The following is a 72089-nucleotide window of genomic DNA, read 5'->3' on the forward strand; positions in this document are numbered from 1 at the left end:
ATCTTTTTTAAAGCTAAATTACATTTAAAAGTTAAGAAATATTAGACAAACATTTTTAAAACTACTTTTTAACTTTTGCCCTTTTCAAAAGCTAAAAGTCAAAAAATTCATTTAAAAAAATTGATCTTAAAAAACAATCTCAAACACCCTCTTAGCAACACCATTAAACTTAATATCTTGGATTTTTATACTTTAATACTATCACAAACATTCAATCCTAATATTTTTATATTTTAATACTATCACAAACATTCAATCCCAATATGAGACTTATTGTTCAAATGAGGAATGCGAAATTAAAGCTGCCGAAAGTTGTTTTGGAAATTGCATGTTCTCAATCATTATTTAGCTTATAATTAAGACACTGACTTGTACCCTCCCTATATCAATTTCCCATACATTTATTTGTTTTCTTATCCATAAGAAGAAGATTGGTTAATTTTGTTCGTTTTATTTTTAAAGCATCATCGTTAATTCATTTTGATAATCAAATTTATGATTCAAACTTTACATGTCTTCATTGCTATATATATTCACATGTTTAAGTAATTCATCGAGTAAAAACCGAGAACAATAAAATGGATTTTAATACCCTTTTACATTTGATATTTTAGAAGTAAGGAATCTTGTTGAAAATTCTAGTTGATAAGTAATATGGTACTTCTTAATTTGACTCAGATGTTACTTTGTTTGATAAGTTAGATGATCCAGTAAAAATATTAGTAAAATAGTCTTTGGTAACTTAATATTCTAGGTATTATGATTTGTAAAGTTAGATGTTACTTCATAAATTTGATTTAAGATGTTATTTTATCGATTAACCAGATGTTACTGCTTACTCTGATAAGTCAAAACTACAATACATTTTGAGAATTTGTTATTCTATCCTAATATAATTGAATTCATCTATTTATGTTTTAGTTTGATAATATTAGATTCATATTTAGATTCTACATAATGTAGATTCTAAATCATCTCTTGTAATAGGCTTTAGGAAGTTGTTAAACAATTTATTAAAATTTAGGAATTACTTTTCTGAATTTATATTGTAGCTATGGTTAGTGTTTAATGCAGATTCACTATAGCTTTGGCTAGAAATGAACTTCTTTATTGTAGTTTCGGTTAAATACTATTGAAATTATTTACTGTAGCTAGGATTAGTGTTTGATACACATTGAAAGCTAATGAAATTTATTTTGATGTGTTCTTAATGCGACAGATGGAAATTTATTCTGGAACAGTAAGTGGAAATGTGAAATAATGACATGGGTAAAGAAGGTTTTCTGCAGAATAAGAAGCATACAAAATAGTTATGCTTTGACCAATCAGATTCCAGTTCCATAAGAAAGTAACTGACGAAGCAAAGGAATAGGGAAGGGTTGATAAGGATGGTCATTAAAAATGATGAAGGAATGGATCGATGCAAGAAACATACTGGAAGGACGTGAATAATTTTTTTAGAATATTTGAAAGTCTTTGATTATGAATGACATGGTAGTGTTTTGTTCATTTAAATATTGGTTATCTTTTTTTAGTTTTGAACAATAGCTATGGTTGTTTCAATGGCCAGTGAATGTTTCACAAAATAATAGTCATGGTTAAAAAATAGTTATGCTTTGACCAATCTGAAATATCATACTTTTTATGATCAAATGTTCATTTTTTGTTATAGTTCATGTACAATATTCTAATAGAGTAATGTTATAGGTTTTCTGTACATTTATAATATTCTATTAGAATAATGTTAAATGTTGATTTTACATTACAATAATATTTTAGAATTTATAGATATATGTAATGTTAATAAAACTTACTTACTGTGTATATAAAATGATATTATGGTTCAAGAACGGTTATGTTATAAATAATAATACATGAAATTTGTAGTTAATGTTGTATAATGTTAGTAATATCTTTCACATACTAGATAAGCTTAAAATTAAAGTCTGTATGTACAATATTATAGTAAAATAATATTATATGTTTGTCATTATAAAAAGGAGATGTATGTTATTCTAATAGAATAATGTTATGTGTTATTCGCTATAAAAAATTATAGGCTAACTGCAAACATGTATAAAATTAGAATATTCTAAAAGAATAAAATATGTTGTATGTACATATAGAATATTTTTACAAAATGATATTATAGTTTGATCGGTAACAATGCACCAAAAACCATAAAAAAACATTACATTTTTGTGACATATAAAATCTATTACATATTAATCTTGACTCATGTAGTTCAAAACTTATAGCTTGAAGTATTCAAGTTCCTTTCAAGTTGAGCTTCATCAGTTATAACTATCTGCAACCATAAATGAAATAATTGTTAGAATCAAGTATGGATACAATCAAAGATCTAAAAATGAAGTCTATGAGTGATTATACATCATAATAATGTATTATGTAATGTAATTGATCATACAAGACACAATGTAAACACTGGCAAAAAATACTCTGAATTTAATAATCTTTCTTAGTACATCCCCTTACTGCACATTAATAAGAATAATAAACAATGCTAAAAGAGACATCCAACCTTTTGTGTTTGATGGAAAAAAAATTATAAAAAACCTTAATAATGATCATATTCTAAAAACATCTGATGTATATCATGCACCTGAATTTACATATTGTAAATTTAAGAGCATATAGTCTTTTCTTTAGGACAATCCTTTTCTGCAACTTAAGAAGAGCATATTCAAACCAAAGTATGCTAAAAAGACATCTCCAATATTTTTATGTTTGACAAAAAAAACATGTTTTAACGTAACTATGGTAAATATAATAAAAGTAGTTAACATTACATTGTTTTATACCAATTGTGACTCATATTTTAAGAAGTATACTCCAATTCTTAAAGAAGACATTAGTCGTGGGAAAGAGGAATGATGCATCAAACTCTTTGTTCATTCAGGATTTTCATCAAACACATAGAATGCATGTATAGTTTAAGAGAATTTGCTAGAGAACAGTAACTGTTTTGTACATACATTATTAGATTGAAAATTTAAGATCTAGGAGTAAAAATCAAAGCTTGAAGGGGCTGAAAATCGATCTCGATCTGATGATGATGATGATGAATAGTTGAAAGAGCTTACCAGGAAGCAAAATCGAAGCTTGAAAATACAGAAAGCGATATGAATCTTATGATCAATTGCTAACATCAGTTTATGTAACTTGATGAAAAGCATATTTTGGTGAAAAATCAATTTCAATCTAGCCCTGAAGTTGAAAATCATCAAATGAAGGGGATAAGATCTGATTCCGAAGAAACCTCCAATTGTTGAAAATGATGTCAATCGAAGATATCAATTGATGATCAGTTGCTCGTGAAAGCTTGAAATCGATGTGAACTACTGATCAATTGTTGAAATCTCTTTCAATAAACCTGTAACATCACAAATCATCACAGCGTGAGTGACAATTAACGTACAAAACTCAAGTTTTTTGCTTCTCATTCAATCAAAATATTGTTGCGATTGAAAAAACCATATGAGGAAATCAACGGATGAAAGAGCGAATCTGATTTTGTTACGTTGATTAAGGAAAGATCATGTAAATCAGGGATTTCATTATATGATTAAAAGCTGACTAATCTACCCTTGAGTGTTTAATTAAGCGCTTTAAATAGGGTTTTTTTTGAACCACAAGATCAAATTTAATCAATGACTAAGATTTGGTCTCTATGTCTCACAAAATATAGGTGGTCTCAAATGAACCTCTACCTATATATATATATACATATATATTTATATATATATATATATATACATATATATATATATATATATATATATATATATATATATATATATATATAGAGAGAGAGAGAGAGAGAGGTGGGTTCAATTAAGAAAAATGAAAAAGATTGAGAATGGGGGAATCATTCTCAGCCACTCATTTAATCTAAGCATAAAAAGACACTGTGGCAAACTTGTAAATAGTATAATAACCTTTAATCTCAAATACGTAACTATATAGAAATTTCGATTGTTCATCATCCAAATTTCTCCTCCAACCTTCAACAATCATCCAGATTTCTTCAGTTAAACTATCATCAACATCATTTGGTGTTAATCAATCATCGATCTTCGTCAATAACATGTTTATCAACACGATTCAACAGTTAACAACAAAAATTCATTTTTGGTTCTTTTAATCCAACCTTCAATTCTGCTTGAATACGATCAGATCTTCAACATCTACGATTAATTATACTCCCAGCGTTATTAGATCAACAACATTGACAATTAACAAAAAATTCACTTCACATCATTCATTCAACATCGATTCTCAAATAAAACTTCAAAATTGAGGTTAGAAAAAGAGCAAAACGTTTTTTTTTTGAAAAATTTCATATAATTATCTATCTATCTACTATTTTGTAAGATTTAAATAGTCAAAGTATCATGTCTTTAACATTTTTAAAAATGTTAAATTGTATGCACTTCAACTGTTTGATGAAATGCATAAACTAAATTACCACGTTATATTCATATATGAATATGTTTTCTTACCTGAATCAGTATATGATTATTAAAACAAAAAAACGAATATGCAAGTCTGTATGTTATTCATATGTGGATAACATATAAAAATTATATATATTTGTGAAAACACATTTTAATATTCATATCTGAATATACTGTATAATATTCATAAGTGAATATATCATCTAATATTCACAAGTGAATATAGTATATAATATTCACATGTGATATACCATGGAATACTATGTAATATTCATATATGAAAATATTATCTAATATTCATAAGTGAATATACCATCTAATATTCACAAGTGAATATACTATGTAATATTCATAACTGAATGAATAGTCTAATATTTAAATATGAATATACTATGTTTAGTATATGCTATATTCATATATGAATGATACTTAAATTGTAAAAAAAAATAATATAGTTTTTATTCATAAGTGAATAACGAACGTACTGTAGTAAAAACCTGATTCATTTTTATTCACTTATGAATAACGATAGCTGAAAGTATAAAAAAAAATATTAATTTTTATTTTATCTTAAAACTATATCAATATGGATGTCTGTTTGTAGAGAATAAAAAATCATGAATTTTGGTATATTTAAAATCATTTTTCGATAAAAATAGCTTCTTAAAAATTAAAAAAAAAAACGAACAAACTATGTTTTTGTATATATAAAGGTAATGCTTAGCATAGTTTAACGAAACATGTTTGGTTGGAAAACACATCTCTATTCCTTTCTCATTTCTGCTGGTATGACGGAGGTTTTTGCGGCAAAAATAAATGAGTGGTAGAGAATGATTCCCCCATTCTCAACCTTTTTTTTCTCAATTGAACCCTCCTCTCTCTCTCTCTCTCTCTGTATATATATATATATATATATATATATATATATATATATATATATATATATATATATATATTGTTGGGAAATTTAGGGTTTGTGGTGGAGATCTGGATACCAACTTGGATCGTGATATCACTTTCCTAACTGATATTTCTACCCTATGCCTGGGTTACAAGAAATTCAGCCTAGGATAATCCAAGTGGACACTTACGTTTATAGGCACAGAAAACGTATGCCAATATGCTAAAGGGTTCTGTGAATGTGTGATGAAAAATGAGAGCTAAAGAACGTAGTCCCCTTCTGGAAAGGAAGAGTTGTTTATGTATTAAACACGACTAGGGTTTCATTAGGGTTAGGCCGTCATTAGTTGCTTTGGAAGCAAGTAATATTAATCCGGATTAGGCTCTGCCCCTTGGACCCCGCTAGGGGCGTTGCCCCTTTGGAAACCCCGGACCCGGGGGCGATGCCCCCGGACCCCCGACTAGTCGTCGAACCGACTTATGACTCGATCTTATACATGTTTGCACTCCGCACAACCTCGTACATATATTAGAGTACAAATCATGAAACCCCTTAGCTCACATGTTAGTTCCAGTTACTTAAAATAACATGGTGACACTAAAATCACCAACATATATATATATATATATATATATATATATATATATATATATATATATATATATATATAAGGAGTGGTTCAAATGAAAACTAAGAAAGAACCTCCGTTTTACAAATAAATATGTATTGTGAATGTTGCTACATATGTTAAAATCCCGATTTTTTTCTTTTTGGTAAGAAAATGGCAAAATCGTAAATTTTTCATCTAATATTTTCATTCATTCATACATTTATTCATATTCTAACGCAATTTATATAAAATACAAATTTATATAATCCATTTATAGTTTAATGTACAAAATTCACAACTTAATACAATCAATTTTATACTAATTCACAAATTCAAAGAATTATTAAACCCAAACTCTACCACCACTAACACTATCACACGTGGCCACCAACCGCATGTGCCAACATTGCAACCATCATTCCCCATAAATCAGATATGTATACAAAGTAATGCGATGACAAGTTAAATACTACATTCATAGTTTAATAAACCTATTAATTTATTCATTTTGAACTTAATAGAAAACAATTATAAAAAACTAATGCATTCTTTCATAAGTATAGAACACAAAAAATAAAAATATTCACAACATTTATACAAAAATTCATCCATAAACCATTCATATTTTAACAAAAAATTTATTAAGAAAAGCACAACAAAATTCAGTCAATTCACAGTTTAATATAGTCAATTATCGTTTAATACATCAAATGTACAACATAATATACTAAATTAACAATTTAATAGACATAAATGTCATATTCTTAAATTGAACATTTCTACATTTAGATTTGGTGGCTAGTGTTTCGTCCAAAGTTTAATTTACATAATATTCACAGTTTAAATTTTATATAATTTATTTTAAATTAGAGAAAATCATATATATATATATATATATATATATATATATATATATATATATATGTATGTATGTATAATGTTTCTTTCTTCACATATTTTCAGAAGCAAACACAAAACTAATTTATAAAAAAAAATCACAATTTAATACAATCAATTCATAACTTAATACAGTCAATTCATAGTTTAATACACATAATTCACAGCTTAATACAATAAATTTACAGTTTAATACACAAAAATTATATTTTTACAGCCATATTCTCAGCTTAAAACTCACATTTATACATTCATATATGGAGGAATGTTTGTATATTAAATTGTAAATTTATTATATTAAATTGTGAATAAAATTTACAACTTAATACACAAAATTCACAGTTTAAAACAATACCTTCACAACTCATTGGCAAGCATAATCTCATATTTCAGTGTATAAATAGCACGTTCACAGTTTAACACATATATAAATTAACACTTATTTCAAATGCAAACATCAAAATTAAAACATATACATGAATCATAAAGAGGATAACTTATCTTAAATCAACGAAGAAAATGAAGATGCGTGAGAAATATAACTTACCTTTACTCTACCACCACCATTAGCATTAACACCGCCAACTACCATACACGGCCATTAACCACCTCGACCATCAACCATCTATGCCAAAACCGCCAACATATTTCCATAAAAAATCAAATTTGAATATAAAAAAAATTAGAATTCACAATTTAATTCATCATTTTAGACACTAATCCACAACTTAATTCAATATTCCATACATTAATTTATAATTTAGTGTATAAAAAAATACACATTTACGGCTTAATAACTTGTATATTCACAAATTAATACATCAAAACACATATTCATATTTTAATACATTATATTCACAACTCATTTACATGTATAGAATTCAGATCTAGATAAAAAAAGTCAGAATTCACAATTTAATACAATATTTTGGACACTAATTCAAAGTTTAATTCAATATTCAAAACACTAATTCACAAAATAACGCATAAAAAAAATCAGAATTCATATAATAATATGCATTTCAAACAGTAGTTCACAATTTAGTACAAAAGTTTAAACATTTATACATAATTTAAAACTTCTAGATCTCGTTGAGGCATTTCATCAAACACCTTGTGTGCACATTGTTTCCTGGTCTAAGGTGATTTATAGATCTGAGATTGTCATATTCCTTAGAGTCTCAAGATATTGTTTTTCATCAAATACCGTATGTAGACATTATTTCCAAATTTTCTTAATCTGAACACCACCATCAATGAACATATCAGATAAAAAGAGAACATGGAGAAAAGAAGGCGGTGGTAGTGTAATAGATCTGATGTGGTGGTGGAACCACCACTTAATTTAATATTTCAGACACTAATTCACAACTTAATAACAGATACATTCACAAATTAATACATAAAAACACATATTCACAACTTAATAACTTTGCGAATTTCGTTGAGGCATTTCATTAAACACTTTTTGTGCACCAAACATACTTTATTCAAAATTATAGAAAATCATATTTATACATAATGCTTCTTTTCCAAATGTCAAATAAATAACATCTACATATATAAATAAAATGATAACTAATCTAAATTTTTTGTATAAATCTGTATTAGAACATAAAAACTTAAAGCACAAAATCAAATTTGAAGTCATCTTACCTGACTTGAGTTAGAGCATCGAAGTTGTAGATCAAAGATCATGGCAGAAGGCATTGTTTTATGGAGCTCTAGAGAGGTTAGTAGTCGGAGAAGAAGCACACATTATAGATTTAGAGGTAAAAAAGCCGACATCAGCGGTAGATGACATCAGTTGTTACAAATTTGGAGATGGTTTGATGTCGTCGAAAACAGATGTTCATCGAAGCAACGAAGGAAAGCCATCGACAGTTCAGCACTCACCGGAGTTGTAGATATGAAGAAATGAGGTTGTTGGTGTTAGAGCACCGGAGATCAAAGAGAAATGAGGAATGCGATGTTTGATGATGTTCTAACAAGGTCAACAATCGGAGACGAAGCACACATCATAGATTTATAGGTGTAGAAGTTCGACATCAGTGGTAGGTGTCATCGATTTTTCTAGATCTGTAAGTGGTTTGATGTCGTCGGCAATAGAGGTTCATCGAAGCAGTGAAAAAGGAGAGGCATCGACCGTGTTGATAATCATCGGATCGCATGGCCGACGACTACAACGACATTCATGGCAACCCGACGACGGCTACGATGGTAGCTGTCTTAGGGTTTATATGTTGTTGATGGTGGAAGAGTTTAAGAGCCGATGGATTTTTACTAGTGTTTCACTCTTACTTTAATGTATTGGACCTTTTACTAATTAACTTTTTATGACATGAAAAACAAAAAGAAAATGAATAAACTATTCAAATGTTCAATAACAATTTTAATGCATAAATATAATTGGATTTATATTTTTTGAAAGATCAAGTTATTTGAAATTAATATCGAAAAGATAGATGTTTTTTTTATGTTAATGTTTAGATTTACAAAACTATCCTTAATAAAAATGGTTCTTAGATGGTTTTTAACCTTCAGTGGTTCTCATTTGTTCTTCTCTCTCTCTCTCTCTCTATATATATATATATATATATATATATATATATATATATATATATATGCTTAGATTATTTTGTTTTTAGTAACTATTGTGTGCCAGAATGCATAGATCTGGACCAACAAATGGAATTAATCAATGGACATGATTTGAGGTTGAATGATATTACAATGGGATAATATGTATCGTATAATCATACAAATTTTAGCAAAAGGGTATTTTGGACAATTAACTACATTTATAAAAGGAAATTTTCGGATTTATAGGGACAATTAATTCTACCAATTTTAGAAATCTGATTTTTTTTTTTAATTAATTCGAACTTAACTTGTTAACATAACCGATTTTATTCTATCAGAATATTATTATTTTGTCAGAATGCGATTCTGTTAGAATGACATTCTGTTAGAATAACAGTTTGTGACATTATTTAAAAATACATTAATAAAAAGAAAACATGAATAAGTACTTTATGAAACAATATACAAAAACGATTCTTAAACTAATAATATATCAAATAATTACATCTATCATTCTGATACAAAAAGAACATTCTTGAATAATGTCAACATTCTGAAAGAATAATAAGTGTAATTTTTAAAAAACAACAACATACCTAAACTTTGAGTGTGATCAATCGTTGATTCGTTCTTCACGTCATTCCTATAATGTCTTCATGTCATTCCTATAACAAATTCATCAAAAACATCAAAATCCAACAAAAAAACACTAAGTCATTCTGAAAGAATAATATTGTTAAGATTCGTTGTATACATTCTGGCGGAATACATCTACTATAAGACACTCTTGTTCTCCATATTTTCTTTTTTCTCCATATGAATGACAAAGTATTCAAAACCTAAAAAGAAAAAAAAATTATCAAAATAGAACAAAAACACTAATCCACTAAATGAACCGACAAAATATATGACATTTTAATAGGCAAAAAAGATTCTAAAAGAATCATTAAATTAGCAAGTTGTAATTCTAACAAAATAATTAGGCAGAATACATACAACATAGTAAGGTTTGGCATAATACATACAACATAGTAAATTAACAAGTAACATAAATTTATTTCATGACCATTCTTTTAGTTAGGCATGTCGAAAATTATGATACCTGAATTAAAAAAAAAACTTTAGTAATTTTGTTGTGATGCATGCCACATGGTCAAACTCTCTTTCAGGCATTTCCACAAACATTTTCCGTGCACTTCTACTCGATTACATCAAATAATAAGTTGGTTCGATTTGAGAGTTTACCTCAACCCATAAGAATTCGCCAGTTTTCCAATGGATAGAAGAATATGGAGGCCAACCCATTAAACCGATGAAATGAAAGTTCTTGAAATGAGAGAAACATTAGCCTTAACGCAAACTTCGTGAACCCTCCATCAATTTCATGCGCTTTTTTCCTATCACCTTGACCACAAAATCAGGAATCGATAAAAACGAGATGAAATATACAAAATAAAAAGCAAAAAAAAAACTTCAGAATAGGTGAAATTCAATATGATGCAAGAAGATAAAGATGAGAGAGAACCATGGAATGAAGTTAGAGAGAGAGAGAGAGAGAGAGAGACGATGCTGTATTTTTTATACATACCTTTTATTCACCTCCTCTTTTTTAGCCATATTGAAGGATGATTTCTCAACATTGTTGCGCAAATAGAAATCAAAGATAAACGAACATGAAATAGAATAAAAGAAATAGAAATTGAAGATCGTATAGAGTTTTAATAACTGAGGAATAGAAAGAGAAGACAAGTTGAACAATTTTAAGATTCCGGTCAATTTGAATGTCTGAATTGCTTTCTAGAGAGAGGAACCGGAAGAGAAAAGAAATAGAGAAGTAGAGGCATAGGGAGATTTCTTCACCTGTTCACCGACTCCCTCCCTTCTCCATTGACTGCCTCCCTACAACCTCTGAAGACCACCTCCCTCCGCCCTCTGCCCTCCAACAACAACCCCTACTTCTATTAATGCCCACCACCTACATTAGCCATATCCCTCGGTTGTTATAAAAAACAAAGAAGAAGCAGAGAGTTCAAACCCTAATTGATCAGTTAGGGCTCTGAAACGCTGCCAAAACAATCGAGTCTCAGGCAGAGAACGCGCCCTGTTTTCATTGGAGCTAATGTCATTCACAATCTTATTCTCCAATTTCTAGATGAGTCGACGTCTATATGCACACATTGATCAGTTAGGGTTGCCCTAGACTCCACCGGTGCTGACCGCCACTGACTCTCTGTGTGAGTGCTTTCTGGTAAGTCAATGGAGAGCAACGCTGAAGCTCCACTTCTTACCTCGAAAAATTCCACGCACAACGTTCACTTCACCGGCGACGTGAAATACATCCCTTTGATCAACGATATAAAAGATTTATGTAACATCCGGAATTCCAGGTATCATATTTTAATATTTATTTTTGTCAAAAGAGGGACTCGACGAGTTGACGCCTAGACTCGTCGAGTAGGATCGCGATTTGCTGACTAGATTAATGAAGGGACTCGACGAGTTGCAGAGTCGACTCGACGAGTCCGCGTTGTGGATAGAAACCCTAAATCCTCAGGTTTGTGCCCTATTTAAGGGATCTTATGGACATTATTTGTGGCCACCTTCACCCTTGAGAGCACCAGAGAACCTGAGAGCATTGTGAGTGAGAAAAGAAGCCATTTTCTTCATTTCTAGTGGGATCTTGCAAGAAAGAAGGAAGGAGGGCAAGCTAGGCAGATTGAGGAGCTCAGATCCACTACCATTTGATCAAAAGAGGTTGCTAGAGGTATAAATCTATGCTTATTCTCGTGTGTATGGTTGTTGAGTCTAGTGGATTGCGTCATGGGCTCGGTCCAATGTCTAGTATGAATGTCGGTATCGGGCCTGTCCAGCCGTGCATTATTTTGTATTAGGTTTTAGTATATAAGCTGCATGCATGCAGGCTTAGAAAATATAGCTTTTATTGTTTTCGTTTTACATTGCTTGTAAACCCTAACTCGCCTCTACAACGGAAGTTCTTCATCGAGCTCTGCTGAGGCGTGATGCAGCTTTGAATCATAAGCATATTTTTTATTTTGTTCTGTGTTCATTCTTATATTGTTCTTAAATTGTTTGATTTCTTTTATCATACTTGTGAAAGATCTAAACGATCTAAGAGTTCTGAACTCATCAATTAGTATCAGAGCAGGAGACTGTGTAATCCATACACACCACTTCTGTCAAAGAAGTTCATAGGGTTTTAATTCCGCATTGATTGATAATTATTGAGTCGTCACTCTTTATTGGCGTATCTCATTAATTGTTAGTCTAACCCTAAACGAAAAATTACAAGTATGATCTTTTATAGGTTTTCGATCAAAAGTACTCACAATGTCTATGGACGATTCTCAAACCAATCCGATAAATATTTCCAACAGCATAGGGTCTACAACAAGAATACCGATCTTGTATACGCAATATTATGAAGTTTGGACGCATCACTTTGAAGACTACGTGATTGGATCGGAGGACAATGGATATTTAATCTGGGAAGCAATCACTTCAGGCCCATTCGCTCATTCTAGTACATCAAAGATTGTTAAAACGCAGAAAGAATACAATCAGCTTGTCAATGACGTCAAAGACATTCCCCAGGATGAAAAAGAGAAGTTTCAGTGCAACATCAAAGCTCTACGGATGATAAGGTTTGCGCTGCAATCGAATACGTTTCGTTTGGTAAGTTCCTGTGCCACAGCTAAGGAGATCTGGGATAGATTGAAGGAATTATATTCCACAGATGAAGATCTGGAACACTCTATTCAAACTCTCCTGCTATCAGAGTTTTGTGATTTTAAACAAAAGCCTAAAGAAAAACTTATCCAAACTTTCGATCGTTTCAATCATCTTTTGAGTAAGATGATAAAGCATGGGATTGAAAGAAATGTGATTGAACAAAAGGTCACTTTCATGAATGGTCTCAGACATGAATGGATGGTTGTTGTATCAACTATCAAAGCTCATGAACAATTCAAGTCATACTCTCTGGAAAAACTTGTGGGCATTTTAAAATCCCATGAGAACGCCTTATCGAAGGAAACGAACATGGTTTCGAGTCTGGGTTCTTTAGCTCTTGTCTCCAAAGGAAAGAGTTCAGTTGAAGAAGAAGAGGAATTAGATGTTGCAGATTTTGACCTAACTGGCGAAGAATATGCAATGATGGTGTCAAATCCCAGAAAATTCATCAAGAAGAAATTCCCAGCCAACAAGAACCGAAACTGGCAGGGAAGTTATAGTGCCGAACGGATCAAGGAGGAACCAAAGATGGGGTCAAAGTCCGAAGAGTCAAAGAAGGAAGCTAAGATTGGAGGAGATTCAGGATTTGACTGTCATGACTGTGGAGGCAAAAATCATTTTGCTAAAGACTGCATGCTGAGAAAGAAAGAAGAGAAGACAAGCAAAGATGATGAGGAAGCGAGCCTCCTGAGAAGATTGGAGGAAATAAAGAAAAGAAAGTCTGTTGTTAATAACTCTACCATGAACGCTTTAATTGTGCAAGGTTCAAACAACAGTGATGAGTTTGGAGGTGTGGAGGTCTGGTCCACAAATTCGGAGGATGATGAAGTTAGGAAGCCTACTCACGGAAAAGCTATGATGGAAAAAGCAGAACAGACAATGGGAAGATGCTTTGTAGTGACCGAGGGTGTATCCCAAATGAGAGGATACACAACTGATGGGGGAGTTGAAGAAGAAAGAGAGCGAGAGGACAGATGTTTTGTTGCCAAGCCTGTCAGCACTCAGATCAACGAATGTGATGAGTTGATCAAAAAGGTACAAAATATTCTTGCTTCTCTAAAATTACCTGCTAATAGTTATGAAAAGGAGTTAAATAATTTAAAGTCAAAATTCTCTAGCATAAGTAGCAGCCTCACCCAAACTCGTGTCACGAATTCTAACCTAAATGATCAAATCAACAAGATTTCTTCAAAGAGTGAGGAACGAAGAATGTGGATCGACCAGAAGGAAAAGGAACTAATTAGATCTAAAGATGATTCTATTTATTTGCAGAGAGACAATCTTAAACTTCTCAAGCAGAGAAATGTTTTTTGTTTAATTGCTAAGAGACTTTATTTTAACATCACTCAGTTACATCTTGATTGTGAAATAGGGAAGAAAATACATCGTATGATTTTACCTTTCCTTGAATTAAAGGAGGATGAAATCGATGCAAAAGCATACAACTATGAAAGCGTTGTATCTTCTGACGAAGTGTCTCCAGCATATAAGATAGGTCTGGACAAATTTGAATCTTACATAATGTCCAAGGACCACAAGGACATGCTCAAAAATCTACTAGATGAAAATGATAGATTGAAACTGAGAGCCGAAACTGTACAAAAATTTGACTCCTTGAATGCCAACTTAAGTTCAGAAAACAAAACTGATGCTAAAAATACATCTGAACTTAATGAGGATGATGATATGAGTGAAATTTATGTAGAAGATTTGGTAGATTGTTCTGAATTAGCCAAAAACGAACCCAAGTCCAAAGTTCATCTATCGACAAGTCCAAAGTTCTCAAAGCTAAAGTTGTTGTGTACCAAAAGGTTCAAACTACTCCAAATCAAATCTACATTATGCCGGGAGTCACTCCACAACAAACTGCAGAGTTAACCGCGATGGTAGAAGAAGACAATGCTGGTGGATGTGATGAATTCTTTTGTTCGGCCCCAATTGGCAACGCAGACGAGACGAAGGGTCTTTCTCAGAAAACCTCATGGAGAGTGAAAGCTAGATATATACCTGAACCACTAAATGAGCCTACAAAGTACGATATACCGAGCACAAGTGGAACTAAACCTTCTGCAGATGAACCGATGCAAACCACGAGTGATACTTCTTCAACAAAGAGTGAATGATGTGCTCATGCTTCTAAAAGAAAGGCCAACATTCATAGAAATCCGAAACAGGTCGTTGATCGAAAGCATCCATGAAACGTAAGATACAAGAAGAATCTCTCCGAAAGAAAGCAATTTTGGAACTCTCAGAATCCTGATTTCATAAGGATTGAAAGGAAGTCTAAATTGGAAGAAAACTCTAGGAACCAGAAGCACAGTTACGATAGGAACCGAAAAGAAGGTTTCGGTCCTTCAACAGATAGGAACCGAAAGGGTAGTTTCGGTCCCTCGACTGAATACAACCGAAAGAGTAGTTTCGGTCCATCTCCCATCAACAACCGAAAGAGCGGTTTCGGTCCATCACCCATCAACAACCGAAAGGGTAGTTTCGGTTCATCTTCCAACTACAACCAAAAGGAGAGTTTCGGTCCCTCATCTTTCAACAACCGAAAGAAGAGTTTCGGTCCCTCATCCAACTACAACCGAAAGAGCAGTTTCGGTTCTTCATCCTACAACAACCAAAAGAAGAGTTTCGGTCCCTCATTCCATGGCAAACGAAATAGCAATTTCGGTCCTCATGCCTACAACTCTGATCATAAAAACCAAGAATCTAATGTCTCTTCTAATTCCAAATCTCTAAATCCCAGTCCTTCTATCAAAAACCCCAGTCCTCCTAAGTCAACAAAAAATAATTTTTTCGCCATTAAAAGAAAAGATGAAACAACTTTAAATAAACGCACATATATGGTTGATATTTCTCTTACTATACCATGTCCTGTAAAAGGCTCACAAGGACCCAAGAAACTTCGGGCTCCTAAATATGCTTAATTTTTTGTAGGTTATACGTGACGAGCAGTTTGACAAAGAATGGTACATCGATAGTGGCTGCTCGCGTCACATGATAGGAAGGAAGTCGGAACTAAGGGAGTTTCGCTCTCTCAAAGATGGTGGTATTGTAAAGTATGGCAACAACTCTTTTAGAACTATTAAAGGCTACGGGATGATCACTCATGGCGAGTTCTCCATAAGGAAGGTTGTATGCGTTGAAGGGCTCCAACACAACCTCATCAGTGTATCACAGCTGGTGGTTGGTACCGGGTTAAAAGTATCATTCGACGATGAAGGCTCAGAAATTGTCGAGAAGAAGTCAAACAACATTCTGTTGAAATCAAAGCGAAAAGGGGAAATGTATCCCCTGAACCTCAATTCGATAAGAGGTAAACCAGGAGTCTGTTTACTCAAAAAGGCTCACTCCGATGAAAGCTGGTTATGGCACAGAAGACTCTCTCATCTGAACTTCAAGGACATTACAAATTGGTCCTAGGTGATCATGTTCGAGGGCTGCCAGTTCTGAAATTCGATAAAGAACATCTTTGTGCAATGTGTGAAATGGGAAAGCAGAGTCGGCAGAGCCATCCTTCAAGTATCAACACTAAGGTAATTGAACCATTGGAGTTACTGCATATTGATCTATGTGGTCCATCATCCATCGAAAACATTGGAGGAAACAAATATATTCTGGTTATAGTAGACGATTTCTCAAGGTTCACATGGACCTTCTTTCTCAAGAAAAAGTCTAAAGCTACACCAAAGCTCAAGCTCTTCATTAAATAGATAGAAACGCAACTCAGAAAGGTTGTTCGTAATATAAGGAGCAATAATGGCCTGGAATTCAAAAACAAAGATTTTGAATGTTTTCTTGCTGAAAAGAGGACGACTCACAATTTCTCAGCCCCCTATACTCCACAACAAAACGACATTGTTGAAAGGAGAAATCGATCCCTGTGTGAAGCTGCTCGCACCATGTTATGCTTCGCATCCTTGCCATTATACTTCTGGGCTGATGCAATTGCAGCTGCATGTTATACTCAGAATCGATCTTACTTGAATAAACGGTTCTCCATTACTCCTTATGAGATCCTGAACAATCGAAAACCAAACGTGAAATTCTTTCATGTGTTCGGTTCTAGATGCTTCATTTTCAACTCCAAAGAGAATCGAAACAAGTTTGATGCTAAGGCGGATGAAGGAATTTTCTTAGGCTACTCCCTGAACTCCAAGGCATATAGAGTTACCAATAAACGCTCGAATAAAATTGAAGAAACATACTATGTCACTTTTGACGATAGTTATGTTAAGAAGTTAAAAGCAACAGAAGATGCATCACAAGACATATTTCCAAAGAATGGTCAGGTTACTATCTCCATCTCGAATGTTTTCGACCAATTCATGCTCTTGTTTGATGAGCCTCAAAAGGCAATTGACTCAGAATCAACTACGAAAGACAACAAAGTTAACAATATGAAACAAGTTATAGATGATGCTGCTAGAAAAATGGTTGATGATCAATCCAAAGGAACCGAAAGTGCAGACGGAAGCGAACCTTCTGGTGACAATCATAATGTCGAGGGGGAGGGTTCCTCTCCTCATCATGATCAAGGTTGTTCTTTCCAGGGGAGAACTCATCGCCAAATAACACAGCCTCTATTGAAATTTCAACCAATAATGGAGGTACAAATGTCGGTCCTGAACAGGAATCATTCTTCAAGGGGGAGAAAATAGTTAGTGAAGATGACAATTTGTGTGAACTCGAAGAAGAAATTAATGTTGAATTGGATCCTATTTATGATCCAAAGTTTCCTCCACTTGTCAAATGGACCAAAGATCATCCCCAGACTGAAATTATTGGGGAATCCTCAGAAAAGGTGTTGACTCGCTCTCAAATCAAAGCGAAACAGGTTGCTCTATTTTCAAAAGTCGAGTTTTGTATGTTCAATTCATTCGTGTCCAAAATTGAGCCAAAGACTGTTAATTCAGCTCTTGATCACTCAGACTGGGTTCAAGCCATGCAGGATGAGCTAAATGAGTTTGAACGAAACAAGGTATGGCGTCTTATTCCAACACCAAAGGATGCTTCGGTTGTCGGTCTCAAATGGGTATTCAGAAACAAGATGGACAAAGATGGAAATGTCATTCATAATAAAGCAAGGCTGGTGGTCAAAGGATATTGTCAGGAAGAGGGAATTAATTATGAAGAAACCTTCTCCCCAGTGGCTAGATTGGAATCTGTTCGTATCTTTCTTGCGTACGCTGCTCACAAGAACTTTGAAGTCTATCAGATGGACGTCAAATGTGCCTTTCTCAACGGTGAACTTGAAGAAACCGTATATGTTGAGCAACCGCCAGGATTTGTGAACGAGAAGTATCCTGATCATCGCTATATCCTCGACAAAGTTGTGTACAGCCTGAAACAAGCTCACAGAGCATGGTATGAAACTCTCACTCATTTCTTAAAAATGTCTAAATTCAAACAAGGATCGGTTGACCCAACCTTCTTTCGTAAGCGAGAAGGTAACCACCTTATGATAGTCCAAATTTATGTTGATGACATCATCTTTGGCTCCACGAATCCTAGCTTAACAGTTGAATTCCGAAAGTTGATGGAAACTAAGTTTGAGATGAGCTCAATGGGTCCGATTAATTTCTTTCTTGGATTGAACATTAGACAGGGACCCGAAGGCATTTTTATTAATCAGGAAGCATATACCAAGACTTTGCTCACCAAGTTTGGAATGACGGGAGACTCCAAAGTAAAAGTGCCGATGGCTTTTGGAATGAAACTCACACCATCATTGGAGAAACCAGCTACTGATACGACGCTTTATCGATAGATGATCGGGTCTCTGATGTATCTTACAACCAGTAGACTTGATATCATGTTCTCTGTCTGTTATTGTGCTCGCTTTCAAGCCAACCCACGAGAACCTCATCTTCAAGCAGTGAAGAACATCTTTCGCTATCTAAAGCGAACCTCCTCTCTTGGTCTATGGTATCCAGCCAACTCCAGATTCTTCGTACAAGCATTTTCAGATGTCGATCTGGGTGGTTGTGGATTGGATCGTAAAAGCACCACAGGAGGATGCGAATTTATGGATGGAAAATTAGTCAGTTGGAAATCAAAGAAACAAACTTGTGTTTTGTTATCCACTGCAGAAGCCGAATACATTGCTGCAGCATCGTGTACATCTCAAGTCGTATGGATACAGAGTCAACTCCGGGATTATGGCTTATACATGAAGAAAATCCCATTATACTGTGACTCTGAAAGCGCAATTAGAATTTGTCACAACCCAGTGCAACACTCGAAGACTAAGCATATCGCACTGAGGTACCATTTCATCAAGGATCACGTCGAAGATGGCAATGTCGAAATTCACTTCGTCAGAACGACTGATCAACTGGCAGATATATTCACAAAGGCCTTACCTGAAGTAAGCTTCAATAAGATTTTACAAGGCCTAGGAATGATGCAAGCCGAGTCAGTACCGAAATCGCCTTCGCTCCCATAAAGGTAACAAGCGAAATAGAGCGAACCGAAATGAACCGAATGTTCGGTCTATTTCAAGTTCGGTCTATTTCGGGTGAAGTTGGTCCATGAACCGAAATAAACCGAGCGTTCGGTCTATATCGGGTTCGATCCTTCTGAACATGTTCATTTTTAAGGCGTTTCAATTGTTCACTTATGTACATCTTTTCTTTATTTATTTTTTTCCACTTATAAAATTCCAAAAATATTTTCTTTTTATAAAAATTCTTAAGAAATCCAAAATTATTTTTTTTCGTTCAATTGGTCAATTCTCACAAAAAATCCAAAAAAAAAATTTAATTTTTTTTATATATCTATATTTCTAATGTTTTTATGTTTGTCTAAGTGTGATTCTCGATGGCACAGCTAAGGCAGGTAAAAGTTTTTTTTTCGTTAGTTAGGCGTCCCTAGAAGCATGCTGCTGTATGTAGACTCAAGCCTCAACTAATTTTGAGTGAAGCTTTAATAACATGATCAACACCAATCATGTTTTCCCAATCCAGGCTATCAAGTTCACTCTAATCATGAGCTACCTTACTCTACTCAAACTGATTTTAGAGTTTTCTGCTTGGTCCTTCTTTTCTTTAAAAAGCATAGGTACATTCACTTCTTATACCATCTCCATCATCTTTCTCCATTATATTTCGTTTCATCAATATAACCCCTAAGATTCTCAGTTTTAACCACTGAGGTTTATGGTTATACAAAATCTGCATTCATGATCTTAGTTTCATGCCACTATGTGCTAAGTGAAACCCAAAATTCAACACCAACTAATGAATTGACGGTGAATTCAAAAATTCAAGCTATTACTTGTTACCCAATGAAATCTCTTTTTCTTTTTGAGTGATCTTTATGAGATTGCCTTTCACCAAAGCTTCTTTAACCCTAAAAGATCCAGTTTATTTTTTTTGAGATTTCTTTAATTCTCTCGTCACTATAAAGCATTTCTCACCTACTTGTTCAACAGATCACAATGATCTCACAAGTACTGCATTCACTTTTGGTCTTATGTTAAGTACCGAAATGATGAATTGAAGCGAAAGCCACCCTCTTTAACCTTTAAAAGACACATTTCAAAACTTCTCAACAAGTTATTGATCGTTATTTCATGGGAAACCAAGCAAACACTTCAATGTCTCTCTTGACTTTGAAGGAAGTAATTCTTCCCCATAATCAATCGTTTTATGTCCAAATACGACATCACAAATAATCCCAAAAATAATCGTTTTATTTCTTTATCTTTTACACCCTTTGCACGAAAATTTTTAATATTTTCCAAATTCTAAGTTTCACATAGATTAATGATTCAAATGCTCAAGGCACAAACTCTCAAGAGTCATAAGAGGAAACAATTGGGATAAAAAGGTCGTTGACTCAGCAGAAATCCAAACGGTTTGCCGATTTGAAAAAGGTGAGTTTTATGAAAAGGCATGAAAAAAGGAAACGTTTTTCTCTCTCCTGCGTCATTTTCGGCACGCCAACTGTTCACACATCAACTCAGGCGCTATTTTTGAGAAAATCCAATATTTCAACCGGATTTCTCTCTCTCTCTCTTCCTTGTACGGATAAAAGGGATTGGAACGGTACTCTCTCAACCTTTATCACTTCCAAAAGGCTCTCAAAGTAACCTGACGATTTTCTGCAACTGTTCATCATCTTCAACCTCCTACAATGGCAGAATCTTCATCCGTTCATGATACCTCAGTTCGTCAACCCTTACTCACTATCAAACCCCAACAAAACCTAATCATTGATCTCACTCCTTTCGTATATGATCCCTATATGTTGTATTTGGTTGAGTGTCTCAAATACTCACCACTCGTCGAAACACTGATAAAGGTAGAGGTTGTTCCCATGTCATTCCCGTCACTTGTCTACTCTACGGCGTTCTACGACAAGGCTAATGAACGGATCCACTTTGAGCTTCACAATGAGAAGGTCTCTATCTCCAAGAGTCGATTCTATGCCCTAATTGGTCTTTCTCAAGATCCCTCTCTGGTAAACCCTGATTCCATTACAACAGCAACACTGTTCACAATGTTTTATCAGATGGGGTATACTGAAACCCTAACAACTGTCACCAAGTTCAAGAAGTCTCTGAATGAGCGGAGCGCTGGTTCTGACGGTGCTAGCAAAGCATTCATGACGGTGCTGTATGGGTTGTAGAATGGGCTTAACCTTGACTATGGGTCGATTATTTGGCAGCAGTTGGTTCAAATCCTGGTTTCTTCCTCCAGGCATTCAGAGATTTCATGTGGGTGTTTCTGAACTATAATCACCAAATGGGCAATGGATCGTAATCGTGTCCCAATTATGGCGGATTCCTTGCTTTCTTCTATCGCCACTTTTCATACGACGAAGATCATCGTCACTGATCCAACAAAGTTTTCATACATCGTCTCTATTCCTGAAACCATGCTTGGTTGTATCTCAGCATCGAATAATCTTCTTCAACAGTACAGGAAACGCAAATCCGTTGGTCCACGTGATCTTACACCCATAATGCTTCGCTCCATTAAAGAGGCTGACAAACCAGCCTAGAGGGGTAAGAAGCCTGACACACAGAAGGAGGGACCGGTCACAAAACCAACCAAGGGGCAGACCCCCAGGAAGTGAAAAAATGATATAGCTGCTCCTTCCCAACCTCAACCCAAAAAGCAGAAGAAGCCAGCTAGGAGACTTATTCTTCAATCCTCGAGTGACTCAGATTCAGAATATGTTCCTCCTACGCAGAAGAACACAGTTCCTTCAGACTCTGAGAGCGAAAGCTCCGATGAAGAGGCTTCGGGCCGAGGGGAAACTCCACCTCGCTCCCCTAATCCAGAAATTCCGGTTCGTTCTTTTCCTTCTTCACCTCCACCTGTTACCATTCCAGCTTCTACCACTCCTATCTCTCCAATAACTACCTCTCAACCATTCACTTCAATACCTATTCCCACTCCTATTTTCACAGATACAACCTCTACCACCACTACAAAACCTACATTCACTATTCCCAAACCACCTGTAACCGAATCTCCTGTAACAACCGAACCTCCACCTTCTTCAAAACCCTTATCTCCAGCACCTTCTACTGAAAGAACCCCGATTTTGGGCGGTGAGGACTTGGAATTCGACTCCACATATTTCATTCCTTATCGAGTACAAAGTGAGGATGATAACGATGAGCCTATCACCAAACGTCATCTCAAAGCGGTAAACGACAAGCTTGATCAACTGCTTTCCTCCTCTTCCTCAGGAGCTTATTCAGACGCTGCATTAAAGGCCCTGTTCTCTTCGGTTGTTGCTGAACATTCAGCCTCATTATCTGTTGTGGCCAAGGCTATTGAAGCGTCCACTTCCCAATGTCAACAGGCCTCTTGTGCTGTTGATGCCTCTACTAAGGAGTGCAAGGAAGCGACCACAAAAGTCGATAAACTAGTTTCCCAGGCTCACCCGTTTCTAGATTCTTTGCAGGCTGTTGCTGCCAAGAATGTTGACACTGTCGATACTTCAGTAGAGACTCTTCAACAGACTCTTCAATCTGAGTGCTCGAAGGTTAAAGCGGCACGACTTGCTATTGAACAGGCCAATGACATGTTCCATGCTAATGTCAACGAACGCTTGACTCAACTGCAAGCGGACTTAGCTATGGAAAATGGAATTATGGATGAGCTTGCTAGACGCACAACTCGGCTTAAATTGCAAACACACAAGCTGCAAACTGCTAATGCTGAGATTGATGACCTCAAGTCAAAAATGGAGGTTATACAAAGTTCTACTGCAGATATTCACTCCATCATCTTATTGAAGGTCATGATTCACTTATCACTATCACCATCAGAAGGCATTTGGCAGACAAGCTCAGACCGGCACTGGATGTTCTCAGCCGTATCGAGGGTGCTCCAGTGACTAAGGTCCAACCGCAACAAGGGGGAGAGAAAGAGTCGAAGTAACCTCCTCCATCTAGCTCTAAGCCAACTGCTGAACCGAAGGGTAATGAAGCTTCGGTCAGTAACAAGGATAAGAAAAAGAAGAAGATTGGTGAAGACGATACAGACAACGAAGATGATGTCTATGTTGAGATTCCCAAGAAGCCTGTCCCAAAGGTTAACACTTATGAAAAACAAACTAAAGGAATCTCGATGAAGCAGCGAGCTGAACTAGAACAGAAGCGAAAGGAGGCAGAGCTCCTAGAGAAGAAAAAGGCCAGGTTCCCTGTATGGACAAAAGATTCGCTTCAAAGGTGTGCAATCGACGAGCCAACTGTTCTATGGCTCGATCCAATTATGTCCTTCGGCCTTGATCACTCCAAAGATGCACAGTTCGACATGCCAATCACTCGAAAGGCATTCATCTTCCACTGCTTCAACTCGACTATTGCTATTCCATCTCCTGACCCGAAGGTAGACAGGGATCTTCTGTAGTTTTACTTGGAGTTTGCTCAACCCCAATATATGACCTGGAGCTCAAAGAAGATAACTACGGTCAAGGTGATGAAGCCCTATTCAGTAGGGAAATTTATCAATGTCAAATTCAGGGTGACTAGAGGAACCGAAGGCTCAGTCTACCAGTTTACCCTTGCTGATCTACCAAACCTCAACCCCCATGACTGGATACTCCTCAACAACATTCTTTTGTCAAATCCTCAGGAGTATTAGCCAATAATCGATCATGTCAAGCGTATGCTTGTTTGCTACATACATGAGGTAGCGAAGATGGACCAGGAAATTGCCTCTGCCATACACAAGCGACCAACGATCAAACCCATGGGCAGAGCTGGCAATGTCAATTCCATGATCAAGGGGAAGATAGATTCGAAGTATCACATGGTCATGTTTCTCAGGGGCGAAGGTCAAAAATGTATGTTCGCTCTTGTTGACAAACACCTCTTCTCGACGTCTTGTCTTGAGCATATCTTGGAGATCATACAGAGGTGCGACCAGAACAGTGTTGCTAATAAAAACCTGTTCGTCGACATGCTGAGGTGGTACATTCTATTCCGACAGACTCTTCTTGCCATTATTCCTAAACTGTTTAAATTTATAAAGACGGTGAGGCCTGCTCAGAAGAAATAATCTCTTGCCTCATTTGACGCAAAGGGGGAGATTATTGAGTCTAATGGATTGCGTCATGGGCTCGTTCCAATGTCTAGTATGAATGTCGGTATTGGGCCTGTCCAGCCGTGCATTATTTTGTATTAGGGTTTAGGATATAAGCTGCATGCATGCAGGCTTAGAAAATATAGCTTTTATTGTTTTCGTTTTACATTGCTTGTAAACCCTAGCTCGCCTCTACAGCGGAAGTTCTTCATCGAGCTCTGCTGAGGCGTGACTCAGTTTTGAATCATAAGCACATATTTGATTCTTTTATGTGTTCATTCTTATATTGTTCTTAAACTGTTTGATTTCTTTTATCGTACTTGTGAAAGATCTAAACGATCTAAGAGTTCTGAACTCATCAATGGTGATCTACTTGAATCTAGGGTTTTCTTATGCCTTCTTTAACTTGAATTCGAAGCATGTGAGGTACCACGGTGGAATTCTTATAAGAACTGGACCTTCAGAGGTCCAGAGAGTCCTATCTATCCTGCTTTATGTTATTCCTTTGGAGATATGGACCTAGGTTGCCATTTTAGAAGCTATTTCACCAAAAGAAGCCCTATGAGTGTTGCATGAGTGTAAAGGTTGGACCTTTACGTGATTATTGAGCACTGGGAAGTCAGATCTACAGGTTAGAGAAACAGATCTGAACTCATAAGGTCATTTGAGTGTGGCTATGGAAGAAACTCGCCGAGTCCATAAGAGAACTCGACGAGTCGAGTCGGGGTTGCCTCGCGATTCATGACCAGTGGTAACCCATCAAGTGGAAGGTTCACTCGACGAGTCGAGTAAGGCCTTAGAAGGATTCGGAGGACACGCTTGGACTCGCCGAGTCACCCGAGTGCACTCGACGAGTCTGGTCAAAGTTTGACTGTTGACTAGCGTTGACTTCAGTTGACCTTAAGGTTTTGGTCAAGTTGGTTCAAGAGAGGTCAGAGAGGGGTAGAATGGTCTTCTACCCATCCTTTAGAAGTGAGGACATGAGAGGATTTTGATTAGAGATGTTATCCTGTTCATAGAAGGAGGCTAGGTTGGGATATTCGAGCTCGAGAGTTTATCCGACTTCATACGAGGTGAGTCTTCTCACTGTACTTTACCTAGAGTGGTAATTAAGTGTGACCGGAAGGTCTTATATGCTATGCAGAGTATGTGATATATGTTGATATGTGATATGTATGTGCTATGTTATGTTATGAGTAGCATGGAATGGACTGGAAGGTCATCATGGTATGGACCAGGAGGTCATTATGATATGGACCAGAAGGTCAACAGTGTATGGACCGGAAGGTCATACGGGTAGGGCCGAAAGTTCTACCAGGGTTAATTGGGACGGAAGTCCCCTAAGACACATCGATCGGAAGGTCCCATAGAGCTATTGTCTTGAGTGGTGTATGTGTTGTATGTGGTATTTTGAACTCACTAAGAATTTATGCTTACCGTGTTATGTGATATGTGTTTCAAGTACTAGCAAGGATCGCAGGAAGGCGCCGACATGATCTGTACACACTACTGAAGACTTATGTACTTGAGATTCTAGGGTTGTTTATTGAGATAATATGTGATGCATTGGATTTTGTTATGAATAAAATTATGTTTTAAAAATGAAAAATTGTTTTAAATTTTTACGTCGTTACAATTTATTTCTTCAATTTGGAATCGAATCAAAGAAGTTATGGTACCTTGTTGCACCTGTGATTTTCACTTCCGTTCGTCAATACTCACTCAACACCATCATGCAAACCTTCGCCGGTCATGTCGAAACTCTAGATCTCGCCGCTGTCTTGTAACGCCCCATTTCTGGTATGTAATTTAATTAAAGTATCTTCTTTTCTTAAGGGGTGCTCGACGAGTCTGCAACCCGAATCGTCGAGTAGAATCGGGATGATCACGTAATTTAAGTCGGCTACTCGACGAGTCCATATGATGGGACTCAGCGAGTCCGCCTGTTTGGATGAAGCCCTAATTTCATGGGTTTGCACCCTATTTAAACACATTTATGCGCCCCAAACCAGCCTCCATCACCCTTCGAGTGTCCCTTACTAAACCCTAGCCTCCCTTTAAGCTTTTTGGAGTATTTCTCATCTTGTGAAGGATTTTTGATGCATTTTGAAGTTAGAAGAAGAAGAGAGAGGAGAGGTTTTCAAGAGGAGCAAAGGAGATATGAGTTTCTCGTGTCATTCCAGCCTCCATTAAGGTATAAAGCTCGAATTTTGACTTGTCATCGTGTAGATCTTCTGTTGGGATTAAAACCCTAATTGAGATTTGATGAACAAGATGCGGAAAGTAAGAACAAACACAAATATGAAGATTATATCGACTGATCACTCGATTTATTCAGATATGAGGAATAAATTACACTTTCAGCATAGACTAAAGAATCTAACATTACATAAGAAACCTTACGTGGCGGCTACATTTTGTCTCACTCTTAACCCTAATTGTGAATAATACATGACTATTTATAGGGAAAAGACAAGTCTTGGGCTTTTAACCTACACTTCATCAAGGAGCCCATTGCCATCATCCATGGAGTGCTTTGAAACCCTACAATCTCCCCCTCAAAGTATGGAATGGATGACAATGCTTTAACTTCCAAAACAAGCATCTAGCGAATAAAAAGATCTTGCAACGAGGAATAGATGAAGCAATCCATGAATCTTGATTCTTCAATAGTATTCAAACACGGGCTCTAGGATATATAAACCAAGCACTGAAGTAATGTCTTTAAACTTCATTTTCGAATGTAATCCCAAAAAAATCTTCATGAAAACCAAGCCCGCCATAAAAACCCATTTCAGAACAAAGAAACTGAATCACTTCTTGTCTTCGAAGAGCTCCCCCTCCAAGTCACAATGATCTTCAAATAAGCTAATGATATAAGCCATCAAAAAATATCATGTAACAACCCAAACTTTAAGATTCGTAACGCCACTTGATCGAGAAAATACAAGAAGTCGGAGATATAACAAGTCCTTAGCAGAGCTCGATAAAGAACTTCCGCTGTAAAGGATACTTTTCTGTAAAAGCTTTAGCAGAGCTCGATGAAGAACTTCCTCTGTAAAAGCTACCTTCATAATTCTACCACAAGCTTTATAAAAAATCTTCAACTTTGAAAAGTCACAAATCCAATTTCGAATGACCATACCAAATTCTCCCCCGATTTATAATCAAAAACATGATTATAAAGCCTTCAAATGGTCATGAGAATGATCTTGAATGGATAAAAAATTTACTAAGCTCCCCCGCGAAAAAATGATATACACAATGAAGTATAAGACCCGAAAAAGTCGTGAAAATTTGACGTTATCACGAAAAATGACTTTCCGAACCACCAAGACTTGATGGAATCCTTATTTTGTTGTTCACGAAAAAATATGAGCGTTGAAAAATCCAAAACTGTTCACCGGCCCTCAATGTAGTAAACTTTTCTGAATATTGGTCCGAAACTGTCACTTGCTGAAAGACGGGGGCTGGAATGGTAATTTAGCATCCATATACCCCTTTATTTGAAGCAAAAACTGGAAATGATCCAAAAATACCAATCTGTGAAAACAACGGGGACCAAAAGTGCCAATGCGTTGAAGTTGCAGGGACAAAAAATTAAACTTTACTATCTTCTTCCCCATTTAGACGTAGAGGAAAGAGCACAGCATCATACTCCAGTTGATCTTTCAACGATGACTTAAACCAGACGCGAAACCTTGAAATTGGCACATATAAACATCGACTGCAATAGGTTCGCTCCGAGTACAAGCAACCGAAACCAAGTTCGGTCCAGGTTCATTGAACCGAAACCATGTTCGGTCCGAGCACAGGTTCGCTTTCGGTTCATCCTCCTTTCGCTCCAACCATTAACAAGCGAACCCAAGGTCGTTGTTCCAGGTTCGGTCCAAGTGCATCAGCTTTATCCCAAGGCAAATCCACTCACAGGTTCGCTTATTGTTCTCACTCTACATTCGCTTCAAGCCCTTTCGTTCCAAGAGCTACCAACCGAACTCAAGTTCGTTCTAGGTTCGCTTTTTCTGATGTTTGAGGGAGCTACGAATCCGATAATTTTTGCAGGTAAGAACATTCGTTCCAAATCAGCCGTTCACGACCCCGATGCGAATTGCAGTCAAATTTTGACTTTTCGATTTTGAGATCCTATTGCGAGCAGGTACACAATCATATTCCCTCTGATTGAATTTTGATTCGCAATTCATTCATTCACATTACACATCCAAAAGCAAACGTTCGTCATAGGTTCGTTTTTTGTGGAAAGCACAATGAGATTCAAAGAAAGTTCAACCCAATTCACAGTCAATTTTGACTTTTGCAATGACCATTGTTCATCCCAATTGAATACCAATTCCGATTTCTTTCGTTCTCAGTGAGTTCGCTCGCACCAAGGAGTTTGCAATTTGGTCGTTTGTCCATAGTTCACCTTGTTTCACACTCAATTTTGACTTTTTATTTGACCACCAAGAACATCCTTAATTCAATCCAGTTAAATTCCAAACCCGATTTCATTCCATTAAGTTCCCATTCAAATTGCGAAGCCCATCACCAGTACAGAAGACAACAAGCAGCGAATCTCAAAACAAAGAATAAATTTCAGATCAACAATTGCCATACTCTTCATCAGTTCTTCAAAGAACAACTATGAACACCATACCAGAATCATCACTCTTATAGTGACAAAATCTAAATAATCATCAATTTCTAACAGTTAATAAATTAACCTTGAAATTAATTGAATAAAGGATGAATCTGATGGCTCAAAAGAAAAAAAATATGACATGATAAGAAATTCGAATAACCCAGATCTCGTCATCACTCATGAACCAAATCAAAGATAGAAGGAAACAGTCGAATCTTAACATATAATCGATTTTCAAGCATAAATTAAACGAATGAATCCAAGAATAATAATCTCTAATTTCAAGATGGCATAATCAAAGATGAGCGTGAATAAAGAAGAACTGGAATGAACAGGAAATAGGTTTGGGCTTATAAAGTTGACATGAAGCGCTTAATGGACTGGAATCATTTGATCCAAAGTAAGAATATGATAGAATATGAAAACGACCCACAAACAGCTGGAAGATGACGAATTAAATAAGAATCAGATTAAAAATTCCAGATGAACAGTAAGCATAAATCTCCATGAACGGTAACTTGAATAGAATTTTGATTCCAATACGCCAAAACATCAAAAATCTTCAATAGCTTATGTAGAAAATCATCAAATCAAGGATAGATACTTCAAAAATAAATAGATCTTCAAAGACCCGCTCTGATACCACTTGTTGGGATTAAAACCCTAATTGAGATTTGATGAATAAGATGCGGAAAGTAAGAACAAACACAAATATGAAGATTATGTCGAATGATCACTCGATTTATTCAAATATGAGGAATAAATTACACTTTCAGCATAGACTAAAGAATCTAACACTACATAAGAAACCTCACGTGGCGGCTACATTTTGTGTCACTCTTAACCCTAATTGTGAATAATACATGACTATTTATAGGGAAAAGACAAGTCTTGGGCTATTAACCTACACTTCATCAAGAGGCCCATTGCCATCATCCATGGAGTGCTTTGAAACCCTACATCTTCTTAAAAGCTTGCTAGTGTTGCTTTTGAGCCATTTTCTAGACATTGAGGTCGATTTATGGGAAGTTAAGATCAATGGGTTCAGATCTAAGCATTTATGGACTCCTTGAGCTCAAGGTTGCAACCTTTATTGTGCTAAACACCCATTCCAAACCTAGATCTCCTCTTTTAGCTTCTTATTGGGCATTTTAGCTTATCTTGAGCATGCATGAATGTAAAGTTAGAAACTTTACGTGTGAAATCAGTCCTAGGAACCCAGATCTATGAATTGGATGCATTGGAATGGAGAAAATCACCTGTGTAGCAATGGCATGCTTGGGACTCAGCGAGTTGTTCTTCAGATCGGCGAGTCGAGTCGCGAGTCCTTGGTCTTTCCCCGATTTGAGAGTTTAGGGTGAATCAGTGAGTAGAGTAGGGACTTAGTGAGTCAAGTCTTGGATTTGGAAGTAGTCGAACTCGGCGAGTCAAGGACTAGGTGTGTTCTTCTGTTGAAGGGGAACTCGACAAGTTGTTCATACAACTCGATGAGTCGGATGAAGATTAGGTTCGATGTTAGTATCGAAGAAGAACCCGTTGAGTCTTTGCCAAACTCGACGAGTAGAAGCGAGTAGAGGATTAGAATGAATGATGGGGACTCGGCGAGTCTGGTCAACTGAAAGTTGACTTTGACCTAGAGGTTGACTTTTCCAGGGGTAATTAGTCATTTTACCTTGAGATTTGTTATCAATATTTGATTTAGTGTTTATGGGATTTGTAGCCGGGGAGTTCCGGAGCACCAGTCAGCCAATTTTAGAGCCAGTATCTCAGCAGCCAACGTTACGAGGTGAGTTTCCTAGTAGAAACGGGTCTACGGCCACAATGCCTACCCGTCTAGTTAGCAGTAGTTCCGGAATTCGGTCCAATGCAGTAGTTTAGTGTGCTTGATGTCTTTGTGATTCAAGCATGTCTTTGTGTTATGTGTTCCGGACTTTGGTCCGATGCAGTATGCAGTATAGGTGTTTATTCTAGTGGTTATGATTATGCTATGCTATGTTCAGTCAGTTTCCGGACTTCGGTCCGATCCAGAGGGAAAGGACCTGGTTAGTTCTGGACTTCGGTCCGATGCAGTTTCCGGACTTCGGTCCAATGCAGAGAGCAAGGCCCTGGTTAGTTCCTGACTTCGGTCCGATGCACAGGGCAAAGCCCTAGTTAGTTCCGGACTCCGGTCCGATGCAGCGGGCAAGGCCCAATATGTGTTTATATGTTGTTGTATGGTATGTGGTAGTTTGGGGGAGCTCACTACGCTTCGTGCTTACAGTTTCAGTTTTGGTTTCAGGTACTTCCGCTAGCAAAGGGAAGAGCTCGGGTTGATGACATCGCACCCACCACAGCTTCAGTTTTATCCTGGGAGTTTTATTCATATATATTGTTATGATTGATACAGTTTTGTTTTGACACAATTACTATGAATTTTGAGTTACTCAGTCCATGGTTCTTATTATATATTACATTCGATGATGTGATTTTTAGTAATATTAAAACAAAAAAAAATTGGGTCGTATTTTGGGTCGTTACATGTCCCCATCGAAAACTCAGTCATTGTCGGTTTCTATTTTGGAATCATGGTTTGTATTTCATATTTACCCTAATTTCTTTCTAGACTTGTCCTTTATGCTTCGTTTGTTGCAATTTTTTGTATGATTTCAATCGATGACAAATTACATCTATAATTGGAAGATTTTGAGTAAGGATACATAATTACTATGTTGCTATATGTAATAACCATTAACACAAATGCATGGTCAGACACTGGGCACGTAGTGACTCAGATATATGATATTCTTTACATGATAGGGCGAGATGACGTTGCTATCGATATGGGGGTAAGGGTGGAATACTCCATGATGGTAGAATATAGCCGAATGTTGGTGGATATATTCCTATAATTGACCATGTATCTAATTATTTTTATAAATCTTAAACCAAGTTTGGTTAACCTGTGATTATTATCAGTCTAATACTAAGTTACAACTTACAATCAGGCGAGTGGTATAGCTGGACCTTGTAGATATAGACAAGTTATTCATGTTGGAAAAAGATTGTATAAAGATACAAACTATGGCTATCGAAAAAGCTTTCTTCCACAGGTATTCAAATGCTTTTATTGAACCTCCAACTACGGTAGGATGCAATTAGGTATGACTTGTTAATATCATATTTTAACTGTGAATTATGAACTGTCTTTTATCTTAATACGAATCTTTAATAATATCAGTTCTGTTATCATCATCTTACGTTATTAATGATTCACTTGTAAATCACAAGTGAATCACATATTAATCACATGTAATTCACATATAAATCACAAGTAAATCACATATCAATTACATGTGATTCACATGTAAATCACATATGAATTACACGCAAGTGAATCACAATTGAATTACGTTTATATGCATACATGCATTTTGTGTGAATGTTCTCTGTTAATTATTTTTTTAAATTTTCGTGTGAATTTCACATTTGAATCTTAAAAGATATAATCATATGTGAATCTTACATGATATATACATGAGCATTTTTGTTAGTGTTCTTGCATTAATCAATTTTTTTTATTATTTTCTTTTAGATTGTGAAGAATTTGTGGAAAATATTGAAGAGGTGAAAAGTGATAAATTGAAGAAAATAAAGAAATGTTGATATGAAGAAATGATAACACAGTGAATCTTTGTAATATTTTTATTTTGTAACGAATAAAATACTTATACTTTATGTTTATAGATTGATTAATAAAAATGAGATTTTTTTATGATTTATTTAGGAATATTATAGCATAAGAAATATGCATATATGCATTTGAAAAAATATGCGTATACGTACCAAAAAAATTGATTTATATGTTAAAAAAGTTGAGACTTTTTTTTTATTCTAGTTTTTTCTTTTAAATTTACAGATTTTTAAAAATTACCTTTTCAAAAAACATGCAGTTTATTTGAAAAAAATTGTAGTTTGTTTTAAAAAAATTACAGTTTTTTTTAATTATAGTTTTATTTAAAAAAATGCGGTTTTTTAAAAATATATTGGAGTTTTTTTTTCGAAAAAAAACAGTTTTTTTTCTTTTTTTAATTACAGTTTTTTTTAAAAAAAATATATACTTTTTTAACTTTTTAAAAAAAATTCGTTTTTTCTGAAAAAATTAAAAAATCTCCATTTTTTTTAAAATCGATTTTTTTAAAAAATCTGAAATTTGATTTGTTATGTTAATTTTTAGAAATTTTTATTAATATTTTCAATAACAAAAATAATTAAACATTAAATGATATCGGTAAGATGACGATCATGCCCTTAATGAGTTAATTTTGATCTAACGCTCCACCTTTAGTTCTCAGGTTCTCATATATATATATATATATATATATATATATATATATATATATATATATATATATATATATATATATATATATATATATCAGGTTTAAACCCGTGGAAACCACGGTTGAAAAAAACACTATTTAAAAAAAATCATTTGTAATACGTATCAGTTCTATTGAATTTTAGAAAATTAATGTTGATAAAAAAAATAACGCATGAACATGTTTTCCAAATCACATAGAAGTAGAAACATATACTTAGAACTAATAAAATCCTTCTAAGCATAAGAAAATGCAATATCAAGTTTTTTTGTATGTCATATCATGCTTCTTGCTCTCTCCCATTTTCTCTTGATCTCTCACCTCTTTCTTCATGCTTCATGATATCAGCCTTTCACATAACTTCGTTCAAGCTTGAGACTGCCCTTTGAAAGAAAATGGAAAAAAAAGTTATACTAAACCCTTTTGTAATAAAAAGCAATAAAGTTTGTGAATGTCCAACGGAATCATATATGCATAAGTGTATTTTTGATTTTAAAGAACCAAATAAATAATTATCAAATACATTTCATTCATTTTAATAATGAGGTTCCATAATTACTAAATTAATAATTAGGATTTTAGTTATCATTTTGTTGAAATAGCCCTAGATTCTATTAATTTTAATGATATTTGTTGATTTTTTAAAATAATGAAAAAAAGACCTAAATTAAAATCAAATGTCGAGAAGGGTTTCCTTATGCTCCAAAACTCCAAGAATTGACTAATTTATGCTAATGCTTATATTAGATCTTTTTCTTACATTTTCTTTTATCTATTTGGTTTGATTCTTGGCCATGATATTCTCCCAATTTTTTTGAATTGCTTCTTCCTAATGACTGGAAATTATGCTTCTTTTAATCGGAAAATTCATAGGAAATGAATGGGAATTCTTCTCATAACAGCCAGTTCATATTACCTATAACATGTTGGACACATAAGAGGGAATGAACAAGAAGAATTCAGATTACTAATAATAGACATAGGGAATGAATAAAAATAGTTGACTGAGTAATGAAAATCAGTCGAGCCAATGAGTCAACCTTGTTGTACAAATAACTAAACTGATGAGCCAGTCACGCAGATTGTCAGCTTCACTAAAGAGAAAACATGTATGTAGTAGATGGACATTGTGCTAAAACTGAAACAAAAGCCTTATTTGAATTCACACATCTATTGTACCCAATATCAAGGTACTTAAAACTTGGCTCCATGATAACTGTCTAAGTTACGAAATCTCTAGTCTAATAGCAAGTAAGAAGCAACATCACTTGTAAAATATTAAAAAGGAAATTAAAAACAAAATTGTTTATTACCTCACCGCAAGATTTTATAGTAAATCTGATTATTTGTTGTTTTATTATTTCTTAAAATACAACCACTTTCTAATTGACAAACAATCGTATGAACTTCTCCATTTTTGCTTTAATTGGTAACTTTCCAGCTTTACCCTTGGTAACCACTTAACCAACTAATACAGATCCATGTCATTTAGCATATGTATTAAAAGCATCTAGGTAAATGAACTACAAAAAACATACACATGACTTATTAATATAAAGAGTAAATGAACTGACAATGGAGAGAATATGTTACCTTCTTGACCCAAACTTTTTGACACTTGATCTGCCCATCAAAATATAGAGCCTACACCAACACCCTACAATATGTATTTTCCTCATTTTTAAATACACCAAGTGTTACATGCCCTGTAAGTTTCAAGATTAAATAAATTGATGTAACCTGTACAGGGGTGTAAAAGTGCAACTGTGCAAGCTATAAACATTGTACCCAAGCTACTAAATTGATTTTCACCCTATAAAAACATTAATTCATACAAAATCATTCAAACCTAATAGCCACACAAACAAAATATAACAAAGATGCATTCCTTACATAAAGATCCATCATATAGATTATTTGCAAAAAGAGACTCACTTTCAGCTTTAAACCAGTTTTATAAGCTTATCTTTATAAAAGAAAATGTAAGGCGAAAATAGTTAATGATAAACAAGGAACACTTAAGTTGATTTAAAAAACATAAAATATAGAAGAACAAAAATTCATCAAACCTTTTTTGCCCTCAAATTCCCTGATTGTTCCCCAATTTATAGTCTGATGTTTATAACCCACTGATAAAAAAGAACTATCATTCAAACAATTCATAGAACAGTTGGAACTCATCTTAAGTGTCATAATCCAATTGTTTTAGTTCTACAAAATAATCAGAAACCCATAAAAAAGTTGAATAGCATCAAAAGCCCACCTCAAATCCGACATAAAAAAAGGTAAAAATCCATTTACTAAGTTGTCGACAGAAGTAAAAACAGATGTATATAATACTCAAATGAAAAGTAAAAAAATAGAGGAATATCATTCATGAGAAGAACGCAAATAGGAACATTTAAACACTGTTGATTTTCCTAATCTCTATCTCTTGTCTGCTAACAAAAATATCTACTTTCCACATCTTCTCACATACCCTACCGATTCTTGCCACTTCTCCAAAAAAAATAATGAATGTCAAAAGATGACAATAAAGCATCTTACCATAAAAAATCCAAATTTGTAGATGGGAAATAAAAAACCAAAAGCTTGAACCTGGGAATCAAAGAAAACATAGTTAGGGATCAACGTCTCCTTCACCGTCTCTTGTTGTTGTGCTTATTCTTCTAACGCCCTAATTTTTTTTTTAAAAATGAAGATAAAGATGCCCAAGGCATGTTTACAACTGAATGAGGACCACACAGCCGTCAACCCTGCTGGAAGTGCTTTCTAGATCCAATCTCCTGGTCTTTCGTTCGCTATTCGAATGTCTCAAACTCAAACGCACACTAGAAAAGAAAGGGCTTAGGCTTCGAAGCTTTATTACACAAAAGTTCTTTGAAGACCTACCCGGGTTTTCTTTATATAGCTATCCCAAGAAGTCCATATCAGTATCTTGGGATAGCATAAAAGAAATCTCACTCTTGCTTGAGGAATTGCCCTATTGAGTAATGGGAAGCGGGCTACTCCCCGAAAATGCCCCATGGCACAGCCAAAATATGGGGATGAACTACTCCCTTTACCAGTTGGTGAATCATGCTTCGAACACCTAGACCAGACCAGATCTAGAATTCAATCAGACTGAACACCTTTTCTTATGAGTCTTCCATGAACTCAATACCAACTCTACTTATCCTTATCTGGTATGCTAGCTTATTTCAATTTCCGGATCTAGCTAAAAAAAATTACAGCGCTGGGAGAAGAACTGCAGATGTGTACGGGCGTAGGTAGGCCAATCAATAGACTCTCTCTTCATCCACTTGAAAATTCGTGTAAAAGTTGCTAATTCTACTTTCTAATAGAGTCGTGATCCATGAGGTTGGCCGCCCAGCGTCGGCTCTACGAACTAACAAGGGGTGCTTCTTCTCCAGAGTCTTCTTGGTCATCAATACGACCTGTCCTTAGAGAGGTTGAAAGAATAGATTAAAGAGGAAGAAAATCAAATGTACGGTTTAAGAAGGTGTGATGTAAATCCCTAATTCAAAGACAAAACCATAGGAAACAAACTATCCAAATTGAAAACCTTAAACATGTTTGGATTATTGGAACAATATTGTAATTCAACCCAAGAAATCTTGAACAATTGATAATATGTAAACAAATCTTTGGTTAAAATTGCAACTTTAAAACATCCCATCAACAAAATAACAAGGGTTTTAGAATAGAAGCAGTCACAATCGAAGTCGTACGTACTTACAAAAGGGGGTTTCAAACAAAAAATACGATCTAGGCAGTTTGATCACACAACCAACTAAAGAATATTTGCATGATGTTTTTGCAGATAATTCCTAAATCGAAAACATACATCTTAAGATTTGAAAAGCAATTGGCTGACTTGACTATGTTGAGGCAATTCTTTTCCCCATCATACTGATCTCCTTCTGCCGCTCGATACCTATCTCCCCCTTTGTTTTACCATCGATACTCGCGTAGAGACTTCACTCGCTCTCTCTATCTTCTCTTCATTCCAAGATGGTTTAAAACACCTAAAATATATGAAGTCAGGAAGACGGTCTACATAACCGAATCAAATTTGGAGTTCCTGATTTTTTGTTGATGTGATAAATTATTGCTGATTTCATGTGTCTTTCTTATCAAACTAAAATTAATCAAAAGAAGAATTCAAATTTCTCCACAAAATCAGGAAAGTAGATTATGGAATTACCTTATTTCAATGTAACACCGTAAATTCCAAAACAATTTTTCGCATTTTATAAAAACATAATTCATTTAATATTCATAAAAACATCAATGTTTGAAACTCAATCCATGTCCTATAAAAATCCCAAGATCTCATAACATAAAAATCCCGCGTGTGTACTGATCAAGCCGGCGCCTTCCCACGGTCATCACTAGTACCTGAAACAAATAACACCAAACACTGTAAGCACAAAGCTTAGTGAGTTCCCCAAAATACCACACATAACACATATTAGCCACTCGAGGCTATAACTCTGTGGGTCCGTGGACCCTACTCTGAGAACCTTCTGGTTCTATCTCTGTGAACCTTCCGGTTCCAACTCTATAAACATGTACATCATAAATCACATAGAAATACTGCAGTACAACACATAACATACATATAGCATACAAATACTCTGTCACATAACTCCGATTACCTACTCAAGGCAAAGTATAGTGAGAAGACTCACCTCGCGTATCTCGATAACTCGCAAATCCCGTAAATCACTCGCGCTCGATCCCCCGAGCTATAATCCTCCTATAACACAATATATCTCTAATTAACACTTTCACAATTAAGGTTGACTAACCCTATCAAGTCAACACTGGTCAACTCTTGTCAACGGTCTACTTTGAAAGGACTCGGCGAGTGCACTAGAGCGACTCGGCGAGTCTATACGTGTTCACTGACTCCCTCGGATCCTTTCTTAACACGTCGAGTACTTCCCTAACTCGACAAGTTCCACCTGGCATGAATCGCGGGGCCACCACGACTCAACTCGTCGAGTCTCAAGAACAACTCGGCAAGTTCCGACTTGACTCAGCCCCCTATTGACTCTCCCTGACTCACTGGGTCGTCCCCCAACCTGGCGAGTCTACTCGCTGAACAATTTACGTGAAACCCCAACCCTACTCGCCAAGTCTCAAGAACAACTCGGTGAGTTCATGCCATGCACAAACTCTATTGACCTTCAGAGGTCAGATCTGCTTCCCTAACCCATAGATCTGGCCTTCCCAAGCATGAATGTCACGTAAAGTTCGAAACTTGATGCTTGTATAACCCCCACAAGGCATCAAAAGGAGATTTGGTCCCAAAAATGACAACCTAGGTCCAATAACTCCATAATAACCCAAAAAGCTCCAAGGGTTAGGGTCTCTGGACCTCTTTGAGTCCAGATCCAAGGCACAAACTCGAATAGGGACCATTTGCTTCACATAATCACTCTCCAAAGGGGTTAGAAAACCCTAACTCTAAAGATCAACCCTAAAACTGAAGGAGGTTCGAACTATTACCTCAAAATGAAGCCTCTGGACTCTAGATCTGCTGGAATCTCACCTCCTCCTTGCTCTTGCCACCTTCTTCTTGCTAAACAAGGAATACAAAGGCCCAAAAGTGACTTCCTCTCTCCCAAAATGATTTTAGCTCTCTTAGGGTTCTATCAAGGGATTGGTAGCCGCAATGGGAGGCTATAAGTGCCCTTAAATAGGCTCCAAACCCGGGGAATTAGGGTTTCATTAAACAGCATGGACTCGCCGAGTCCACTTTTGGACTCGCCGAGTCCAGACGCGAACTCGTGTCCATAGCCGCGATCATACTCGGCGAGTTTGGGCTCCAACTCACCGAGTCTCCTCACAAATCACCAAACTTATAAGAATGAATGATACCTGGGGAATCCGGGCTGTTACAATTCTCCCCCACTAGAACTAGACTTCGCCCTCGAAGTCTCGCTCTGCAAATAACTTCGGATGCTGCTCACGCATCTCACGTTCCGGCTCCCAAGTCATCTCGGACCCATTCCGATGCTGCCACTGAACCAAAACCAAGGGTACCTCCTTGTTCCTCAGAACCTTGATTTTCCGATCTCTGATTGCCACTGGTCTCTCAGCATAATTCAGGCTCACATCCACCTGAATATCCTCTAATGTGGAACCACTGCCGACTCATCTCCTATACACTTTCGCAATTGCGACACGTGGAAAGTGTCGTGAATTTGCCCCAACTCTACTGGCAATTCCAAACGATAGGCTACCCTGCCTACCCTTGCGACCACCCGGAATGGACCAATATATCGGGGCCGCAACTTGCCCCTCTTCCTGAATCGAATCACTACTTTCCAAGGAGAGACCTTCAGGAGCACAAAGTCGCCGACCTGAAACTCAAGCTCGGACCGGCGTCTGTCCGAATAACTCTTCTGACGACTCTGAGCGGTCAACAACCTCTGTCTGACCTGCTGGATCTGCTCTGTCGTCTAAAGCACGATCTCTGTACTGCCCATCACACGCTGTCCGACCTCTCCCCAGCAAATGGGGGTCCGACACCTCCTCCCATACAATAGCTCAAAGGGCGGCATACCAATGCTCGAATGATGGCTGTTGTTGTACGAAAACTCTGCCAAGGGCAAGTACGTATCCCAACTCCCCCGAAATCCAACAGACATGCCCGGAGCATGTCTTCGAGCGTCTGAATCGTCCGCTCACTCTGTCCGTCTGTCTGGGGGTGATATGCGGTACTAAAATGCAGCCTAGTACCCAACTCCTCATGAAACTTCTTCCAGAATTTGGAAGTGAAACGTACATCCCGGTCTGAGACAATCAAGATCGGCACACCATGCCGAGATACCACTTCCCTCACGTACATCTCTGCTAACTTCTCTGTGGAAGAGCTCTCACTAATAGCAAGGAAGTGGGCGCTCTTCGTCAACCTGTCCACAATCACCCAAATTGCATCAACTCCCCTAGCAGTCCTTGGCAATTTGGTGATAAAATCCATGGTGATCTGTTCCTACTTCCATTCGGGGACCTCCAACGGCTGCAACTTACCATGCGGTCTCTGGTGCTCGGCCTTAACCCTACGACAGGTTAAGAACCTCTCAACAAACCATGCAACATCCCTCTTCATACAGGGCCACCAATACTCCCTCCTCAGGTCCAAATACATCTTAGTGGCCCCAAGATAGATCAAGAATTTCGACCGATGAGCCTCTTCCATCAAAATGGTATGCGCCCCTCCCACAAACGGTACCCATATACGCCCCTGAAAAGCCATAAGCCCCCGACCATCGGTAACGAACTTCGATACCAACCCAACAACTCGCTCTCTCTTCTGGTTCTCCGATCTCACGGCCTCAGCCTGTGCTCCACGAATGGTGTCCAACACCGGAGCCATCACAATTGCAAACATACACCTTGCAATGGGGCATTCTCCGCCCTGCGACTCAGGGCGTCGGCTACCACATTAGCCTTGCCCGGATGGTATAGAATCTCACAATCATAATCCTTGACCACATCCAACCACCTCCTCTGCCGCATATTTAGGTTGGGCTGATCCATCAAATACTTCAGGCTCTTATGGTCCGTGTATATCGTACACCGAACCCCATACAGATAGTGACGCCAAATCTTGAGGGCGAACACCACTGCCCCCAACTCTAGATCATGGGTGGGATACCTCATCTCATGAGGTTTCAGCTGCCTCGATGCGTATGCTATCACGTGCCCTCTCTGCATCAGCACCGCTCCCAACCCCAAGATCGATGCATCACAGTATACCACAAAGTCCTTCATCCCCTCTGGGAGGGCTAACACCGGGGCTTCGCATAACCTTTGGCGAAGCGTCTCAAAGGAGGCCTGCTGCTCGGGGGCCCATGAAAAAGCGACACCCTTCCGGGTCAACCTGGTGAGTGGCACTGCGATCTTAGAGAAATCCTTGATAAATCTCCGATAATAACCTGCCAACCCTAGGAAACTCCTAAACTCGGAGGGTGACCTCGGCACCTCCCAACTCATCACCGCCTCAACTTTGGCCGGGTCGACCAATATCCCTTTCTGGTTAACGAGATGACCCAGGAACTGGACCTCTCGCAACCAGAAATCACACTTGGATAATTTGGCATAAAGCCTCTCCGATCTCAGAACTCTGAGGATCTCCCTCAAATGCTCCTCATGCTGCTCTTTAGATCTTGAATATACCAAAATGTCGTCGATGAATACAATCACCTACCGATCCAGCGTCGGCCTGCACACTTGGTTCATGAGATCCATGAACACTATCGGGGCATTGGTGACCCGAAAGGCATCACCACAAACTCATAATGCCCATAACGCGTCCTAAATGTTGTCTTCTGGATGTCCTCATCTCGCACCCTCACCTGATGATATCTAGACCTCAAATCGATCTTGGAGAACCAAGATGCTCCCTGTAACTGATCGAACAAATCATCGATCCTTGGCAACGGGTAACGGTTTTTGACCGTCAGCTTGTTCAACTCCCGATAATCAATGCACATCCGGTGTGAACCATCCTTCTTCTTGACAAACAGGATAGGCGCTCCCCACGGCGAGCTGCTCGGCCGAATAAACCCCCTTCCCAGCAACTCCTGAAGCTGCGAGGATAACTCTTGCATCTCTGGAGGTATAAGGCGATAAGGCACCTTAGCGATAGGCGTGGCCCCCGGAACCAAATCGATACTGAACTCCACTTGCCTCACAGGAGGCACACCCGGCAACTCCTCTGGAAATACATCTGGGAACTCACGCACTATCAGAACCTCCTCAACTGACCTCGGCCTCTCGGAATCCATTCGCGTATCCATCACATACGCCACAAAACCCTTACAGCCCTGCTGAAGACACTGCCTCACCCTAGCGGCCGAACAAAACGCTGACCCAGAACGTGTACCCTCGCCGTACACCGTAAGAACTCCCCCACTAGGGTCTCATATGGTCACCAGTTGTCGCTCACAGTCGATAACCGCACCGAATCTGCTCAACCAGTCCATGCCCACAATGACACACACATCACCCATCGCAATAGGAACCAAATCAATCGGGAACTCAACACCGAAAATCTCGAACACCCACCCCCAGAGAGCCTCCGTGGCATATATCACCCTCTCGTCAGCTACGGAAACTCTCAGAGGCCGACTCAACGCATCACGACTAACACTGATATGCTGACTAAAAGCCAAAGATACAAAAGACCGACTCGCACCCGAGTCAAATAACACCAAGGCAGGTACAGAATTCACAAGAAAAGTACCTATGCATAACATAATATAAGCATAATATCTCAACATCAAAATAAATACACGAAAGAATACATACCAGCCACGACATCGGGCGCTGCACGGACCTCCTCCGCGGTCAACTAAAAGGCTCTCCCTCGTGCCCTCGGCGCCTCGGCCTTCACTGGCCGACTCTCGATAGCTTTGAGGGCGGCAGGGGCAGATCCCTGAGGTGCTCCCTGAGCTGATCCCCGCAATTGCGGACACTCCGCCTTCCGGTGTCCGGTCTGGTTGCAGTGAAAACACACTGCAAACCCCTTGGGGCAGTCCTTGGCCATATGCCCCTCCTTTCCACACTTGTAGCAAGATCAAGCTCTACATACTCCATCATGACCCTTGCCACACTTTCCACAAGTGCGGCCCTTCTGGCTCTCTGATTTGGGATCAGCGGGCTTGGCCTGCTTGGCTGCTGTCTGGGACTGTGTCGGTCGCCGATCCCTCCCCTGAGACTCCGCCTCCTCCTTGGCCTGAGTCTCTAGCTCAATCTCGCTCTTCTGGGCATTTGCCTGAAGCTCAGTAAATGTCCGATACGAGGAGTTCGCCACGAACTCCCGAATGTCTCGCCTCAAAATACTCAAATATCGGCTCATACGTGCCTGCTCAGTGGACACGTGCTCAGGGCAGAACATCGCCCTCTCGTGGAACATCCTAGTAATCACCGTAGCAGACTCAGTACCCTGCTTGAGGGTCAGAAACTCCTGGGCCAAACGCTCCCTCTCCACCTGGGGAACGTACTCATCTCGGAACATGGCAGTGAACCTCTCCCAGGTCACTGCCGCAAGCTCAGCAGGCGTAAAGTGCGTTGTCACAAACTTCCACCAGTCCTTCGCTCCCAAGCGAAGCTGGTTTAGCGTGAACCGAACTCTCAAATGATCAGGTGATGAGCAAGTGAAGAAACACCCCTCTATGTCATAAATCCATCTCATAGCCGCCACCGGGTCCTGGGTCCCATCAAACTCCGGCGGTTTTGTGTTGCTGAACTCTCGGAACAGCAACGCATCACCACCCTGCAGCCTCGCGGCAGCATTAGCTGCGGTGTCCGCTGCAACAGCAGCCTCAGAAAGAGCAGCATAACGCTCGTCGAAAGTCTCAATCAACATCGTCTTAATAGACCCGAACATCTCTGGTATCTCTGCCCTGATGGCCGCAGCCACCTCCTCATGGATGATCTGGCGGATCTCCTCATCACTGGCCCCACTGCTCTCAGGCATAAGACGTGTCCTCACCATGATCTACCTCTGAAATACAACATACGATAAATTAGAATCCATTCAAGCATACTCACACTCGACAAATCATTCCTCCTTGATCCTTGGCATTCCAAAGATTCTTACTTGGGCTGTACACCGCCCCGGTACTTTCAGTAGTACGGGACCAATACTACTGTACGCACCGTATCAGAATACACCCGAAATCCTCCTCTTCGGATCCCAAGTTCCAAGTACTCGATTATGCATAATCCACTCTCTAACTAATCTCTCATAAGCCCCTCACTACGATCTACTCACTCTCAAGCATCTCATAGCAGCTCACCTCTCCCTAGGTTAAGGCATCATAAATCAGGCCACTCTAGTCCTAATATGAGTACCTAGCCTACTCTAGCATGAGAATACATCATATCAATATCAATATCACATAACATGAGGGTATTTTGGGAAATCACCGTTCGGGCGTGGACTGATCGTACACACAACTCTGCTCTGCGTTTTCCAAAAATCTTTTAATTTTTTTTGAAAATACTTCTCAAATCCTTAGTTTGAGTCCAAATACGCCCGAAGTTGTACTCGAATCCCTCAAAACAAGGCTCTGATACCAACTTGTAACACCGTAAATTTCAAAACAATTTTTCGCATTTTATAAAAACATAATTCATTTAATATTCATAAAAACATCAATGTTTGAAACTCAATCCATGTCCTATAAAAATCCCAAGATCTCATAACATAAAAATCCCGTGTGTGTACTGATCAAGCCGGCGCCTTCCCACGGTCATCACTAGTACCTGAAACAAATAACACCAAACACTGTAAGCACAAAGCTTAGTGAGTTTCTTCAAAATACCACACATAACACATATTATCCACTCGAGGCTATAACTCTGTGGGTCCGTGGACCCTACTCTGTGAACCCTCTGGTTCTATCTCTGTGAACCTTCCGGTTCCAACTCTATAAACATGCACAACATAAATCACATAGAAATAATGCAGTACAACACATAACATACATATAGCATACAAATACTCTGTCACATAACTCCGATTACCTACTCAAGGCAAAGTATAGTGAGAAGACTCACCTCGCGTATCTCGATAACTCGCAAATCTCGTAAATCACTCGCGCTCGATCCCCCGAGCTATAATCCTCCTATAACACAATATATCTCTAATTAACACTTTCACAATTAAGGTTGACTAACCCTATCAAGTCAACATTGGTCAACTCTTGTCAATGGGGAATCCGGGTCTCCTCACAAATCACCAAAAATATAAGAATGAATAATACCTGGGGAATCCGGGCTGTTACATTCAATATGCTAAAAAGAAGGAACAAATTATATCCTCTATTGCAAGGGCAAAGCTGGAAATTCACATTGATATTTAAAGCGGGAAAATTTGATGGGAGGGTACTCAACAATTGTCACGTGGCATAAATATACTGATTTATTAGATTAGGTGATTTATATAGTTAAATGAGTTGAAAACTATTATTTTGATCATTTTTAATTTCAATCATAATGTTTTTTTTTCAAATACAAGCAATTATTAACCTAATCTTTATTTAGTATCTTTTTAGTTAATTGTAACGTTTAACTTGATATTATTTTTAGTATTAATTAAGATTAGAAAAAGTCTTTGAACAATTTTTAGTTTATTTGTAATTTAGCATTATATTCAACTTAACAAATTAAATATGTTATGTTGGAAATTAAAGAGTTTATATCAAAATCATATTAATAAAGAAGTTGAATGCGTTTCCAAGAAAACTAAACTAATATGGTTGAAAATAAATATTTATCTTGCATCATGTAACACCCAACAAATTAATACAAAATACATCCAAAATTTTCATTTTTATTTTATAATACAAACTTTTGTACATTTATACTAATTGGTTAAAAACAAAAAGTTAACAAAATGATCGTATATAATAAAATAACACGATGATCTGAGTCGGATGTTCCCATTCTTCTATAGTCACGTTATCTTCCGTTACAAGCTTTGTATTATTAGTGGGTTTACATGATCCTAGATAGCACACAACATATAAAAGTAAGTTATGAGAGCTTAGTGAGTAACCTTAACACCGCTACCTGTAATTACAAAAAAAACAATTATATCAATTAATTCAGCAACAAGTCAGTTACAATCTTACGGTGTCTTTCCAATAACTAAGTATATACTCATAATAGGTTCTACCACGCAGGCTCACCAAATAAATTGTTTTTACCATAAATGTTTACGTCATATCTAACTAATGCTACCCAGTATGGTAATATGGCCTCTCAGATTACTATTTCAATTAACAATACTCGACAATGAATTTACATCGACTAACTGTAAAGTCCCAAAAATACTTATATTTTTTTCTTGTTTTCATAACCATCAAATCAATACATCATATGTTTCAAAACCAACCATAGTAAAAATGTATCACATCCATTTGAGTCAAATAATAAAAATTGGTGCGGAAATCATAAAGGAGATGTTGTGTAGTCTAGTCGGACCCTTCCCTTTGGAACTGGAAGTACATAAAAATGTTAAACCACAAAACCGTAAAAACAAAGCTTATTGAGTTCCCCAAAACACCACATACCATACAAATGGGTTCAGTACAGCATATAAATGGGTCCATCCTAACATATAATAAATAGGCCCAACTCAACATATACCAAATGGGCCCAGCCCAGCATATAATAAATGGGCCTGACCCACCATATAACAAATGGGCCCAACCCAACAAATATCAAATGATTCCGGCCCAACATATAACAAATGGGCCCAACCCAACATATAATAAATGGGCCCAACGCAACATATACAAGAAAAAGTCACAAAGACAATTATCATCCTACACAATATAGTGAGATGACTCACATGTCTCATGAATTCAGTTAAATCACTGCTCAAAGTCACGTTATTCGTGCTCCAACACACCTATCGAATAAAACAAGGTCCAACCTTAGTCCATACTCTAAAACTAGTAATTTGACTAAAAGTCAACCTAGGTCAACAAGTCAAAGGTCAAAGTTAAAATCAACATTATTCGACTTCAACGTCGTGGCCATCCTTCGACCACCTCGTGCTTGATGGGTCCAAACCCGATCAGAAACTCGGTCTTGGGTACACTCAAATACACACCACCCTATTTCCACATCATGGCATCAAGGCCACCATGTCGTGGCAGAGTTAGTCTAAATTAGTCATGGAATTCTTCATCGCCACGTTATGGGAACCGGCTGAAGAAAAATTTTATGACCCAGTTCTTAATATGTTAAACCTTTAGCTCAATCTTCCCAAAAAGCTTCAAGGTGTCATAAAGGTCCCCAAAATATGTAAACTTTATGGACATGCATGCCCCATGCATGTCCTCCATCAATTCTAGGTTAAAAAGTAGAAATGGGACCTGAACTCATGCAAGATTTCCCAAACTACAACCATTTCCTTGATCTATGATATATAATGGTCTTGTGAATCCTAGTAGTCATAAAGTTGCAAACTTTATTCATTTTCTTCACTCAAACCAAAGGGTTCTATCATGTAAGATAGCCTTATATCTACTATGAATGAATTAAAAGATTAGGTCAAGAAGCCTTACAAATAGTCCAACAAGATGCTTTCAAAGATTGGGAAGTGTTGCTTGCTTGCCTCTTGCACAAAACCTTCTTCTACTTCCTTCAAAACCACCAAAAGGCTTGCAAATGAGCTCAAATCTTTAAGAGAGATTAAGGTTAGGGTTTCTGTGATTGGAGGCTGAGGATGAGCAACCCTAGCTTCCCTCTTTCCTTTAAATACCCGGAAAAATGGGTTTTTAGCCACTAGACAGTTGCTACGCCATAGCCCAAAGAATGTCATGTCGTGGCAACTTAAATAAGATCTGCGTCCAACTCATATATTGCCACGTCGTGGCAGTCCTTCCACCATGTTGTGGCCTCCTAATATAAGAAAAGTAATATTAATTTAGTAAGAAATAATACCTCAAGGATCCGAATGTTACAACTCTCCCCCACTTGAATAGGAATTTGTCCTCGAAGTCCTCCGCTATAAGCAAATCGGGGTAGTGCTCCCTCGTCTCGACCTCAGGTTCCCAAGTCCATTCAGAACCCTTGTGGTGTTGTCATTGCACCTTCACTAGATCCACCACCTTGTTGCACAAGGTCTTGATCTCCTGTCAAGAATCGCGATTGGTCTCTCTATATAATTCAAACGTTCATCAACCTGAATATCATCCAAATGAACCATTACAGACTCATCCGTCAAACTTTTTCGTAGTTGAGACACATGAAAAGTGTTGTGAATCTGGCTAAGCTTATCATGCAGATCCAATCGATGCGCCACCTTGGCCATCTAAGCAATAATCCTGAAGGGACCTATATACCTAGGGCCCAATTTTCCCCGCTTCCTGAACCATATGACACCTTTCCAAGGTGACACCTTCAGTAGCACAAAATCTTTGACTTGAAACTCAAGGTCTAAACGCCTTCGATCATCATAACTCTTTTGGAAACTTTGCACGATCTGCGGCCGATCATGCACTTGTTGTATCAACTCAGTAGTCGTGACTACTAACTTAGTACTACCCATAACTCGACACTTCCTCCCGTACAACATCTCGAAAGGTAGTCGATCACGACTAGCATGATAGCTATTATTTTAGCAGAACTCAGCCAATATAAGATATGTATCCCAACTCCTAAAAAATCCAACACACATGCCTTGAGCATATCCTCGAGTGTCTGAAGAGTTCGCTCACTCTATCCATCGGTCTATGGGTGGTATGATGTGCTAAAATGCAGCTGAGTACCCAACTCCTCATCAAATTTCCTCCAAAATTTGGAGGTGGAGTAAACATCTCGATCAGAAACCACCAAAACTGGCACCCCGTGCGGAACCACCACTTCCCTAATGTAGATGTCAACCAATTTCCCGACGGAGATGCTCTCAGCAATGTGTATGAAATGTGCACTCTTGGTCAATCTATCAACAATCACCCATATAGAATCAACCTCTCGTGTTGTCCTATGCAACTTTGTAATAAAATCCATAGTGATCTCCTCCTACTTCCACGTGGGAATGGGTTACAACAACATTTTGTCGTGCGGTCTCTGATTCTTGGCCTTGATCTTCCGGCAAGTCAAACACCGCTCCACAAACCAAGCTATCTCCCTCTTTATACCGGGCCACCAATAACTCAATCTCAGATCTCTATACATCTTCGTGGCCCTCGGATGGATTGAAAACTTCGATTTATGATCCTCCTCCAGTAATATCTGCATAACCCCACCAATAATCGAGACCCAAACCCTACCACACCGATTCAATTATCCACAGTTATCCCTGAAAAATAACGGAATCTAACCCCTGATCCTTTCCACCTTCCAGTTTTCCTTTTTCAACCCTTCCACTTGAGCCTTCTTGATCGTATCCAACTGTGGAGAATCAATAACCATCCTCAAACATAGATCTCTGATGGGTGCACTCGCGGCCTTGTAATTCAAGGAGTTGGCCACAACATTGGCCTTCCGAGGGTGATACAAGGTCTCGCAATGATAATCCTTCACCACATCAAACCATCTCCGTTGTCTCGTATTCAAATTGGGCTGATCCATCAGGTATCTAAGGCTCTTGTGATCGGTATAAATAGTGCACCTGACCCTATACAAGTAATGCCTCAAAATCTTGAGGGGAAAGACCATAGCCCTTCTCCAAATCATGCATAGGGTAGTTCCCCTTGTGAGGATTCAACTGCCTCAAAAAGTATGCAATCACATGACCTATTTGAAGGGTTTTGCGCATTCTAACACTCCTATGGTGTACATGCAACCCTAAATAGCTTGCATCTATGTTTTATCTATTATACATGAAAACTTGAACTTTCCAATGTATTACCCTAACTAGCATACAATCATTGATACTTGGGTAATATAAACATGTTATAAGACATACCTTTTCATGTAGCTTGATTCCATGGAGCTTAAGAGCCTAGTGCCTCAAGTGTGACACCTCAAATGGTTCACACAAAACACCAACATCTTGGAATTGTTGGATTAGTGTCTAAGCCCATAACTATTTTGGTATGTACTTGACCCGATGGTGCATGGTCCTTTTGGGTTGCCTTCACCAAAGCAACTTGATAGGATGAATTATGGAGAGAGAGAGAGAGAGAGACGATTAAATATGATTTATTAATATATTATCAGAATAATATATTAAAGGAGAAATCATATTGTTTAATTAATATTAGTCAAGAAATAATAAGAATTAATTTTGTGGCTAAAAGACATTAATTAAATAAAGGGGACTAGAACTGTCAATTGTGTGATCGTTAAATATTGGGCTAATGGACTCCATAGAGGATGGAGTGGACGAATTCTATGGGGAAACCCATTAGAAATCGTCCAAGGCCTCTAAGGAGGGAGTCCATGGGTAGTTGCTTAGGGCCTAAGCAGTCAAATTAGGGTTTCCTTGTTAGATAACCCTAATAGCCTCACTATTTAAGGACCCCTAGGGCACCAAAAACGTGGCCAACTAATTCCTTAGGGTTTCTACACGTTTTGGGTGCCTCCTCTCTTATCATTCTTCATCCTCTTGCTCTTGGTGTTTGTGAGCCATTAGAGGAGTGACACTTGTGACTCTAAGCTTTCTAAAGCCATTACAAAGGAGGATTTGTCATTGTTATTGCTACATAACAATCAAGGTAAGATCTAAACCCCAATCTTATGTTAATATGATTATTTGTATGCTAGATCTAGGGTTTATAGCTTTGGATATTCAATTGCATGTTCATTAGACTAACTAGATCCAAAAGCTATTAGGGTTTGCATGTACACCATAGGAATGATGTTTTGCTCATAACCCATCAGTGGTATCAGAGCCATAGCTGTTTGTTTGATGTATTTGATGCTATTGTGAATTATCCTTGCTTAAAGATCGAACTTTAGGGTTTATGGGAACTGAACTCCCTGAGTCCATAGATGAACTCGCCGAGTCCATGGTGAACTCGCCGAGTCCATGCCTGACTCGACGAGTCAGCTGGTCAGAAAGAGGGAATATCGGGATTTTGTGCTCTTTTGGCTGTGGGATAGTTACCTAAACGTGTTTTATTGATATAAATCAGATTTTTATGATATTGGGTGATTATCTTTGCCAAAATTAAAGATAAATTCATATTAGTTAGATAATTATTTCCTTATATGATTAGATTTAATTATTTGAATTATTTGGTGAATTATCTTGCAAAAATTTGGACTAGGTCAAATTAGATAACCACCAATTCATTATTAATTGCCTTATTTGAATTTTGTGATCTACAATATTCTTGATAAAGTTTGGAAAAGTTTCAAATTAATCCCTTTAGGTTTTATAGTTTAAATTTGAACTTAAAAGTTTTGTTTTTGAAATTTAAATAAGTTAAACCTTAATGTTTTGAAATGTTTCAAAACTTGCCCTCAAATTTTTGAATTTAGAAGTTGATTAAAAGTTTAATTTAGAAATGTTAAATTCTAAAACCCTAGTATTGTTTTGAAAAGTTCAAATCACACCCTTATGGTTTTATTAATTAATTAAGGTGTATAATTAAAAGATATTTAATAAATCCATAAATTTTTGTTTTACATTTAATTAAATTAAAAGTATAATTTATTAAATTAGACCACCTAGTATTTTAAAAGTGTAAAATACACCCTATACTATATATAACATTAAAAGTCTAGTATTATATATGTATGAGTAAACAGTCAGTCTTACCATTAGTAGACCTCATTCACGAAGCTGGTCTACAAGGGGTGTTTAAGGAAATTGCCTATAAAATGGCGATTGAATGGGTATCCACTCTTACCTACTGCACTCTTGACTAGTGGAGGGTAGTTAGCCGAACGGGTAAGATAGGACAGAAACCTTCCATTATAAGTATAATGAAGTACAAAAGTAACTAAATGCTTTTACAAAATTCCAAATCTTATTTACTTTAGGCAAAAGAGAATTGATGCAATTCCATGAAATTACACTTAGTGCCCTTGCGAAGACGTTAGAGGAGCGTGTGTGGTTAACTGGCACACTAAATGGTTCTAAGCAAAGGTAGCAAAGGGGGACTCATTGTTTGTCATAGTTCGGTGGAGCGTGTGTGGTTAACCGGCACATAGAATAGGTGACTGTAACATTTGGGGGCACCATGTAAGTTTGCATGGTTATTCACACCCTGTTTTGTGATCCTCGGCATCCCAATCACAAATCGAGGGGCATATCGAGATTTAAACATGTCATTGAAAACTTCAATGAATCTCAAAAGATCTAGGAATTTTCAATAGATTTAAAACTTAAATTTCTTTTTCGTTTTAATGGTGGAAATTGGTAAATCGTCATTTACCTACCTTCAAATATTTTGCAACTAGATTACGGCATCCCTCTTCTAGGTTGTGGAGTATTGTGTTGGATCCTAGCCTCGATGTTTCATTTGGGTGTCACATCGAGGATCCTAATCAACTTAACTTGAATTTTCTCCCGTTTTGTATTTGTCAAAGTGTGACAACTATGGTCTTCCCAAATCCCGTGGAACAAGCTTTCCACACGAAGATGATATTCCACTATTCGATCGGGGAACAAGAGATCATGCTTCACTTCCTCCACCTCCTGCAATTATTCTCCCTAACCCATAAGTTCGAAGGCTTGAAAAGCTCAAGCTCACTCAAGCCCTTTTGGCAAGTAAACATGAAGAAAGAAAGTCCGTGTGTGCACACGTCCTAGAGATGAAGTCACACATTGACAGGTTAAGAATGTTGGGATCCGTTATATGTAAGGAGCTGGCTATTGACTGGGTTCTTCAGTCACTTCCTGAATCATATAGTGAGTTCGTTAGATAGTACTATATGATGGATCAAGACGTGACCCTCATTGATTTGACCTATTTGCTTATAGTTGTTGAATCAGCAATGATTTGGCGAGCTGTTCGAGCAAATTTGTCTGGTAAATCAAACTTCCAAACTTCAATGGATATTGAAAATGGTGACATTGGAGATCGAGAAAAGGTAGATTCTGAGATAGTTCCATGTGCCATTCCAAAGGAATCAATTTGCTTTTATTTCCAAGAGAAGGGGAATTGGAAACAAAGTTGTCCTATTTACCTAAGAAATCTAAGAGATGGGAGAGTCAAAACGTATGGCTCTACTTTAGGTAAAATCCATTAGCTAACTCTTTTAAGTTCCTATTCTAGATTCTTAATACATGATGTGATAAGATTACATTTGATGTTTTGTAGGATCGAAGAAAAGAAAGGAAGCTTAAGGGAAGAAGTGAGCTGAATCTAATCGTGAAGAAATGGATTTCGATCGCATTACTAAAAGATTAGATTTTTAGAGCTACTACTTGGAGTTAGAATAGATTGCTAAGAAATGTGTATTAACATAGTTTTTCAATTGAATTTCATTTTAAGGACAAATTTTTCCGCAGTAAAATAAATTTTGATTTTATATTATTTATTTATCATTGCAATGGCATGTATGAAATATTGATGTTTGTAAGTTTCTATTATTAGCAATAATGGATTTGATTCTTAATTATGTTATTTGTTGAAAGGTCAAGAATTTACCAAATAGGGAAAGTTTCTCATCACCCAAGTTTCAATTGGACAGAAACTTGGAATCATACAACTTGGTTGCATGATGAATAAGAAATTTCATATTTGGAAATTAGACTAATTCGTTGACAAAGTGTCAAGTGAAGGACTAGGAGATCGAGTACACAAGGTTGTGTGTTGATCAAGTCCATCACAAGAGCGAAAAAGATATTCGTCATGATTTACTAAAGGTTTAGTAAATATGATTATACTTATAAGATTAAGTGTAATTCCGAGTTAATCGAAAGAGTTTAAATCAATAGCAGAACGAATTAGAAGAATCAAGTAGGCAGAAAGATAAAAGTTTCTCTATTCTAAGAAGAAGGGAGAGTACTTTTTATTATGTTTTATGATAGGTCTTAATGATTAAGAACCATATCTCAATTGATCCTCTAAATGAGTCTTAGTGTAATTATACGTCTGAGAAGAGGAATCAAGAATTGAAGAAATGGTTAAATCAAGAAGTCAATCATACTTCGTTCCAATATCAAGTCTCAAAGTTAAGATTGTGAATTGAGTGACAAGTCTCAAGAAGGTTTATAACATTCTTCAAATGTGGAATTTGGAAAAGGTTTTCTAATTCTTGCACATTTGAAATTGGAAAGTTGTGATGTCTTGGATAAGACAAAGACCAACTAGGACCAATTTTGTGAAGTGTTTTGTCTTGATAAAAGCTACACTAACTCTTGAATATTTGTTTGTCAAGAAATGTTTATTGACAAGAGAATCTTATATGTCAAGGAGTCAGTAGGAATCTCAATGGTCTTGAAAGGTTTCAAGAATAAACCATATCGATCATCACTAGCACACGACTTGAGGTTTACAACCTATCGTGTTGACATTATTTTGTTTATGTGCCATTCCAAATGAGTTAATTATGCATGTGAGTTCTATGAGTTCTCATTTGATCGCATAAAAGGCAAGCACCTTGATCAATGAAAAGTATATTGATAGGAAAGGGTGAGCTGCTTAACTACTTGGAAGACATAGTGGGCACTCGTGTTACTATAAGGCAAGAAATCAAGATTGAGAAACTTTGGTCCATATGAGTTTGGATTTGTTGCAAACTTTGGTTTTGACAAATTCACATGGATAGGAACACATACACCATAAAATCTAAGTGCCATAAGATTCCCTCCTTCATGAAAACGACTGTGAGGAAATGATTTCACTTAGAGAGATTTTAAGAAGATAGTGATTGTGAAAATTGTATTCTCGAATTCAATTATGGTAACGGTATCCCTTTCCATAATTCAAATTGTGAGATTTGGCAATTAGTCTGAATTGTTTAGACACACATATGAGCTATATAAGGCAAAGGTGTATAATTTTAAGAAGCTTAGATAAAGGATTATCAAAGCATTAGGTATTAGAAATATGAACTTCAGAAATTCAATAAGTATTGTTTTCTGGAAGTTCAGTTGTTTTCTAAAACATGTCAAAGCTAGTGGGAGCATAAGTGTTATGCTTATATGATAATAATCATCATGATAGTGGGAGCATAAATCTTGTGCTTGTATGATTATTAAGGCAAGTATTGCAAGTTAGCAATATTAATTATAGAAAATAAAAGTTATACTTTCCAAAGTCGTAAGGGTTGAAAAGTTGTTTTGCTATAATTAAGGGAGAGAATATTGTACTTCGTTTTAAAATCTAAAGCTTAGATTGAGAAATTTTAATTAATTTAGTCAAACGATACATAGTGTGTTCTTAAATTTCGATTATAATTACGGTATCCCTCTTCATAATTCAAATTGTAAGAACGTGACACATAATATTTTATGGCAGAAGATTGATAAAGTATCATATCATTATGTAAGACATTATGCATCGTGTCCCATACGCTTCGGGTAAATGATCGATTGTAAATGCTATAATATTTGACCATTCTAAAATTTTCCAAATGTCTAGCGCATTAAGAGGGAAAAAGGACAAGAATCGGTTTTGACAAAGATAATTAAACAACTATCAAAGGACGATCCAAAGCTCGCTGAGGATTGGTCGCTTGTGAGTAGTTGGAAGTATGATATTGTATGGATCATATCGACATTATTATGAATAGATAAGATATTAGTAAGAATGAGTTGTCGTATGGCACATATGGAAATGTTTCCATATTGGGACTTGGATATTGACAATCTATGTCTAGATTAGAAACTTTTATGCAAGAAGGATGTTCAAAGGAATGTACTTTGAGTGAGAGACATCATATCTATAGAATTGGTTCTAATAGAGATTGGCCAAGTATTGATGATTTTGAGCTATGGCTTTACGAAAGAATCATTGGATAAAATGTTAGAATCTAGCATAAGTAACAAGAATTTGATATTCTTATACTTATGATAAGGATTGGAAGTTGTGAAATGGGTATGATTGGAAATGTGTTCATTTGATCTATTCACAAAGTAAGGACCATAGGTAAACATTGTGTGCATGCTGAGAGCATGGGACAAGTGTAGTAATAATTCAAGTAAGAAGTTGATTACCCGAAACAACAAATAATGAGTAATCAATATGGTGATTAAATAAAATGTTTTATTTATACCCAGAGTTTGGGGCCATATGGGATTAGTATTATTCTTGTGTTTTCACTTTGCATGTTTTGACTTCCTGAATAATTAAATTGGTTCAGAACAATCAAATTATTCGAACGAACCACAGTCGTTCATCTATTGGAAGTAGGTATGAATGAAGATTGTCGTGAATTGGTGTGTGGATTGTCTAAAGTGTATTAGACATAAGCAAATGTTTGTTGCAACGTTCATGAATGCTTATGAATGTGATTTGAGCATTGGATTAAACCCACGCTCACTTGTATCACTTCATGGATTTTATCACGAGTGATTGGTGAGATGATAATATCTTATATTCTTGAAATCGAGATGTGTGAGTTGTATCTTGCGAGTCGGTTACACATTTATAATATGTAAATGCACCAATAACTTGGTGTCATAAAACATATTGTTGTGTGTGATTCGGTGAGTGAGTGTAAGCAAGCATTGAATCAAATTTTATATGTTCCTTTTATCCAAAGTGGGATGAAAGCGATATTTGTGGGCCCCTCGATGATTAAGTGATGACACATAAGCACTTGGCCAAGTTGGGACTAATTTGATGTGTTCAACTGTAGTCTGTTTTCAGTCGTCGTAAATCGGAAATCGAGAAACAATACATAGACAAAGAGAATGATTTAAATCCATGTCTCAGTCTATACGATATCTAGAGTGGAGGAATATATGATCCCTTATCTAGAGGACACACTTCTGATATGATCAGAGTTGACAGCAGCTTTTGAAAGCTATAATTGCAGATCAAGATCTGAAGTCATACGCAGAATAGTTATTTGACTTATCCAAGTAGTAGACGGTTGGATTAGTGTCTAAGCCCATAACTATTTTGGTATGTACTTGACCCGATGGTGCATGGTCCTTTTGGGTTGCCTTCACCAAAGCAACTTGATAGGATGAATTATGGAGAGAGAGAGAGAGGATTAAATATGATTTATTAATAAATTATGAGAATGATATATTAAAGGAGAAATCATATTGTTTAATTAATATTAGTCAAGAATTAATAAGAATTAATTTTGTGGCTAAAAGACATTAATTAAATAAAAGGGACTAGAACTGTCAATTGTGTGATAGTTAAATATTGGTCTAATGGACTCCATAGAGGATGGAGTGGACGAATTCTATGGGGAAACCCATTAGAAATCGTCCAAGGCCTCTAAGGAGGGAGTCCATGGGTTGCTTAGGGCCTAAGCAGTCAAATTAGGGCTTCCTTGTTAGATAACCCTAATAGCCTCACTATTTAAGGACCCCTAGGGCACCAAAAACGTGGCCAACTAATTCCTTAGGGTTTCTACACGTTTTTGGGTGCCTCCTCTCTTATCATTCTTCATCCTCTTGCTCTTGGTGTTTGTGAGCCATTAGAGGAGTGACACTTGTGACTCTAAGCTTTCTAAAGCCATTACAAAGGATGATTTGAGATTGTTATTGCTACATAACTATCAAGGTAAGATCTAAACCCCAATCTTATGTTAATATGATTATTTGTATGCTAGATCTAGGGTTTATAGCTTTGGATATTCAATTGCATCTTCATTAGACAAACTAGATCCAAAAGCTATTAGGGTTTGCATGTACACCATAGGAATGATGTTTTGCTTATTACCCATCAGGAATAACTTGAGAGAAAAGGTTCATATGCTCAAATCAGCTAGCCCTCATGTGCACACACACTAGTGCCAATTTCTTGAGTCATGGGGTCCTTATATATATGTTGGCTATTAGGGTTACACCATGTAACTCATGTCTTTCCATATTATTCATGCTCCATGGGTTAAAAACCTCCAAGGAGTATCCATGGGTTACTCAATGGGTTTAGCCCAACATAAAGAACTATGGATCATAAGCCCACATATATAAGAATCAATGATTTAGACAATCAATCCCCATATATTTAATTAGTCTCCTTTTGATCACAAAATTAATTCCAAATTAATTCTTGATCAATACTAATTAAATAATATGATTTCATATTAATATATTAGAACTTATAATATATTAACAAATCATAAATATCCTTTTCTCAAAAAAGTGTATCCAAATTGTTCTGATGCCATGCAACCCAAATAGACCATGCCAATCGAGTCAAGTACATACCAACTACAGTTATGGACTTAGACACTAATCCAACAGTCTCCCACTTGGATAAGTCAAAAACTATTATTGTGTATGACTTCAAAACCTGAATAGCAATCGTAGCTCTTAAAATTTGTTGTCGAACTTTGAACAAATCAATGACGTGTCCATTAGATAAGGGATCATATATTCCTCCATTCTAGATATCATATGCACTGAGACATGGATTATAATCATTCTCTCTGTCCATTTGTTGTTTTCCGATTTCCGATTTATGACGACCGACTAATTGAACAAATAAAATCAGTCCAGGCTTGGCCAATCACTTCGGGGTGTCACCACTAAATCATCTATACTGCTATATATAATCTGATATCGGGTAGATAGTTAATTGGGGGAATCTTCCCTAAGCCCACAATCCAACGAGAACAGGACGTCAGGGGAAAATACACATTTAGCTATCTATTGGATATTAGTTTTATATATAAACATGGTGTATAAACTAAGGTGTTATAGAGTTAATTCACCTAAAGTCTCTAAAACTGTACTGGCTTAATAAAATGGATTAAGCCCTTGTCTGGGAAATCACTAGTTTTGTATACCAAAAGTACTGACTTTGAAAAGTATGTTTTGTACTAGAAAAATTGTGCTTCGTCTCTATTTCCTATAACCTGATCCATACTTGATATCCTTATTATGACTTAATGTATACTAAGCATAAATATATATAGATTCGGGTAGAAAATAGATTGGGGGAACTCGGTGCAAGACCACAATCCAACGAGAACAGGAAATGAAGCGAAGGCACACATCCTATTAGCTGTCGGAATCTATTAGTATATATGTATCCTATAGTGTATACATTAAGGAATCATAATATTAGCATTATGATCCTATCTTTTAAAAGTAGCCTTCTACCAAGACTCGACTGTTTTGAAAGTAGCGTTCTACCAAGACTCGACTGTACGACTATTATTAATTTAATCTAATCTACCTCATCGATTATGTGAATATGTCACATGGTAAAGGTATTAATAATATTGAAATTGGAATTTTATATCCTTCTGTAATTGTCGTAATGACAGTGTAAGTGTTGTAGTATTTGTAATAAGTGACTACTTTTAGTACTAGTGTGCCTTAATTTAGGGTTAAGGCATAATGTGATGGCTAGATCATATGCTAGATGCTCCCTTGTCAAGAGATTCTAGGAATTACACGCGACCCTTGCATGAGTGCAAGCCGCGAACATCCATATTACTATGATCATGTATACCCAATATAACTATCACAATGTAGGAGTGATTCATTGGTATAGTTAGATCCTGAACTTGTTCCATGCTATAGCACCTTATTATGTTTTGTTCTGTTATCGTGTATTGATATTGTATCTATGTAAATGTATTCCATGTAAGCGTATCTATGTAAAAGTATTCACGTAAGCGTATTGTATTTGTATAGACTCGTGAACTGAACTAACTCTTTGTGTGCTTCATTGTACTAGAAGTAATGAATAGCATTCTCCTAAACTATTCCTATAATAGTTTACTAATGTTCTAACTGTACTGTCACTGAAAAGACTCATTTATTTACTAAGTTATGCTTATACTTTAAAAACGGAGTTTTGTATAACTATAAAGTAACATAACCTTTAAAAGAGTTTTGGAATGTATTGACAACCTATAAATGACATAAGTAACATTTTGAAAGATGTTTGTAACAAACATTTACACAATTATCATTGTATTCAACTTGTATTCCCCCCCCCCCAAAAAAAAACAGTTTAAATAGTTAAAAGATTCATTACGGGGTATGAACTCACCTAATGTGGGTGATTCAAAAAGGTATGCGCGTACGGATGAGAAGTTCCACGAACGAAGTCCCGAGACACAATAAGTCCTAAATGACATATAAGGACACATATTGACATGAATATAGTGTTTACAACAACTATATGAAAGGAAACACCTTCCGCGACTAGGAAACACCTTGACCAAGTGTTGGAATCACATGTGATTCAACATAGGAAGGTATAAAGGCACTCACATGAGTTTACTACCATGGGTTTACGGCCCAAGGGAGTTTACGGCCGTAAACTCATGGCTACTCATGTGTGAATGCAAGTTTGAAGGCTAGGGAATGATTTAGGGACCTTAGCTCTATTCTAGGATGAGGAAAACCACCTTCTTTGGAGTTTTTGAGGAGTTCACGACCCTAATGAGTTTACAACCGTAAACTCACGGCCATTTATGTTTATGAGGGTCCTAAAGGTCATAAGGAAGCATCCTAAATTCAAGTCTAAGCCTTAGGAAGTGTTTGTGGCATCAAAACACCTCTATCTTGAGTTTACGGCCCATGGACCACTTTGACAAGTGTTTGCGGCCGTAAACACCTATGGTTGTTGGTATTTTGATTGTTTTGAGTCCTAAACACATCATGGTAAAGTTCTAGGCTAGTCTCTTGGCTTAAGGAAGGCTTTTAAGGCATTTTGGCACCATAAAATGGAGTTCACAGCCCAAGAACATCCTTGGCCGTGAACTCACTTCTAGCCCTTGATTCGTAATGTTTTTGATGTCTAAACAAGCCATGGGTAGTCTCTAGGTCCAGTTCCAAGGTTTGGAGGGACATTGGGCACACTTTGGCCCTAAATTTAGTGTTCATGGTCCAAGAAGATCTTGGGCCGTGAACACCATTTCCTTGGTGTTTTGGCTGATTTTTCATGTTATCAAGGTATATAACACAGTTAGGTTGAAGTACTTACAATTGGGGGTGATCGGGTGAAGATTCTTGAGAGAGAAATCGGCTTTTCTCTAGTTGGAAATGTAAGAAATGAATTCCAAATGGCTAAGTTTTCATTATATAGCCTTGAGGGTTTTCGGTCCGAATACCATTTTTGGACTGTAATATACTAAACTCTTGAAGTTTTGGACACTTATTGTTATGTACTAAACCCTAGTGTATCCCCTCTCCCGATATCCTCTGGAGCACTAACCTTAAAATACTCAAACTTATCCCAAAAGTTTGAAAGTTAGCAGATACAGATTTGACTTCAATTATAGTGGATGGTTTTACATAATGGAAACTTTTGGGTTGTCACATCATCCCCTCGTTAGAATGAATTTCGTCCCGAAATTAGCTCTCTTAACATTACTACTTGGGTTGAGCTCTTCTGCTTTGCAGAATACTCACTCGTAGACCTGGAAACTCACATACTAGATCTGCGTAATCACACTCATATACCACCCTTGCGTATACATTCAAAAATAATAGGCGGGCTGTATTCGTCCATAGCCTCTATGCTCGAACTTGGTCTGCTTGACGAGTGGTATTTCGTGACGGTCTACGGACGTCTGACGATAAGGCTTCGGAGGAAAAAGTACTCTTCGCACGAGTACTTCGGGGGTTTAGAATGCAAAAGATAAAATTTCTAATTCAGGTCGGACTTTCGATACGAATGAAGAAAGTTTCGAGAACTTGTCGATCGAGGCGATAGAAACATATGAACTTAGTATGGTGAGGACCACGCCAACTCATGACGAAAGAAAACAACGAACTCTATATCGAACAATGTTTTGGTCAAAATGAAAGAAACGTCTGATAAACGACAATGTATCCCTGGTATGCTTGGTACTGTACTCCTAGTATGCTCAACAATGTACTCCTTGTAACTGATCTCGTGTTTCCTGTTTTCTATGTGAAGTTAACACTCCTATGTATCGTACCGCTATGTGCGCATACATACAAATAAAAGTTCTTTACTTACTGAAGGGATACTTTTATACCAAAATCCCCCGTGGTACCACTATCATCGCCCGTCATATACCAGCTGTGAATTTTTAAGATTAGCCAGGCAGTCGACTGAGTACCTCTGCCTCAAATCCTCAACCAATTAAGGAAAGGGGACCTAAGCGGAGTCACTCACTCTAAGTCAGCAACATCTTAGTTGCGCACAACCCTGAGGTATACGGTGAGCCATAATAGCTTCTCTAAGGGATCCTTTAGTTCTCTTGAATATTACGACCTATTTCATTTGAGTTGTTATTGTTACTTTTAAGTTTCAGCCCCAAATTTTAATCTTATATGAATATAAATTAATTTTAAAAGTAAATACTATTTTGAAAACGTACCACTACTCGTCGACAACTCCGGGGTAAATTCTCTTGTGGTGATCATCAGAATGCGTCCATCCGCTCTTGAGTTCCTTATTAACGGGCAGTCCCTCTGACGGTGTCCAGTCTCACCACAGCCATAGCAGGCTTGGTTTTCTTCAGTTCCGAGGACTTGGGAGATCGGTTGAGCCAGTGCCCTGCAGAAACGGACTGTGTGTCCCTTTCTGTGGCAGTTAAGACACTGCATTTCCTGGCATACTCCGGTGTGGTGAAAGTTGCAGTTTCCACACTTCGGGAGGTTTCCAGCATATCGACTGACAGGTGCTGAAGCAGTAGGCGTCGTAGCGGCGTACATAGTACTTGTTTGTTGCTCTCTCGGGGTGTCTTGTGTTGTTTGTTTCTTCTTCCTATTGTTCCCCGACTTCTGCTTATAGTCCTCTTCCCTGGATGACTCGGGAATATGGAATTTTATGCTATCGTGGATTCCATGATCGATGAGTCACTGAGCCAAGCGTTTAGCACTATCGAACGTGGCTGGGTTAGAAGATAACACATTTCCTTGGGTCGGAGCAGTCAGACCCCAAATGTATCTCTCTATCTTCTTCTTCTCCGAGGTAATCATCCTGGGGCATAGAGCCGCTAGTTCGCTAAACCGGTCCGTGTAGGTCACTATGTCTGAGCCGACCATAGTGAGATCCCACAGCCCTTGTTCCAGTTTTTGAATCTCGCCTAACGGGCAATATTCTTCCCGCATTAACTCTTTTAGGTTTTCCCAACCTATTGAGTTTGCCACTGATAGGGTCAGTGACTGAACATGGCTATTCCACCATGTTAGGGCCTTGCCAGAGAAGGTACAAGCAACAAACTTCACCTTGCTTCCTTCTAGGCATAAACAGATTTCGAAAACCGACTCGGTTTTCTCGAACCATTGCATGAGAGCAATGACTCCTTCAGTCCCATTAAAGGACAATGGCTGGCATCTGGTGAAGTCCTTGTAAGAGAATTCTCTCGAGCGCACAGGGACCTCACCTTGAGTAGAATCGGTAGGCGCTTCACCTCCACCTATACTGGTGGGGTGATATTGGGCCATGGCTGTTGCCACAGCCGCGACCACTACGGTGTTTATCGTTGCCATATCGACTTGTGGAGGAGGCGGTATTGGAGTTATCGGAGTAGTGTGTCTGGGTGATTTGCGAGGAGGCATCTTTGCTAAAAGAAAACAAAGATGAGACGGAATAAGTCTATAGCAATGGACACAAACCGAAAGCTAAAAGACAAGGTTATCCTAGTTTTGGATGTATCAAGTCCTGACTTCCACAGGGTTCTAGGAACAATCCATAAATGAGTCTATACCAAATAAACTCTATGAATTTGAAATAACTATCCTCGAATGAATATCTGTTTCCTGAATAACTGTTACCAGCTGCATGTAAGAAAATAATTCTAACACATGTAATGTGAGCAGTGTTTCCACTCGCTCGATAATTTAACCTAGTTAATATTTATTAGTGTGACGCGTAAGACGTTTTGGTTACTTCGGCTGATCTTTCCTTGAAATCTTCTCATGCATTTGTCCTTGTTCCTCCTGAACTCTTCTGTTGTCTACTATGAGGAAGTGGTTACGTTTATCTGGGCTTGTCGTGCAAGAATGAAAGTGACCAAAGAACCTATGAGCTTTAAGGTAACTTTATGGGGTGATCCTTACGGAATTATCCTATAATTGTAAAAGGTAAACAAGTTTGTATATAATGGAAGATTAAATAGAATTTTGAATAATTGATCCTACTTCAACGCTACACCCTTAAGAGGAATGGATAGCGAAGCATAGGCCATCGATTCTATGTCTATAAGATCCTGATTATATATAACACTTTAGGAATATAACTTGCAAGATTATAGAATTATCCGTAAGGTTCTTTTAAATTCTCACATAAGTTATTTATCTGAACTAAAATACTCCTATAGTATTCTATGGTAATGTACTTGGTATGTTCTAAACTCGTTATCGCGTTATCGTATCATAGAATACTCCCATAGTACTCTAACTCTAACTGTACTTGTTTTGGCGTTCTCTTGACTGGTGTTCTGGTAAGTTTTAACCCTGTTGCAACACCACATCATTCCCAAACACATGTTGGTCACATCTCGAATGGATATAGTTGATCAGGCTATATTGATCCTAGCTATGATTACATAATTGTTCGGGTTGACGACAGTGCCCAACCTTTGAATACTTTTAGTTTTGTTCTCCTTGTGACCCTAGTTCTATTATGTACATGTATGAGCAAGTAGGTATATTTTTATAACTTGTAGTTATACTCTAAAATATATCATTATCCAGAGCACTTAAGCCCCATTGTATTTATAGACGTATATCTTTTATCGGTTGATATACTTAGTTCACTATAAACAATGCACCGAGTTCCCCCAATCTATTATCTACCCGAATCTATTAGTATATATGTATCCTATAGTGTATACATTAAGTCATCATAAGGGTATCAAGTATGGATCAGGTTATATGACACAGAGACGAAGCACAGTTTTTCTAGTACAAAGCATACTTTTCAAAGTCAGTACTTTTGGTATACAAAACTAGTGATTTCCCAGATAATGGCTTAATCCATTTTATTAAGCCAGTACAGTTTTAGAGACTTTAGGTGAATTAACTCTATAACACCTTAGTTAATACACCATGTTTATATATAAAACTAATATCCAATAGATAGCTAAATGTGTGTTTTCCCCCGACGTCCTGTTCTCGTTGGATTGTGGGCTTAGGAAAGATTCCCCCAATTAACTATCTACCCGATATCAGATTATATATAGCAGTATAAACAAAGCTATTATAAAAGTAATCACCGTAGTCATTATTTTACTATAAGAAATATAGGTTTTCTTAAAAGAACTCTCCATTTGATATAAAGGAACCATTACAAATAACTCCATGAGTAACAAGTGAATACACCAAGGTTATATATGACAACGATCTAACAACAAATGGAATGTGTGCTATCCGCCTTACTTGCTGTTCCCCGTTGGGTTGTGAGTTTAGGGCAGATGCGCACAATCGATTGTTTATTTACTCTAAGTATATATAACTTGTACCCACTTAGTACGCATAGAAAGGCTTGTAGTATCATTTTACTTAGCTTTCATTCAAGTAGGAAATATAGGATTTTCTAGAAGAACAGGCGAACATTTCAAAACAGAATTTACAGCTTACATCACTTTTACATATACATTTTCAACAACACTTTACAGCTTACTCACATCACTAAAATCTTATGAACTCACCAGCTTTATTGCTGATCAACTCTTTCAAATAACTTGTATTCTCAGGAGACTATTAGACAGGTGCTCGTGCTGAGGATTCAGAAGATGGAGCATTATAGCTTCAAATCTTGTTTTGTTATTTGTTTATGACTTCTATGTTTTGTGAACACATACATTGTAAACACTTTCTTTCTAAATGAAATGGTTGTTATTTACTTGCTTACCATATACATATCTCGTGATACTTGACATGACGTCCTCCACCCCTGAACGTTTCCGCCGTTCCGGTTTTGGGGTGTGACAGTGTCACCACTAAATCATCAAAGGGCCCACATATATCGCTTTTATCCCTTTAAGGGTAAAAGAAATGGATAAACTTCGACTCATATGATTGTTCTACTACTTGTTGAATCATACACAAAGGCACGTTTTATAACATCAAGTTACCAATCGTTTTCGTACAATCAATGTATAACCAACTCATAGGCAACAACTCATATCTCTAGGTTTGAAGAATATAAGATATTATCGTCTCATGATCACTCGTGATAAAATCCATGAAGTGGGTCAAATGAGTGTGGGTTTAATCCAATACTCAAAACTTATGAGCACTCATGAATGTTCTAGAAACTCTTGCTATGTCCACTACCTTGGACATCTACAAACCAGCTTCATGACAATAATGATTCATATCTACTTCCAACATATGACCGACTGTGGATGGTTTGAATAACTTAGTCATTCAGGAAGAAGAACCTAGTTATTTTGGAAGTCAAAACATGCAAAGTGAAACACAAGAATAATCGAATCCAATTATGGTCTCAGAACTTATGAATATAAATAGAACACCTTTTATTTATCACCATATTGATTACACATTATTCATTGCATACTGTTTCAAACTATCAACTTTATACTTGAATTAAAACAATAGTTGTTCCATGCTCCAAGCATGTACACTATGTTTTCCTAAACACTAGTCATGCCATACACCAAGTATGCACACTGTGTTTTTCCAAACATTAGTTATGTCATACGCCAAGTATGCACACTAAGTTTTCTATGATCTTTACGTTGTGAAACAGATCGATTGAACATAATTCCAGTGATTCTCATTTCACAATCCCAAATCCTTACCGCAAATGCAAGAATTCCAAATTCCTGTCATTTACCTAAATTTGTTAGATTCTAAACTTATATGCATTGATCCTCTTCTAATGATTACGCACAAAGTCACAAAGACTTTTCAACAAACATTACAGAGTATTCCAATGGACATCATTCCAGGGAAACGAAGTCTCAAATTCAAAGTACACTGCTTTGAACATCCTTCTTTCATTAAGTTTCCTAATCTTACACAGATTTAATGAATAACTTCCACCTATGGGAATATTTCCATATTCTCATTTTGACTATCACTTCTGAACAAAAGTTGCCTCTTTTTAGAATATGTCAATATGGTCCTCTCCAAAATTTACACCATTACTTCCAACTGTCCCTGAGCAACTAATCTTTGGTAAACCTTAGATTGTCCTCGACAACTGCTTAATCAAATTAGTCATATCTAGTTCTAGTACCTTTTTCCCTCTTAATGCTCTAGGCATTTGGAAAACTTTAGAACAAATGAATATTATAGCACATGCAATCGAGCCTATATCTGAAGCATATGGGACGCGATTCATGATGTCTCACACAAAGACATGATACTGGACCAGTCTTTTGCTATGATATTTCTATTTCTATTTGCCATGTTCTCATAATTTAGATTATGAAAAGGGATGTCGTAATCATAATTGAATTTTAGAACACAAATAATGTTCCCATATATAGTAATTCCTTATGTTGAACCATTCCAACATAACATTCATATATATACTTGACTAAAATTGATTAAACTCTCATGATCTAAGCTTTTAGATTTGAAATGAAGTACAATTTCCTCTCCATTAATTATAGCAACTCCCACTATGGAAACATTTCCATATTCCCATATGACTATCAATTCTGAACAAGAGTTACCTCCATTCATAACATGTCAATTTGTTCCTTCCAAAATTATAATATACTTCCAACTGTCCACAAGCAACCAATCTTTGGTAAACCTCAGATTATCCTTGACAATTGTTTAACAACTTTAGTCATATCCGGTTCTTGTCTTTTTCCCTCTTAATGCCCTAGGCACTTTGGAAAATCAGAACGAGTGAATATTATAGCATATGTGATCACTCCTATATTTGAAGCATATGGGATTCGATACATAATGTCGTACATAAAAACATGATACATGATCAGTCTCTTGCTATAATATATCCATATACTGAATTTCCTATGTTGAATCATTTCAACCTGATATTCATATATGTTCATGACTAAGTTATATTAGATCCTTCAATCTAAAATTTTAGATTTGAAATGAAGTTTAAGTGCTCTCTCCCCTATAACTTTCTATAGCGAAACAACTTCCAAACTTTGCAACTTGCAAATTTGTAACCTTTGTTTCCTTAGTATAACAATTATGCTCCCACTAGCTTTGACATGTACCCAGAAATCAGGTGGACTTCTAGAAGTCAATACCTATTGACTTTCTTACCAAAGTTCAGTTTCTGATATCTGGTGCTTCGATAATTCTTTATCTAGGCTTCTCAAGCTCATACACCTTTCATTAGATAGCTTATGTGTGTGTCCAAACCTTTTCAAAACTTATATCAATAAGTCCCGAATGTTCAAACTATTTTCCATTTCTCACAATTCAAACTATGAAAAAGGGATGTTGTAATCATACTCGAATTTGAGAACACAATTATCAAAATTGATAACTCTAATGATATTAATCAATCCTATAAAATCTACTAGTGAAAGCGTTTCCTCAAAATCGTTTTCATGAAGCAGAGAGAAACCTCTTGCCACTTAGATTTTATGGTGTATGTGTTCCTATCAATGTGAATTTGTCATTTCCAACCACTATCATAAGACAAGGTTTATGACAAATTCAAACTCATATAATATGAACTTGCTTAATCTTAATTTCTTGACATCCAGTAGCACAAGGGCTTACCAGTGCTTCCAAGTTATTGAGCAGCTCACCCATACAGATCAATGTACTTTCACTGATCAAGGTGCTTTGCCTTATGCAGTATAATGAAAAACATAGAACTAATAAGCATTGCCAACTCAACTGGAATGGGCACAAAAACAAGAATGTGTCAACACGATAGGTTATCAACCTCAGGTCGTGTGCTAGTGATTACTAAAAGGTTTATTCTCGACTGGCTCCTAAAACTTTTCAAGATCAACAAGACTCCCACTGACTTCTTGACATATATGATTCTATGTCAAGGAACATTCCTCGACAAACAAATATTTAAGAGTTAGTGTGGGTTCTTATCAAGAAAACACTTCATATAATTGGTCTTAGTTGGTCTTTGTTTTAACCAAAACATCATAACTACCAATTTCAAATCTGCTAGGGCAAAAAAGCATTTCAACTCCACATTTCATGAGGTGTTATAAACCTACTTAGAACATGTTACTCAAGGTGCAACTTGAAGTAACTAGAGTATGACTCTAAAACTTTATTTGGAAACAAAGTATGATTTATCTCTTGATTAAACTATTTTAGCAATATTTGATTCCTCTTCTTAGTCTTCGAGGATGAATTGTGATATAGTTCCATAATCATTAAGATGATCACAAAACACGATACTAAAGCATTCTCCTTTCCTTTTAGATCGGAGAAAATTTTATCTTTCTGCCTAATAGATTCTTCATATTCGTTCTGCCACGCTTTGAAAAAATTTCAAGGTATAAGAATTACACTTAATCTTGTAAGCAAACCATATTTATTGAACCAACAGTAAATCATGGCAAATAGACTTTATCGTCCTTTGTGGTAGATCTATCCAGTCCACATCGATGTGTACTAGATCCTTTAGTCCCTCACCTGGCTCACATATGTATGTGAACAAGGAATTAGTCTGAATTTCCCAAAGGTCAAGATTCTCATGCATCACACAATTCAAATCGCATGACTCCAAGTTTTTGTCCAATTGAAACTTGGGTGATGAGAATCCTTTCTCACTTTGTAAATTATGACACTACCACAAGCGATATAACTAAGAATCAAATCCATTTTCAACATTGCTAATAATAGAAATATAAACACCAATTTTCATAAACGCCATTGCAAGTAATCATAAAGCAAATAAGATAAAACCAAAATTTACTTTATTGATAATGTACGAAAAACTTGTCCTTACAATGCAAATACATATGAAAACTATGTTTCTAGATATTCCTAAGCAATCTATCAATCTATTATAACTCCTAAGTAACAGCTCAAAAATATGATCATCGAACCATGCGACCGAAATCCATTTCTCACGATCAGACTAAGCTTACTCCACTTTTAAGCTTCCTTATTTCTCTTTGATCATACAAAACATAAAAATGTGATTATCACACCATGTAATAAGAATCTATAAATAGTAACTTAATATATTTAGATAGTGGATGTACCTGAAGTAGAGTCATACCATTTGACATCACTTTCTCTAAGATCTATCAGGTAGTCTGGGCAACTTCGCTTCCAATGTCCCTTCAATTAGCAGTAGAAACAAATGGATTCTTTAGCATCATGTTAAGTCCAGTTAGTGTTGCGTCTTGGGCTCGATTCTTAGTCCGTTTAATCTCCGGTATGGGCCTGTCCATCTGTAAGTTATTTTGTAGGGTTTAATATTTATAGATGCTTGCATGCATCCTTGAACGTAAGATTTTTGATAGAGATTTTTTATAGCGTTCATCGTTCATATCTTTTGTAACCCTAATATCCTCTACAGCGGAAGTTCTTCATCGAGCTCTGCTGAGGATTGAGTTAATTGAATCATTCGACACATTCAGATTCATTCTTGTGTTTATCTTACTGTTTTTGCTTTCTTTATTTACCTGTTATAAGATCTAATCGATCAAGGAGTTTTATAAACTCATCAATTGGTATCAGAGCAGGAGGCTGTGTAATTCATACACATCTCTTCTGTGAAAGAAGTGATTAGGGTTTATTCCTCATTAACTGATATTTATTGAGCCGTCACTCCATAATTGACGTATCTCATTATTTATTCGTTTTGCCCTAATATTACATATTACAAGTATGATCTTGCAACAGGTTAAACGATTAAGCATGGATGATTCTCAATCTAATCCTATCAACATCTCAAACAGTATTGGATCTACAACAAAGATTCCAATTCTTTACACTCAAGATTACGAGGTTTGGGCACATCATTTCGAAGACTACGTCATCGGATCTGAAGATAATGGGTATCTAATATGGGAAGCCATTGTGTCTGGACCATTTGCTCATTCAGGAACATCCAGAATTATCAAAACCCAGAAGGAGTATAATCATCTGTTAAATGATGTGAAAGACGTCGCTCAAGACGAATAGGAGAAGTTTCATTGCAACATCAAAGCATTGAGACTGATTCGATTCGCTCTTCAATCTGACACGTTTAGGTTGGTGAGTTCCTGCAGTACCGCTAAAGAAATTTGGGATCGGCTGCGAGAGCTGTATTCCACAGATGAAGATTTAGAGCACTCCATTCAGACCCTGCTTTTATCTGAGTTTGGAGAGTTCAAGCAAAATTCCGATGAGTCCGTTACTCAGACGTTTGATCGCTTCAATCATCTTCTCAGCAAGATGATCAAACATGATATCGAAAGGAAGCTTATTGAACAGAAGGTTACCTCTTTGAATGGCTTAAGATCCGAATGGAGAGCTGTTGTGTCTACAGTTAAAGCTCACGAACAGTTCAAATCGTATTCGCTGGCGAAATTGGTGGGAATTCTGAAATCCCAAGAAAGATAGTGATGCAAGAGAAGAGTGTGGTCTCAAACTTGGGGTCCTTGGCCCTCTTGTCTAAAAGTTAGAACGCAGAAGAAGACGAAGATCTGAACCTGGAGGACTACGTTCTAACTTCAGAAGATTACACTATGATGGTGTCCAATCCAAAAAGGTTCATCAAGAAGAGGTTTCCTACCAATAAGAATCGAAATTGGCAGGGAAGCTACAGTTCAGAAAAAGTAAGGGAGGAGCCGAAGACTGAAGAACCAATGGAAGAGGTGAAGATTGAAGCGGATTCTGGTGTCAGCTGCTATTACTGTGGAGGAAAGAATCATTACGCCAA

Source organism: Lactuca sativa, chromosome 3 (genome assembly GCF_002870075.4).
Source record: "Lactuca sativa cultivar Salinas chromosome 3, Lsat_Salinas_v11, whole genome shotgun sequence".
Lineage (NCBI taxonomy): Eukaryota > Viridiplantae > Streptophyta > Magnoliopsida > Asterales > Asteraceae > Lactuca > Lactuca sativa.